Source organism: Ixodes scapularis, unplaced genomic scaffold (assembly GCF_016920785.2).
Source record: "Ixodes scapularis isolate PalLabHiFi unplaced genomic scaffold, ASM1692078v2 PGA_scaffold8__174_contigs__length_109621045, whole genome shotgun sequence".
NCBI lineage: Eukaryota > Metazoa > Arthropoda > Arachnida > Ixodida > Ixodidae > Ixodes > Ixodes scapularis.
The window spans coordinates 49,873,031-49,945,119 of record NW_024609883.1 but is presented as its reverse complement, the minus strand read 5'-3'; the positions used below and the strand labels follow the sequence as shown (position 1 = coordinate 49,945,119).

Below are 72,089 nucleotides of genomic sequence, written 5' to 3'. Positions count from 1 at the left end.
CGATGGCCCCAAACTTTCACTGCACGTTTTACACTTACCACTGAACTCGCCGTTCGCAAAGATACATCTAGTCATGACGTCATGAGTTCGAATCACAACATCCCTATTCAGTATCCCTAAATCCTCACCAGAGAGTCTCGTCGCCCAGGGCGTTACAAACTTGCCTGCTAAGTTCTAACAAAATCCGGAGGTATTTTCTAAGCAACTGACACAAACCACCACCATGGAGTTATTTTTGTTGTTATCCTGTTTTCAGGCGGATGTCTTACAGTTTATGCAAGAGCGACAGTCGCACCTTTCGCCAAGCACCTTGATGATCTCGTTTGGACTGTTCGTCCAAGCGTACGGCGCTTTAGGGAACAGGGACGGCCCCAATGACGTTCGATTCGGAAGCCCGTGCAACGCCGAGAGATCCTGGCTGTATCCCTACATCACCGTAAGTGCGAGGTTGTCCGAAAAGTTTACGCGGGACGTATTAAAGTGTTGCGTCAGGGTCCGACCGTACCTCGTTTCATACAAAGTCAGAGCGCAGCCGGTGCTGCGCACTGGTCAATAAAGGAGCGTCGAAAGTGTAACGACGGGCATTGTCACCTTGCTAGGCGCGTGAGTTATTGGCTAAAACTGTCAAGCTCTGTTAATCTATCGTGAGCGAGTGGTTTTATTTTGTGTGTTTGTGTGCCTTCTAGTCCTTAACGGCGATCTTATTTCTGGTAAGTGGAGTGCATAGCTTCTAATTTCTTTGGTAATATGAACCCACCCTAGACTCAACATAATCTTTTAGTCAAAATCGCAGCGCAGTCATGCCAATTACGAAGGATGTTTTTTGACACTCGAGAAAGCATTACTCAGCATCGTGATACTATCATTCCAGCGTTTGAACTTGAGTTTCTTCCGCAAGGAGCTATAAACCTTTGCGTAATATTCTCACAATATTTTCAGTTCTTTGTGAAGGTAATTTATTAACGAAACAATCTCAAAATATTAAATGAGCACTAAAGTCGTATAATTTAAACTAGAATGTGCATGTCAAATACGTATCTAGTAAAACGCTCGTTAAAATATTTTTTTAAAGAACGTTAAAACAATAGTCGTGAAACCAAGTTATTCGCATACACAACACACGTTCACCTGGTATTAAAATATCCACACCTTAACTGGTTCCCTCATATACCAACTAATATCAACATACTCGAAAGTGTTCAAAGGAAAACGAAAAGATTTGTTCACCACAAGTATGGTCGCTTTGATTTTCGTACAGCATTGCTGAAAATGTCCAGCCTACTGACCATTGCTGATCGCGTAAAATTAGGAAGACTCACGTTTTTGTATCTCCTTTTAAATGACGCCTTTGAAATAGACAAGGGTACGTACGTGAATTTTTCCCAATCAAGAACAACAAGAAATAAACACTGCAATACATTGACCGAATACCCTTTCAATAATAATACTTTTAGGTTTTAACTACACGTGTGGATGCGTTCATTCAAGCTCTTGATAAATACCTTAGTAAATTCATGAGTTAGTTATTTCTGTTATGTCCGGTTTTGTCGTTTCAATAGTAAAGAAATTGTTGATTTCTAAAAAATGACTGTTTTTCGCGCGCCTTAAAGCTTTCGGGTGTTGTTTTTATTTGTACCATTCCTGCTAAAAAAAAACCTAATGGGGATCGGCAGAATTTTGAAAATAAATAAATAAATAAATAAAGCAGTTTCAGGAGTAGTCCATTTACGGTCATACCTCACCCATGGGCTCTAAGCATCTTTAAAAAAAATTACAATGCAATTTTTAGGATGATTAGAGCCAGTAGATTGAGTTATTACCATAAAAAGACTATCGCGGAAAGGGGTAAAGTACTGTCCCTTCAAGAAGTAGGGACTTCGGGGAAGGATCACAAAAATTACATAATTTGCTCAATGCTTCCCGAGTAGTCAAAAAATAATGTCATGATCTAAAAGTGTTCTTCATGTTGCCCTTGCCATACAACATGCGAAGTTAGGGAAGCGACGCAGCTGGAACGCAGCCAAATTACGAAGAGTGATGGACTGTGAACGTGACGGTTAAGAAAGAACGTGGTCGTGTCATTCGCAGATATGCAACGACGACGCCATCCAAGCCAGTGCCAGCCTCGACTTCAAGAGGCAGGCCTGGCGCGCCTACCATACAAGCTGGAAGGAGGTTGTCGCGTACGACAGCGAGGACACGATTCTGCAAAAGGTCTCTCAGATGGTCATTGTCACCGCCACGTTTTGTCTCTCGTTTGCGCGCTGCAAGCGGCACTCCGAGTGTATATGTGCTGAACCGTATTAAAAAAAATTGTGAAGTCAGTTCACAGGCCGATATCGGCACAGGGAAGCAGTGTTGTACACGTTCCTCAAAAAAAGGAACGAAAGCTCGTTCCTCGTTCCTTCTGATTTTTGGAACGCGTTCCCGTTACAAGTTACATCTGTGAAAAAGGAACTCGTTCCCGTTACAGTTTAAAAAATGGAACGTATCGTTACATATACGTTACATTTGTATTTCGCTAATTACTATATTTAGTTTAATCAAGCAGAGATTTTTCTTTTGAGCTATCGCATTAGAAGTCAACATACGAGTTTGTATGTCCTTATGGAAGGGCAACAGGAGAAAAAAAACAAGCGGAAGCAGGGTTTCATTTGTTGATATATTCAAGTTAAAAATCTCAAATTTTAAGCATATTCATGTTTGTAGTGGACGATTCAGACGAGCCGAATGTACTTTTACCCAACATTGTACGAGCGTTTCACAGCAACCTCCCACGTTTCAATTGAGCGAAGTCCCCTGTTCGAACTTAACAACAGTTGCTTCTCGATGTTGCTGGCCGCAAGACGAGCAATTCGAGGAGAGGGTAGGGCTTTTGGAAGGTCCGTCTTAAAAACTACAATTACTTCTTTGTAAGGTTGGCTTTGTTGTTAATTTTGAAGGTGTGTGTGTGTGGGGGGGGGGGGGGGGGGGGGGGGGGACGGAAGGGGACGGAAGGGGACAAGAGAAAAAATATTTTTTTTTTGTGTATCTTTTAAGTGACCAATGTTCGGGACACGAGGGTGCGTTCGATGTCTGGTAGTCTGAGTCTGTGATCTTGTTGTAACTCTAGGCCTCGTTATGGAAGTTCACAAGTGGCTGTAGTCGGCCTTAGATTTCTGGGTGTATGAGGATTCGCGGAACCAAAGAAAGTAGCTGAGCTTGAAACAACCCTCTTTCTTTGTCTTTTCCTACGACTAAAAGCCTTGCTTTTTGTACCGCAGTTTCGGGCACTCAAAAATGAATCAATGTCCACCAGCTCTCCTGCACCCGAAACTGTTAGCAAGCGAGGACCACACAAAATAATCCAAAAGATTAGTAGCCAAAACGATAACGAGATTCTGCACTTCGTAAAGATAGTGTTTTTGTACTTTCAAAATTTCTCTGTTCGAAACGAAATAAAAATTACCCCACTGGACGAAAAAAAGGAACGCCAATACTCTTTCCGTTCCAGTAAAAATGTAACGCGTTCCCGTTCTAGTTCCAGCGATGCAAAATGGAACGGCGGCGTTCCTTCGTTCCTCCTAAAAGGAACGCGTTCCAGGAACGCCGTTCTTTGGAACGCCGTTCCGTACAACACTGCAGGGAAGACAACGTGCCGCGAGGCTTCGGTAAACACGCCGGAGTGATTCGCGCGCCAGCTTTTAGCCGGCTCGCAGATTTGCTTACCCGATAAGCGTAACAAAATATGAGAGTCATCTAAAGGCCAGCACGCAAATCGCTGAGCCGTGATTACCTAACTGCTTAACCTATTTTCTTTTTACAGAAAGAGAGCTACGTTTTCTTATTTTACGAGATAAAACCTACCTATGAAATACACCTTTGACGAAAAGTTTAGATTGCTGCGTGCAGGCATACATTTTTACGGTCCATTTTAGTCGAGCCTCGTGACTTCGGACACCCATATATATGATGATGATTGGGGTTTAATGGCGCAAGAGCGACTGTGGCCATATTGCGCCAAGAAAGTTAATTTAAAAAGCCTATCATGCAGTTATGTCTAAACTTACTTGTCTACTTATATCAGATGCAAAAAGCCAATTGCATGTAGGAAACTTAAAACGCGAGCAAATGGTACCAAAGGTCTATCTCCAAGCAAAAAATAAGGATGAAATGGAAGCTGGTTTCTGAAAAGTTCAGGAAAATAACTTCGACGTTGATGATCAAGAAATCTACAATTCCAAAGGATGTGAAGGACGGTTAACACTTTCCCACACTTTTCACAGAGGTTTACATCTTCACCGCAGAGCAAGTGCAGGTGCGTCAATCGAGAATGACCGATTCTCAAGCGGCACAAAAGGACTTCCGAACGGCGGTCCTTATGGGAGGAACTCTCCCATACTTCTAAGTTGGGCTTAATAATGTAAAGTTTGTTATCGATCTGTGTGTCCCAGTCCAGCTGCCATAACTTAATAATTGACTTGTTTAAGGCTGGCTTGAGGTCTTGGTGTGGCAGGCCAAAAGACGTTTCCGTGTAGTTTTTTGCACTAAGTGCAACGTGGTCTGCATTCTCGTTACCAGGAATGCCCACATGATTGGGCACCCAGCAAAATTTTACAAGTTGTCCTAGATGGAAAGCTTTGTTTATCTGAAAACGAACCTGTTGCACAAGGGCGTTCTTGCTGTCTGCTAAAGATGAAATAGCTAAGAGAACGCTTTGGGAATCAACAAACAGAACTGCTTTGTTAATGTTATTTTTTAGAATATATTCAACAGCTATCAGGATACCATACAATTCAGCAGTAAAAATAGTTGCTAGAGGGTTGAGTTGCCTGACTTCACTGAAAGCGAGAGAACAAACAGCACAACCTACGCAAGTCAATGTTTTCGAGCCATCAGTGTAAAAGTGGAGATAGTCACTATATTTCTGCTCTAGCTCTGCGAACTCCCGCAAAAGAACGAAAGGAGGAACAACCTTTTTGCTGTACCTTGAAAGGGACCAATCACAAGAGATTGGCACCAAGTCCCAAGGAGCAACCCTATAGGCCTGTCTCAACAAAGGAGGCTCATCAAAAGAAAGGTGCAGCGACTTTGCCATGCTCTCAGCCCGAAAGCTCAAGGGCCGAACAATACTGGGCTTATTCTCAAAAAGACGCAGTGATGCAGAGGTCTGCAGAGCGGAGAACGAAGGGTGGTGCGGATCACTATAAACTTTGTAGACATAACCGAGACTAAGATATTGTCTGCGTCGCTCAAGCGACATCTGATGCGTTTCAGCATACAGACTCAGCACGCGCGACGTGCGAAAAGCACCTGTGGCTAGACGCAGCCCCAAGTGATGGATTGGGTCTAACATCTTCAAAGCAGATGGTCGTGCCGACGCATACTGGTGCACCGTAATCCAACCGGGACCGCACTAGAGAGTTATAAATTCGCAGCAGACATCGTCTGTCAGACCCCCAAGTTGTGTGTGACAGCACTTTAAGAATATTGGGAGATTGTAGGCATTTTTGTTTTAGTTCTTTCAAGTGGGGTATGAATGTGAGCTTTTTGTCAAATACCACACCTAGGAACTTATGCGCCTCCTTTACAGTAATGGCATGATTATTCAGATGCAAGGTAGGATCTGGTGATAACCCTCGACGCAGTGAAAAAAGAACACATACGGTTTTGTCAGGGGAAAAACGAAACCCATTTTCGGCTGCCCACTTGCTCATCCTGATGATTGTCACTTGCAGTTGACGTTCGCAACTACGCAGATTGCAAGAAGAAACTGAAATTTACACATCATCCACATACAGAGAATAAGATACTGTCGGTGGTATCACCTTAGCCAGGCTATTGATTTTAACAGCAAAAAGTGTGACACTCAGCACCCCTCCCTGAGGGACACCACATTCTTGAGAATACACGTCCGATAAGGTGGAGCCCAGACGCACTTGGAAGGTACGTCCCATTAAGAAGTTTTGTATACATCGCAACATGCGACCCTGAACACCGTAAGCATAGAGATCCCGTAGGATCCCATAGCGCCAGGTCGTGTCGTACGCCTTTTGCAGATCAAAGAACACAGAGAGACAGAACTGGCGGTGTACAAATGCCTCCCGAATAGAGGTTTCAAGGCGGACTAAGTGGTCAAGGGTGGAACGTCCAGCCCGAAAACCACATTGATTATTGTCAAGCACATTCTCGGTCTCCAGGAAATGAACGAGACGTCGATTAATCATTCTTTCGTAGGTTTTTCCCAAGCAGCTTGTGAGTGCAATGGGGCGGTAGCTAGTTGGTTGAGAAGAATCCTTACCAGGCTTCAGAAGAGCGATTACATGTGCTCTTTTCCAAATCTCGGGGAATGCAGAGCAGTGCCATAATGAGTTATAAAAGGTCAGCAAACTGCCTAGAGAATCAGGTGATAGGTGCCTTAGCATCTCATAATGAATATTGTCTGGTCCAGGAGCAGACTGTTTCTTTACACTGAGAGCCACTTCGAGCTCGGAGAGTGTAAAAGGCCTGTTGTACGGAGCGTCACGAGCACCAGACAGAATGATCGGCTGTTTCTCGGCTGTCGAACTCAACTTTTTAAATGCTTCACTGCAGTTGCGTAAACTAGAAACGTCTTGGAAATGTTCCCCAAGAACATTCGCTTGATCTTGCAACGACGTTGAAGATGATGCAGGGAAAAGGGAAATTCTAAAGGGTAAGTAGTCACCCCTAACCTTTCTAAGCCGATCCCACGCTTCTTTTGCAGGTACAAAACTACTCAAGGACGTCAAATACTTCCTCCAGGAGCTTCCCTTCGCCTGGCGTCTTGTCCAGCGAGCTTTAGCTCTTCTTTTCTTAAACTCAAGTAGGTTCCTAGAAGTTGGATATCTACGAAAGATGCACCAAGCTTTGTTCTGGGACTTTCGTGTTGTTTTACAGTCATCATTCCACCAAGGCTTTCATCTTTTAGGAAGACGACCAGCCGTTTGAGGAATACTCCGTGTGGCAGCGCTTATTATAACCTCTGTGACATACAGTGTTGCTTCCTCTGGGTTCATGTTCGAGATTATAGAAGAATCGATTAGTGCCTCCAATTGAAAGATGGACCAATCTGCCTTGTCTACCTTCCAACTGGGCATTCGCGTTAAAAGAGCCGGAAGAGAGACAGTACTCTCTAAAACGATAGGGAAGTGATCGCTCCCAAAAGGATTATTAAAAACCTTCCATGAAAAGCATGGAAGTAATGAAGGTGAAGTAATAGGAAGGTCAATAGATGTAAATGAATTGTGAGCAGAACTGAAAAAAGTAGGTTCTCTCCCGTTAAAAATACACAAGTTAGATGATAGTAAAAACCGCTCGATTACTCGGCCTCGAGAATCGAAGCCAGTACTGCCCCACATAGGGTGATGGGCATTAAAATCTCCTAAAATTAAGAAGGGTTGAGGGAGTTGCCCTACAAGCCCTTGGAGTTTGTGAAGTTGCAATGGAACGTTTGGTGGCAAATAAATGAACACAATTGTTATGAGGCGGTCTAAAAGAAGGCGTACCGCTACAGCTTCGAGCGGTGTGCAAAGAGGAACCTCCGAGCAGGCAACCACACTCTGCACGACCACTGCTACACCGCCAGAACTGGAGTTCGAACGGTCTTTGCGGAACACTTGATGATGTCGCAAAATTTGTGTGTGATGTGTTTGAAGATGAGTTTCTTGTAAAGAGAGGGCAATAGGCCGAAGCTCATCCATAAAATAATTAACATCATCGATGTCGGGTAAGATACCTCGACAGTTCCATTGCATAAAATGCAAGTTTCTCATTTAGGTAAAAAAGTATACGAATAAATTAATAAAAAGGGAGAGAGAAAAAGAAAATTAATACTCGCGATTAAAGAGGTAAATTGGTATAATCTATTTGGGAGCAGTCACAGGTTTCTCCCCTTTCGATTTACGGTTTGAGGTTTGCCACTCCATGTCTTCATGGTCGGACGCAGGAGTAGCCGGATCAGTAGCCTCGTCCATCGCCTCTACCTCCTCGGACGAGACTTTTCCTAGAGTTTTGGGTAGGTCCGCAGCACGGGGTGGAAAACCCCGTCTACGACCACCTCCCACTGAAGAGGCAGGGGAGATACTGGGCGTGATATTCCCCGAGTCTCTCTGTTCCTGCCCCTGAGATCCTGAAGGGGCAGCCCGATGCTGCCCTTTGGATGAGGAGGACCTCTCCAGTGAGTTTTGGCGAGAGTGCCGCTCCTCACCAGAGGAAGTCCTCAAACCACGGACAGGCATTGCCTGCCCATTCTGACTCCGGGAGTCAGCTGGTGTGCTTCCCCCGAAGCTGGAGTTTTCTTGGGTGAGGAAGTCCACTTCTGAGAGGAGGAGCGAGGGGATCGCTCGATCTCTTTCGAGGACGACCTGCGAGGTGTAGGCAATGGAGTCACCTCCATTGCCTCAATGGCACCCGAGTCTTTGGAATGACCGGGTGCCTCGGCTGCCTCGGCAGCCGAGAGGGAATGCCCAGGAAGAGAAAGCTTCAACCTGGGCGTAGAGGACTGGAGTGGTTTCCCAGGGTTCCCAAGGGACACCTGGGTTGCCACCGATATCTCGGACGGTGCAGGTCCCCTGCTGGACACCGCCTCGGCAAAAGAGCCCCTCTGGAATGCGGAAAGGCGACGCTTTGCATCCTGGTAGGTTATGTTCTCGTTAACCTTAAGTGAAAGGATTTATTTTTCTTTTTGGAGTGCTCACATGATCTGGAGTAGGCAGGATGGTTGCAACTGCAATTGGCACATTTGTTTTCAGCTTTGCAGCCATCAGCGGTATGGTCCCTGCCGCCACACCTGGCGCATGTCTCACAACCGCGGCAAGTGCGCGATCCGTGACCGTACCGCTGGCACCGAAAGCAGCGGAGTGGATTCGGGACGTAAGGTCGCACCTTGCAATTGATGTAGCCTGCCTTAATAGACGGAGGCAAAGTGTGCCTCTCGAAGGTCAAAACGACATGTTTAGTGGGTCGTTCCTCACCATTTCGACGGATTGTGATGCGCTTTGCAGCAACAACTCCTTGGGATTGCAGGCCTTCTACAATTTCTTCCTAGGTACTGTCTATCAAATCGTCTTCCGAGATCACACCGCGGATGGTGTTCAGTGTTCGATGGACTGACACTGTCACTTTGAGATCGTGGATTGCTTGGAGATTCACTAAAGCCGTAGCTTGGTATTTCTCGTAAACCTCCACAAGAAGGTCACCTGAGAAGAGCTTTTTGGCGTTATACTTCGCTCCTAGCGTGCTTTGAAGTACTTTGGCAACAAAGAACAGAGATATTTTTGAAAGTGGTTTAGATGCATCGTCAGAGTGGAGAACAAAAAATCTTATAAAATGGTCATTTACATTGTCAGTGGAGAGAAATATTGGCAGTGCCTCGGTGCGGGTCCTCTTCAGGGCCCGATCAGGTAGTTCGGTTTTGGTACCCATAAAGATGGGAAAGAAAGTTCAGTGCCCGGGTGCACCACCCACCACGGAGCCCAACAAGGGGGTAGGTAATGTGCCATAACAAGAAAGGCTTGGCTGACACAATTACTCTACCAGCGCTGCCCGGGCACTATAACCGAGTGTGGATGCAGGGACAGAACCTGTTTCCACTCAAGGTTAGCCCTTGCCGCCTAAGAAGGTGAAAAAGGAAGGAAGAGAGTGCAGAAGAAAAGAGAAAGAGGTGGGAGGAAAAGTGAAAGAAGGAAGAAGAGGGTAGAAGAGGCGACTGACTGAATCATCCTGGTCGGGCCAAGCCAGGACACCCGTCTACGAGAAGCAGGGGTCGAAGCAGTGTATTGCCTCGCCCGGGGGGCCCCGAAGGGTCCAAACATACCCCGGCCTCAGCTCAACCACCAGGGTCCCCTTTTCCCCGGACACGGGTACGCCACGCACAACCAGATGTGGGTGGGCGAAACCCACATGGCTCGGGGTTCGTAGTGACGCCACTCACCAAGCACCTACAAAAGTAGGTGCCTCCTGCGTGGGGGTATGGTGGCCTACGTGGCTGGGGTCCGTAGTGACGCTACTCACCAAACACCTAGCACCTAAGGTGCAGGTGCCCCCTGCGGGGCTCGGGGTCCGTGGAGACGCCACTCTCACCCATATATACGAAAACGTTCGTTGTCCAAATAAACTAGAAGCTGTGTTTAAAACTCGTCGTTGTATTGCCATTCTTTTTTTCTCTTCTTTTTTTATCGTTGCATGTTTCCGGTTATTAAGGAAGTTCTTCACCAGCTCGCCTGTGTTGTTACCCTTTCTTCGTTAAGTGACGGGGCCGAGTCTTAGACACCTTAATCTCGCTCCGCGACCAACGGGATTGCGGCGTTAGCTGATATCTTTAGTAAAGAAGTACGAGGCAAGAGGAGTGTACCCTGAGCGTAAGAAGCGGTGTCCTCCGTTTTTTAGGCTGTCGGGGAATCTAAGATTTGTGTTAAAGCGACGTCGCCTGGGTGCCATCCTGTTTTTGCAGATCTGCTGGAGCCTTCAGATGCAGACGGTGCTCGGCGGCATAGCCTTGTTCATGCTAGAGGACGAGGTGTCCACCGTCGGCCATTGCCAGGCGTCGTGGACCAAGCAAGGGAACTTCAGCAGAGTGCGCGCGGTGCGCAGACTCATCGACGACGTCAAAGGAAGGAGCCCGGACTTTCCCTTCGTCAACTGCTGGTTCTGAACGGCGACTCGGACGACACGGGTTCCTTGTGGTCGGTGCAGTTCGCGAATGCTGGACAGATCCAGAGTCTTCGAGATTGACACAAAAATAACTCATCCTCCGCTGCAACGTGTATGATATAATGGACGCCACTCTCAGGAATTTGTTTAGTAATATCATATTGAATTAGTTTAGTTTTTCCTATATTATATCATTACATAATTAATATTTGTCAAAGTTTATATATATATATATATACACACACTCTGGTATGCGGCCCGTAGCAGACGATTGCAGTGACGGACGCTATGATTCAGGAGGGACGTGGCGCTTGTTGTTTCGGGCATACCACTACACCAGGTTTACCTGCGGTGCACCTCCGCGGTCGTAGGACATCTCTTCTGTTTCACTTTTTTTCTTTTACATTTTACGTTAGAAATTATGCCGCAAGTATTTGTTTGGCAAGGTATGTTGCGTTGTTTGGCAGACTTTCGCGTTCAAAAGATGGCGCGTGTATCCCAGTTGGTGGCGTGTTTCAGGTGAGGACCTGCGTTTTGTTGGCACAATTTTTGACCGGACTCTAAGAAATCGGGCAGTTTTTCAGCCAAACTAGTTTAAGAAAGTTGCCATATCCGGATTGTCGAAAAACAAAAAGAGCAAAACTTGCCGGGCAGTTCGATATTCTAGCCCCATATTCCAGGTAACACTACGAACTCCGGCTAGCCAGAAAGAAAAGGCCGCCTTCTTCGCCCACGATGTGCGAAGGAGCGCACCTCGGGATCCTCGCGTTGCCGTCTGCACGCGACAGCAATCGACGCTGCCTTTAAGCGTTAACATTTCGAGAAAGGTTCAGGAGTTCAACGGGCGTGAAGATGCATACATCTGCCTTTGGAGCAGCGTTTTGCCTTACTTCGACAACTGTTTCTAACTTGTGTTCGAAAACCTACCTGTGTTACCATGTGACATTCAAACATATTTCGAGTATAGCCATTGCTGGTAATGCATAAAAGCAGCCGCTGATTTATTTATTTTTTTTATTGCTAGTAATCATTGATTTTTGATAGCAGCTTCCCAGAACAGCTGGACGATCCAGAACTTCGCGACCGATATGCATGCAGCAAAGACATTTACGTGCGAGACAGCTTCAATATTTTTCCGAAGGGTTAACACATCCACACAGAATCGATTCTTGGTCCGTATACAATCATGCAAACGCACAAAAACCCAGCACTTCGGCGTGCCAAAGCATGCCTTTTGGTCTCGCCGCCTGACCGCTAGACTTTTGTTCGACGAAGTTGTGCCTTGTTCCTGCGGTGATGGGCTTTCATAAAAATTTCTATGAATTCTCTAATGCACACAATGTGTTTTTTTTTTCTTTTTTCCAAAACTTATTTACCGAGTGACGACGAATGCGCAGAAAGCGTGTCTTTCAGGGCGTAGCCGCCTAGCCTCTGCAACGCTTCACCCGGCTGACTTTTACAAAGGCTCAAAATGGCCAGTTTGGGACTTCCGGTGGCCGCACTGGCGCTGCAACGATCAAGCGGACACGCCCGGTTCAACGAATTATCAGAGAAATCAGTGGATCTAACAAAAATTAATGAATTCTTGGAAAGTAGCGTAAAGGCCGGTTCTCACATGCAGTGAAGCGCTGATGTAGCGCTCCTCACGTGCCGTTTGCTACTTATCGTCTGCCATGAGCAACAGTTTTGGCGGTGCAATACAAAGCTGGTGAACGCTGCCGTCAGCACGCGCTTAGCGCGAGGTGAGCGCTATGCTTGTAGCGCTCCGCTGCATGTGTGAACAGGCCTTTAAGCTCCCACTAGGGTCGCCATTTCGATTCATGGAATGAGCTGTTTCTCTTTGGAACCTCTTCATTTTTGGTGAGCCTATTCAAATTCCCCGTGACAGGTTGCTTTATAAAGGCATTTCTTGTATACCGAAATTTCTCTATCTATCCACCCACGAAACAAGCGAACACCTTCGTATCACAACAACATGCAGCGTCGGTGCTTGGATGCGTTAGAGAAAAACTTTCCCTCTTGGAATACGCAAGAACAATATTATTATATGATATTTGTGGCTATAAGCATAATTGATAAGTTGATTGGATACACAGTGCTGAAGTCGCCTTTATTGGCGAGGAATGCTTTCAGTACGATGAAGCTCCGTAGCTATCTTGTCGCGACTTGTTCAGAACGACCCTTTCGAAGTTCCGAAGATGAGAAAGGACCGAAATGGCGATTGTTAATGCAACAGAAACCGATCAGCCAATCCCCTCGTGAGGTTCCGGTTGTCTGTATGTTAGTGTATGCTTGTGTCCACCTAGCAGGCAAGAAAGCAAATGGCGCTACTTTCCCATGATCCTTCGACAATACCCTCTCTGGGTGAGTGTAAAAAAACGTTTCGAAAGAAGAACAAGAACAATCACAACTAAATATTTATAGACGAAACTGACACGAAAATGCAAGCAAAGTTACTTGTAGAAGCAATTAAATTATAAACACAAACAGACTTGCCAACCAAGCACCACGCCATCACCGAGGTGAAAGCCCGACGCAAAGGAGTTCGCAACCCTCACGGCGTATAGGGGGCGCACCAGTGCCTATCAAAATGGCTGTCATCCGGATGAACTTCGGAGAACAGCAGTAGGAGTTTGGGTCTCCGACGCGTGAGTAATTATGATGTTGTGAAATAGGATCACTATATCAGCTTATTCTTCCACGTCACGAAGGTGTAAGCAAGCACTTCCGGCACATTGATACTTTAAGTTTAGATCAATGTTGTAGCGAAAAAAATATATCTTCAAACTCCGGTCTAAAAACATGCTTTTCGTGGAAGGCTCGTCTAATTATGAGGCGCTGGAGAAAAACAGCCTTTTGCGTTAAGCCCTTATTTTTAACTCTCTTTGTTTCGCGTTCCGCCCATTGAAAAACATGCGGGAAGGGCCTGAGAACGCACCTGGTATCGCTGCGCCGCAGCGTTCTTCCGCAACATAAAGTCCGTCTGCTTCCACCGCCGTCAACATGGCAACGAACGCCGAATGAATGGAAGCACGCGCAGTACCGCAGTGTGAAGCCAGCAACAGCTGACGCCATTTTACGAACGCCGTCTGCTATACTCCGTTTCACCTTATGTTGTACCGCAGCGAAAGCTAGAACCGCGAGCTCACAGCGTTGGCAGCTGCCCTTAGTGCACGAGAGCTTGTGCCACCAAGACGTGCCCAAGAGCAAGGAGCTCGCGCTTGTAGCCTTTCCTGCGGTACAACACAAGGTGAAACAGAGTATATACTTCGTTTCAGCTTCGGTCCAGACGCAGCCAAAGCTACAAGCGCGAGCTCCGGGCTTCCAGCATCCCTGCCAAACACGCGCGCTCGTGCAGTGCAAGGACTGTTCTAGGCCACATGCTCGCGCTTGTAGCATCGGCTGCGTCTGGAACGAAGCTGAAACGAAGTATAGTCAAAGCCGAAAGCGGTGTGTCAGATCGGCCACGTTCGCCGGTGCGCCGCTGGCGAAGACGACAAAGCTGAGAGCCTGAGACACGCCGACGCCGATTGTTCAGGCGAGAGCACAGCGGGACGACTGCAGCGGGGGCATTTATTGGGATCAAAGGCGCGAAATAAGCAAGAGAAAGTTTTATTTGAATTATAGCGTGCGATATCCTCATTCGGGACCACATACCTTTGCTGGGTCTTTTCTGTGAACTTTTTACGGAGACACGGGGGGCCGCATTCAGAAAGTAGCTCCGTTTGCAAAATATGGGGGCACTAAAAAGGGTCTTTTAGACCACTACCAGAACCTAATACCCGTGCCACACGGACATGGCAAATGCCATTCAGGGCGAATCTCATTCGGGCGCCGAATGACATTACATTTCAAGCCCATGCTACACGTGCATTTCGAATGTCATTTTGCGCCATGATGATGATAGCGCCTGCTCTCTGAAGAAAACTAAATGTAAAGTGTTTTTGTAAGCTAAATACGTTTGTTCGAAGTTCTTATCTCTAAAAAGTGTCTATAGGTAGTTTTGAATAAGTTTTGCATTCAATTACTTTATGTATTTTTCGATTCCGCTGTAATTCATTTGTTGGTGACGCTCTAGTTGCTCTAGCCGCAATAAGCCAAAGCCAAAGACAGAAGCTGACCAAAGCGAAAGGAAATGGCGCCTGTACAGTCGCGAATGTCGGTCCTTGCACCGGAGGACGGTAAACTGGTGCGACGGTTAATGAGCGCCCTCATTTATTTTCGCGCCAAGCACCGTACCGAGCAGCACAGGCTCGAAGCCGAAGCTGTGGACGCTCACTCCCGCGTTCGTGAAATCGAAGAGCAGCTGCTCTCGAACTCCGTGGCTCTGGCTGCTGCTTTCGCTGCGCACCGCCCAGTGCACCGATCGCGTTGGCGGTACCCAAGAAACCAGAGGTGGTTTCTGGCGGCGCTTGCGGCGCTTGCGGCTCCATTGGAAGAAACTTCGAAGTCCGAACAAAACGTAACAAAACCGAGAAGAAACGTCGAAAAAGATGGAGACGAAGGCGTAGTGGCTGTGTCTACTGCTTTAAAGAGTGGCCGCTTGATGATGTGACAAGCTGCGCTTCAAATCTAGTGCAAAAGAATGCAGACATAAAAAACAAACACAAATGAATAACTTTTAGTTCGGGTGTACTTTGATTAACGTAACCACATTGGTGTTTTTTTACTTGGGGCCTGGGGTAGAGGCTACACATTTGGCCCGTGACCCAATGCGAATGAGTTCCGCCGAACTCCTTCGGTGGCAAATGACATTTGCAGCGAATGCCATTCGTGCAGGCCGTGTAGCACCAGTCGAATGACATTTGGGGCTAATATCATTCGTTGTAAACGGCATTCGAGTTGCCCGTGTGGCACGGGTATTACTGACGTAACGAGCACTTGACAAGCGGTTGGCGGATAAGTCGTCTTTATGCACGCAGGCGGACGACTGGCTCAGCGCAGCGGATCGCTCGAAGTCACCGGGGCCATCAGAATCCTCGTCCTTTGCACTATAGGAAATGTCTCTGTCTGCATCGGGGCTGTAGATTTTGGCGGCCGCGGTGACAATCGACTAGAATCTCTCAGTGTTTCCGCGCGCCTTCTCTCTCTTCCAAAACTTGAACTCTGCAAGGTGACCAGTGAAGTGGTGACTCTCGCGCCGTCCAGTCTGAAGAGAGTTTTTGACGTGGGCCCAGGTGCCCTCCACCGTATTGGTGTGCGGACCAGCGTTCGGGTCGACAGAGCGCAGCTTGTGGTTGACAGTGAGGTGCGTGAAGCGAGGAGCGTCATCTGCAAGCTTGCGATAGCCAGCCCAACATTCAGTGATTATTCTTCTTTCAGGACGAACCCACTCGGCTATTAGCCCTTGCAGTGGTTTAGCGTCACGGGTCTTTACGGGTGCAAGAAAGCAGCCCCCGCTGCCAAGCTGAATGTGGCAGTTTAGGTACTTTTTGGCAGGTTATTACTCATCTCCTTTTGAATAATGTTTTGTGGGATTGATGCCATTCGAAAGGCAATGCAATCCTCTTTCATTTGATATTATGTGTGTGTTGGTTTTTACTGTTCATGCGCATTTGCAGCCTTGCGAATATCACGGCGCGGACCCTCACTTGCTTCGCTAGTTCATGTTTTATGAACGATCGATTGAAGATAACACGGTTCCAATATAGCAGTTTTGTTAAGTTGATGTCGGAGCAGAATGTAACGATATACTTTTTTTGGCATTTGCACTCCTTTTTTTTTCCATCCCTCCAAATATTGCCCTAAAATTGACATTTTTCAGCACAAATATGTTTTTAATGACAAGCGCTAGGACAATGAAATAAATTAGCTACAGATGTAGTCCTTATAATTGGTAATATGCAGAAAAAAATTTAATGTTGTGTAAATTTTTTTGTTTAGATATTTTTTGTATCAAACGTAGCACTTTTTCGTGCTTCGAGTCATGGTACTTCAAATGCCGCTGAGGAAATAATTAAACTGTGATAACATATTTTATAACATTTAGAACTACAATGGTTGCCCAAGAGGTGGACGATGGCTTTTTTTCATTTTCAAAGTCGTAACGCTCCAGGAGCCCTTCAAACATGCGTTTTTTTTTTTTTTACGCATAACTTTTTTGGACATTAACAGATTTATTTGCATTTAATAACATTTATTGTTTGGAATAGATATACATTGCTATGTATTAAATTATAACAATGATCTTGCTTTGGTTTTATAATAGGTGTAGAGCTTAGCTAATTTTAAAAACAATTGAAAACTGTTTGGGTGTTTTGTTGCGCTACCTGGCGGATGGCAGACAAACTGCTGATTTCCAATGTTCAAAAAGTTCCGAGGGCGGCGTTGGCGTCTGTATCATCATCAATCTCCGTGTCTTTTGACCTCCACATTTAAAAAAAATATATTGGAAGATTTACCATCGATAAATGAATGGTTTACCGTATTTACTCGCACAATGAACGCACTCGCTTGATGAACGCACCCCCCAAGTTTGCTCTCAAAATTTCGACTTTTTTTTTCACTGACGTAATAAACGCACCCCCAACTCGGACGTCAAAATTATGACCCCGTCCCCCCACGCGCGCGAAATGCACACACTTTTCTATCCTGGTGCAGCGAGGTCGCGAATGCATGGGCAGCGTGTGCGAACAAAACGCCTTGCAAAAGGCGTTAAAAAAATTCGTTAAGATCCAACGGAAGCAAGAAAAAAAAACATGGAGAAAAGCTTCTCTTTTTTTTTTGCACAGCGCAGTCTGGACTTTGGGTTCGCGCGCCGCCGCCCGCAAGGAGGTAAGAAAGAGAAGCGCTCTAATACAGTGTACTAGAATACTTGGGTAGTGTTGGGACCGAAGGGGCTCGCCTGAAGCGCGTGGTATTGATCGCGACAGGTGTCGCGTCCGGCGCCTTATCCGGAAGGTGTGCGCGTGCGCGGCTGTACGCGCGAAAATATGAATCTTTGGTGCCGCTTTGGTGGAGTGCACGTAGGATTTCTGATACAGCTACGACCTGCCAGCGGTCGTACCGCGGCATCAATTACGCTGCGGCACGATCGTTAGCAACATGATGCTTCAATGTATTGGACGGTACAAGCTACATTACCTTTCTTTTACATAAAAACAATTGCGATTTTAAAGAAGCGGTTTCGGTTTGTCGAATGGTGAGCATTTTAAATGAAATGCCCATTTCCTTGGTCGCAAATGACGAATATTAGATATTTGAAAGGGATATCTAAAACTCGGAAGCGGTTTTTTTTTTCCTATCTTATTTTATAACGGAACGAAACGGCACATACTAAAGTTCGAGATTGTTTTAGTATGTTTTTAATACCCCAGGTTAACTTCTCTGCCTTCCTTTCTGCCCGTCTTCTTTTTCTTGACCTTAATCAGCTCGCTTCTCTTGTCACTCATTCTTGTGTCCATTTATGCGACGAACCACCCAAGCGACGGTCGCAAAGGGGTGAGAATCTTCTATTTCTTCGTGGCTGCCACGACCATCCGAGAATCACCCGACGTTTACTTGTAAGAAATGGCTTATAAGCCGTGACAATTTTTATCACGCGTTTTAACATTGAACTTAAGTCCAAAAACTGAGACAATGTGGGCTGAACAAGTAATGCTTTATAAGATTCAAAGAAAACAAGAAACTATTTCACATCATTTTGAGCAGAAAACATGAGCACACGTAGGTCAGGCAAGGAAAAAGTTGTAATAGTTTACAGCACGGCATTGAAATAATGGCTACAATGTGCAGCGCATACATGGTTACAATATGCAGCGAATTATCCTCTTGAGGGTAAACCATCTGAAACCTACACGCTCACAACAATACATTTAACCGACAGCTGCTTTCTGACAACCAGGTAAGTCTCGCCTGAGCTGGGTATTCGAAGGGAAACACCCAAGGTTCTACAGGGGGCCTATCTGGTTCACGCCGACATTCAGGGTGTTTTTGTTTTATTCTTTACAGAACTTTACATATTTTACAAAAAAAGGACGTGGCAGATATGTGGATGCTGTCTTTCGTTATATCTGTAGGGTTCGGTGGACAATGAATGGGTGAATAACCGTTGCAATGTTTAATAATGAACCAAGATCTGTTAGTTAACTTGTTTATTAACGGCTTAATTGGCCATGGCGCAATTGCAGTTTTAAAAGGAGTCATTATTAAAGGCAAATACAATTTCGACAATTCGTGAAAAGGCAACGAGGTTCGCAAAATTAATCGTAAAAGTTTGCCTTTCTTCGCTTGATTCAGAAACCGCGTTATGAAAATAATACGTAGAATAGTAACTTAGTCGTCTTGATGTGTGGCGCCGGAGAGTCCACCGAAGAAACGCTGTCGAGTTAGTGACGAGGGGACAGAAACAACCTGCGTCATTCTTCTACGCATCAATATCAGCACAACCTCATTCGCGCTCTCAGCGCGCAGTTTTTTTAATTAAGTGAAGAAAGGCAAAATTTTAGCGGTGAATATCTCAGGGCAGAACGAGCGTGTTGGTAGAGATAAATAATTGTTTGAGGAAGAAACGAAAATGGACGGACAAACACAACAAAAACGAACGCCTTGTTACTTTCGCTCAAAGCTCGTTGTTTGTTCGCGAACTTTTTAAATTAAGTTGGCCTTTAATGATGGCTCCCTTTAAAGCTGCAATTGCAACATGGCCCATCAAACATTTCATTAACCCTTTGCCTACCGCAAAAATTAAAAAAAAAAAAGATTTCAAAATACCGATTTTTTTTTACGTGCCCTATACTCTGTTTCACCTTGTGTTGTACCGCAGGAAAGGCTACAAGCGCGAGCTCCTTGCTCTAGGGCACATCTCGGCGGCACGAGCTCCCGTGCACCAAGGGCAGCTGCCAACGCTATGAGCTCGCGCTCCTAGCTTTCGCTACATGCACCGCTCAAAGAAAAAAAAAAAAAAAAAAAAAAAAAAAAAGGCGGGATGCGCGAGCCGGATAATTCGACTATAGCGCCACCACGAACTGTCAATACCAGAGTGTCGAACCGATATTTTTATTGGTTCGGTTCGGGTTCGGGTTCACGGCTTTCGGTTCAGTTCCGGTTCAGTTCCGGGGCGCAAAAAATAACGGTTCAAACCGGTTCGAACCGGTTCGAACCGGTTTGAACCTCTAAATTGAGAATATATTTTCCGCGTTGTTCTGTCAATATGCGCTATTTAGGCCGTGAAACTAACTGCTGTAAACGATCTGATTTTTGCGAGGACCTATTTTTGAGAATTTCGCGAATCGCCTACAATTCGCGAAAAATGGGTCCCGCGAACAATTTCGGTAAAATGTAAACAGATTGAAATTTATATTGAGATTCCACCGCGTCGAGAAAATTACAACCCGCGAATTATTCCAAAATTTCAGCTTTGACCTAAATCGCGAAATATTGAGCCCACGAAAAATAGTCGTTTACAGTATATAGTTTTTTTTTTTTGTTCAATTCAGTTTTATTCTCAGGTACCAAAATTATAAAATTCTGTTATTTATTCCTACACAACAAGAAAGGAAAATCTACATTAACATACAAAACGTCGTGTTTATACGACTCAACATCCCTTCGTTTACCAGAGTCACATATATTGTACCTGAACCGAAATGTTTTCGGAAGTGAAGTAGGTTGCCTAAAATACCCGTGATTGGTACAACTTTGTATCGCAGTATTAGATGTTGAATCGTGGTTTTGCCCTTGAACTAAGGAATTAATTACAGTGAATACAATCATGAAATGGGCACCTCGTCGCCATATATATCATGAAATGTGTTTTACGGAATACGGTTCACAATATATATATGATGACGAGACGACTGAGCTTAAGGGAATATAATTTTCAAAATGTCACGAAAGTCACGGGACAAGTCCTTCCAGTCTATATTTTATAGGAACAAGCGACAATCGCAATGCTTGTTTTTCTAACTAGCATATTGTTTGCTCTCAGCACCATGATGCGGGCACGAATCATGCGAATAGGAGTGGCTGAAATTGTTCACTCTAACTTATGAGCACCTTAGTACTGAGATCGAATCTTACCTAAAACAGTTCTTACCCATGTGAACATTTTCTTATATTGGATAAACTGGCATAGCCTGGATGTTGAGGTTTGCTCTTGACAAAATGCAGGTCAATTTAATTTGCAAATAAGCATCACCCTCGCTAATTGATGATTTTTGTTAAATAGAACAAAGTGGTATTTCATGCTCTACTCAATTCGGAAGCTACCTAATCGGACACTTTCTGAGAGTTTAAGTGTGCAATCGTCATAGTTCCACCATTCGTTCCAGTAAAAAAAGGCGATAGTAAAAACACATAAAAAACGCGATAATAAACTTCTATATATTTGAGAAGTTATATATGCGTGAGGAACACATATAATTATTTAAATTAGCTTCATAATAATAAAAAAAAACATTATTTAAATCTTTTCAGAATCACCTATAATTAACGTGTCTATAGAAGATAAAAGCGCCGAAAAATATTTGACGAACATCTTTCAGATTACTTTAAAGGCGCATTTACTTATATATCTTGGAGGTGAGAATCTTCTATTTATGCTGCCAAATCTTCAGACAGGAATTAAGTATATTTTTATTATCATCGACAAGTTTGACTTTTTGAAGTTCACATAACCGCCTGAGACCGACACGGAAGGACGATACTCGAAAATACGCCAGCTGTTGTGTCTTCGGCAACGTGCTTTTGTTAGCTGTTTTGCAGTGTAAAATAGTGGGTTGCAGGGCATGCCAAAAAACACTGTGGTCACATGGTATATCGGAAGGCAAATACACGAAATGTGCAGAAATAAGGAGATGACACGCAATTTTTTCTAAATAATCCCTTACACAACGCTTTACTGCAAAAAGAAATGCATAGAAATGCATAAAATGATATTCCTAATTAAACATAGATTCCGCGCAGGGCAAACAAAGATTTTTTAGAATCCTAATATAAATCACTTTTGGGCATCAGCTTGCCTCAGCTCGAAACGTCGCGGGATACTACCTCGGGAGGCTAATGTTATCTTAGGTTTTACGTGCACTTGTTTTGAGACCTTATTTCATGACTCTGTTCTTTATCAGTCATGTGCTCCAACATTTCATTAGGCTGCCGTATATCATCGCGAGACTACTATAAATACTACACGACTTTACACATTGGACGTCTACTGCTGGTGTTTCGAACGTCGCACTTCACCAGAAAGCTGAAGTATTTAACATGGTTTGCACGTGACGTAATCGCACTAGATAATGGTTGTCATTGCGAGTTGTTCTTGCTGAGAAAATCGAATCCGGTTTGGCAAAATGCACGCTGCAAAAGTTTCGCGCTCAGTGCAAGCTATGTATTCGAGAGGCACACAATTTTCTTGTTGGTACATCGTCGTTAGGCACGGCGCGAGTATCTGGCACGACGAAAACGTGCTTTCTGGCAAGAGTGTTTTTACAAATAGAAGTTGTACCAACTACACATCTGTCACTATCGTTTCCAGGCCACGCTTTCTAGTCTGCGCCGAAAATGTGGGGCAGAGGAATCTTTACGACAGAGTATGCTTTAAAGGGATACTTCAACGAAATTTGAAATATTCCCGTCGTGTTCAAAAATAGGTTGAATATGATCCACAATATCCGTAAATGACAATCGCACGTTTGTATTTTGATCCTGGTGGCTGTATTTTTCGTTATAAACGGCCCACTCTGGCAATCGCTCGGAGAAGGCCCAGCTTAGAGCACGTGACATCCAACGCAATCGTCACGTAGGTCGTCTCAATACGAGCAAAGCTACGGCGAGGCTGACGTCGAGAGGATAGCCTAGTCGTTCCAGTCACCGAAGCGGCTGCTTTTGTACGAATTTTGAGTGACGGGTTAATCTTCTATAATTTTCTAGGGGGACAATAGCGACTTCTTCGACACACAAAAGGGATTCTCGGGAAGAGGGGAGTTCCTCCTTCCCCCCTTCTCTCGTCGTGCCCGGAGACGAGACAACCTCCGTCACTAGCTGTCAAGGTTCCTAGACGGGCATTACAAGCGAGGCGTTAGCGACATCCACCACGTGCTCTTTGCTAATCGTTTAATTCGTTTTAAAATTCCTTTCCGAGACTTTTTTAACAAGATATTGGTATGTTCCATGTGATACTGCTCTTTTGAACACATATAGACCAAAAAATGAGCGCCGAAATTTTGTTGTAGTATCCCTTTAAAACTATACCCCTCCCCACTCCCTTTGTTTTTAGTTGCTCCTCAAGGTACTTTTTATTCCTCAGGGATTGCCTGCTCCGTATTGAGTGCCCTATTGGAAAAACCAGCATGAAAATCAAACTGGTCAAGCTGGTAATTAAGGTGGTCAAGCTGGTAATCAAGGTGGTCAAACTGGTCAATGTGGTAATTAAACTGGTTTAGCTGGCAATCAAGCTGGTTTAAGCTGGGCAAGCTGGAATTTAAGCTGGTCAGTCTGGTCTAAGTAAAAACCAGCATGGTCTCACTCGAATCTGGTTTTAGATTCAATCTGGTGTAGCTGGGAGCCAGTCTGGTCTTAACTGGTCAAACTGGTTTTCCATGGAGCCAATGTGGTCAAGCTGGGAGACGAGCTGGTCATGCTGGGAGACAAGCTGGTGAATCTGGTCGAAATAATAATCGTGGTGGTCAAGCTGGTCATGCTGGGAGCGCGCACGCCAAGGTCGGTTAGAGATAGCCGAACTGGCATTGCTGGGAGCGCGCGCGACAAGGTCGGCTGCTGGAACGAGGCCACGTCCTGTTCTTTGTCCTCTCGTTTTTGGTAGACCACCGGGCGCGTCAGGCGCGCTGCAAGCTACCTTTGTGTGCGAGAAAAGAGAGAGAGAGAGAGAGAGTGGTAGAAACGGAGAATCGAAGACGCGTTTGGATAGCTTGGGCAGAGGGCAGATCGAAGGGACGGCTGTGTGCGCGTTGTTTGGAGACTAGTTGAACGACGGTGCAAGCGAAGCGGGTTTTGAGAAGACAGCGAGCGGCAGTCCGTTCAGTGCGGGAAGATGTCAGACGTCCCGACTGCGGCGTCGCTTCGTGTCTTCGAACGTGTGTGTGCCCAAGAATGACGACGGTGCCGAGGAGTATCGCCAATGCCATCCAAGCCACACGGATTTCCTCGCCTCTGCCGACCACGCAAGTTGCCGCTTCGCCCCCATCGCTGGCGGGACCCAGGTTCGCTTCTCTCGTCCGTGTAGTATTTTCGTCTGCTATTGCCTGTTTTTGGCCTGTGTCTAGTATTTTTTTCGTGTTGAGAGATAAGCAATCTGGTTTTATTAACATTGTAGACAATTTGCACCGAGAATCTGTGCGTCGGTTAGTACTGTGTCAGCGCCGAGGATGTGTAGCATTTGAGTTCATGTGAGGCTGCCGTAAGTACGAAAATAATAAATTGGATGCCGAGTTGGCTTTTCTGACGAGCTTGGCTTTTTTATTCTGTGTATTAATTTAAACAGGTTAAACTGGTTGGGAAGTTCACCAGCATGACCAGTTTAACAGCATGACCAGCATGCCAAACTGGGCATGCTGGGGCAATAACCCAGCTTGAAGCTGGGACCAGATCAACCATCATGACCAGTATGACCAGATCAACCAGCATGACCAGCATGCCAAGCTGGGCATGCTGGGGCAATAACCCAGCTTGAAGCTGGGACCAGCTTAAGCTGGTTTTTTCAATAGGGTGGTGTTCACTCGACAATTATATTTGTGTCACTTGTTAACAGTAATTCTTCCTTGCTTTAACTTTGCACCAAACTGTGAAGGTTAAACAAAATACAGGGCGGTCGAAACTTGGAGAACTTGAGAGCGACACTCCTGTGAGACTTAGAGCGGCTGCCAACGTTCGGCTATCCCCGTGAGGCCACTAGGATCTTTCTTTTCCGGTATCCCTCCCGTACACACTAATAGTTCCAAGTAACGTCCGACTAATACGTCACATTTAGACCCTTTAACACTTCTATTCTCGGGACAACTTTCTGAGGCAGTTCAGCAATAACGAAAACATGTTTGGGAGCCTCAATGGTGTGCATACATGTAAAGTGGGTCGTGCAGAATCTTTTTTTTTTTTTACCTTGAGTTCAATAAATACCGCTAAGTTGTACTCCTTGACGTTGATAACTTGCAAAAGCATCCATTAGTTTGCCCCCCCCCCCCCCCCCGCGAAATGGCAGACAGTCGAAAGAAAGAATTGAAACAGCTTTCCCCTCCTCAACTCACAACTAGGACTATCAGCCACGTGATCTGATCCTAATATATACACCGTCAGTGTTTATCATAGTCATACGCAGGGATGGCAAAGCAGAGAGCATGGGCTGATCTTCAGATATAATTTTAGTTGGGCTATAATGCCCGAGCCCCACTAAAGCGACAAACAGAAACAAACGACAGCGGCTAGCCTTAAACCAGAGTATTTCGCGATTTGACAGGCTTTGTAGAATAAAGAAGGCTATGCTCAAACACGAATATCATGCACACGATGGTACCATTTGCAGGCTTGTAAACACTCGTGCTAACTTCGCGAGCACCGAACAACTCAAAGCCGTATAAAGGTACCATCGCGAACATGCTGCATGTGTCTGAGGCTTGTCGCTTTCGTTTGTTTCTGTTTCTAGCTCTAGTGGGACTCGGGCCCATCATAATCTTTGAGTTGAACACGAGCGTTACCCGAATGTTTGGCGATACTGGTTGTCATGAACCAGAGCATTTGACTCGGGATCATGACAATCGGGTACATCATGGTGTCACGTGACTCTCAGTGCGAAGTTGTGATGTCATGTGACGTCACGGTATCAACAACGTTAATAGATCTAGCGGCGTCCTCAATTCGAATCGACTTAACGCGGTGAGTCACGTGACGTCACGGGGTCACGTGATGTGACATTACTTGACAGCATGTCTTGACATCATGACGTCACGTGACATTGTGACACATGGCTAATCATAGTGCCAATAAGAAAGCGCCGCAAAAAACCAGGATTTATTATACATTGCAATTCTGTATATGACGATTCGATCAATGCGTAGAGGAATACACGTGCCAATAATAATAAATTTGTAATACTAACAAAAAAAATACCGTGAACCGTTTTGAACCGGTTACCGTTATATTTTTTTCCGGTTCAGTTCCGGTTCAGTTCTAAGATGGCGGCGAAGATTTCGGTTCGGTTCAGTTCCGGTTCGGCTAAAAATAACGGTTCTGTTCCGGTTTTCGGTTCGGTTCGGTTCCGGCTCGACACCCTGGTCATTACACGCGTCCTCACGAGCTCCCGTTGCCGAGCCGCTCCGGTCCCAACACCACCCAAGTATTCTAGTACACTGTAGCTCTTAACGAACGAAACAGCTCGCGAAAGGCGACAAAAAAAAAAAAAAAAAAAAAAAAAAAAAAAAGACCACGTAACTAAGAAAAAACAAAAACAAAGAAGTTTTTTTTTTTTCTTTTTGCACAGTGCAGTTCGGTCGGTTTGGTTACGGGGGATCACGCGGCCGCGCGCAAGGATTTAAGAAAGAGGAGCGGAGAAGCCCTCTAAGCAAACGAAACAGCTTACGAAAGGCGGCAAAAAGAAAAAAAAAACCAAGGAACTAAAAAAAACAACAAAGGAGCTTTTTTTTTTTGCACAGTTTAGTTTGGTTACGAGGTCGGGCGCCGGGCGCCGCGCGCATAGAGATAAGTTAGTTCAATTTTTCAGGATAAAAGGTCCGTTCATTATGCGAGTAGATACGGACACAAAAATTTTACTTCGCGTAATGAACGCCCCCCCCCCCCCCCCCAAATTTGCATCGATTTTTCGGAAAAAAAAGTGCGTTCATTCTGGGAGCAAATACGGTAAGTACTGGGTCAGGTTAATAAATTTAAGACAAATAATTACACAAGTGTAGCGTGATATAACGCGTTCAATATTCGATATGATTGAAATCAATAAACAATAAAGACGAAGAGGAAAAGAATACACCCGAGTTCACTTCATGCCTAGAGTCACCAAATGAGCTTTAAAATATCGGCACTCCGTTCCCCAAAATTGTTTTGGGCGTCGCCATTTTGGGTCTTGTTCAGAGCAAACGCAACTCCCGGTCGTCATGATCCAAAAGTACAACTTCCTCAGCATTAGATGCGGTGCTCGGAAGCTGATGCAATATTGCAATGCTCTGTCGCGGGTTGTTTAAACATTTGTGGGGGACGGGAAAGCGTTTCCTGTGATTTTAGATAAAGCTTCATATAACTGGCAACCATGATTTTAAGCCACAATATGGCCAAGTGTCGTTACTCTGAACCGTAGCTAATTTACTGACACAAGAGGGAACAATGAGGAAGCTTAGGCAGGTGTCAAAAGGTAGTGGCTTGTGGAATCCACGGGGCTTACGTCATGCCCATCCGGGAATTACAAGCCTCTTGAACAAGAGCATAAATAGTGTCATTAAATAAGCTACGCTTCAGAGTAGCGACACTTGACCATATTGGGGCTTAAAATCATGGTTGCCAGTTATTTGAAGCTTTATCTGAAATCACAAGAAACGCTTTTCCGTCCTCCACTTTAAACCGTTTGCGACAAAGCAAAGCAACATTACATGAGCTTCCTAATACCGAATCTAATGCTGAGGATGTCGCACCTTTAAATCATGACGATCGGCAGTCGCGCCTGCTCTGCACAAGCGCCAAAATGGCGGCGTTCACAACACTGCCGGGGAAGAGAGTGCCGATACTCTAAGCGCAGCTCATTTATAGGCTGTAGTTCCCGCGAAACTCGTTTTCTCTGACTAAAACTGAAAGTAAATATGAATAATACACCATTATTATAGCTTATTTAGTTATAACCAACTACAAATAATGAGAGGAGGAAGCGGCCGGGTAGGAGAAACGCGAGTTTTATGTGCGACCGTTCTAACCGTCTCAAAAGAGAGAACGCGCGAGCTTTCGCTGGTTTAAAAAAAAGTGAAAGCCGTTTACAACTCCCTGTAACGCCGAATTTGAGTGCAGCTCTTGAGGAGGAGAAGGGAAGGGTACTGGGGGGGTGGGTCACGTGACCTTGGGGGTCACGTGACGATGCCGATGACGTCATCAGTGATGATGACGATGCGGATGCCGGTGACGTCACTGATGACGTCATCAGCGATGATGACGATGCGGATGCCGGTGACGTCATCAGTGACGATGACGTCATCGCATCGTCATCAGTGATGATGACGATGACGATGCGGATGCCGGTGACGTCATCAGTGACGATGACGATGACGATGCGGATGCCGGTGACGTCATCAGTGACGATGACGATGACGATGCGGATGCCGGTGACGTCATCAGTGACGATGACGATGACGATGTGGATGCCGGTGACGACATCAGGGACGTCACTGATGACGTCATCAGTTATGATGACGATGACGATGCGGATGCCGGTGACGTGATCAGTGATGATGACGATGACGATGTGGATGCCGGTGACGTCATCAGTGATGATGACGATGACGATGTGGATGCCGGTGACGTCATCAGTGATGATGACGTCATCAGTGATGATGACGATGACGATGTGGATGCCGGTGACGTCATCAGTGATGATGACGTCATCAGTGATGATGACGATGACGATGTGGATGCCGGTGACGTCATCAGTGACGATGACGTCATTGGGGGTCACGCGACATCGGCGGGGGTCACGTGACCCCCCGAAGTCACGTGACCTCGGGGGGTCACGTGCCCCCCACGAGGTCACGTGACCCCGGTGGGGGGCTCGCGCGGTGCATTATGAGACATTTCCCATGATGCACCGGGGTCACGTGCCCCCCACGAGGTCACGTGACCCCGGTGGGGGGCTCGCGCGGTGCATTATGGGACATTTCCCATGATGCACCGCGCGGTTACGCCGACGGCGACGGCGACGCCGACGCCGCTCAAGCTGGAAACGGGCCCCTAAGAGCTGCGCTCTAAAAGGCATCCAAAGAAAAGAGGCGGCACCCTGTGTTCTTTGTTATTATGCGTCTAATTGCAAATTGTTGTGTGCATGTTTATACAGCCGGAGGTTAGTCTGCCTTAGTGGGTGTCTGGTGTCTCAGGTGTAGATGAGCAATTTAGCCGAGGTACAACCGCAAACCTGGGGTCTTTAACGTGGACCACGCAGTAGTGATACACGACCACACTCCTGTACGATGCTCTTCCAGATCGAAACGGGCGGGGGTGGGGTTGGTTCTGCAGCGCGAGCTTTTGCTCCAAGCGCTCCGAGCTGGTGTGCGCTAGACCATGCCCTCGGCCCCCGAACCCCCCCCCCCCCCTTTTTTTGCGTCTAATTTGTATACAGGTATAAGTATATGAAGATCGACGATGGACGTCGATCGTCTCGAGGTAATGTAACGTAATAATATTATATAAATAATAAATTTGTTGAAGGACTGAACGACTCAGTTTTTCAATACTTGGATTGTAATATGGCGGTAGCCTATTGTACTTACTGTTGATGAAGAGTAATATGAGGTGACGAGGTAATGATTAAATGATGAGGCTCTATAAGGACGACGACATTAGTGGGTGTCGAACCACAACGTACAGTGCCAGACTTTTTTCAAGTATCGTGTACCCAAATTGCACGCTGTCTCAACAGCATGCGCTGATTTGAAGGGGGCTTGGTGGCAGTGTGTTAGTACACTGCAGCTCCCAATGTGTGGAGCAAAAACTTGCAGTTCTCCCTTGCCCATTCACGTTTTGGCCTAAATGAGCGCTGTACCAAAGCATGGCCGTGTATCACTACCACATGATCGATATAAAAAACCTCAGGCTGTCGGTTGTACCGCGCTGGTTACATTTCTAACATAGAGAGCGACAAAGTGTCGCCATGCTCTGCAAGACAAACCTTGTATTATCTTAAGAATTAATGCATAATATTTTGTTGAAGGTGTTTAGGCAATTCAGTAAAAAAAAAAAAGTAATTTCGTGTGTGACGAAAACCATACAAACTTCTCCATATGCCAAATTTACTGACAGCCGCTTGAAAACATTACAGCTCTTCAAGCGTGCCAGAGGGCTGCCCTGCGTGCAATCCACTACACTTTGCTTTCCGTAAACTTGTAAAAGTATAAATGTTGTGATCCAATGAAAGAGCAGGCCCAAGGAGCCTGCTCTCATCCGCTCGTCAGGAGCTGTCTACTGTGAAATCAGCGCACTTGATAAGGATGTCTGCCTAGGGCAGTAAAGCAGGTCTTGTTTGCCTAAGGGTATCAGGATGTTTTAAAAAGTCATTCATACTCTCAATCGACTTGAAAATCGGCATCAGAAACTGTGTTGTAAGAAATATGGTTTTTATCCTACAGGTTTCGATCACCCCTGCTCCAACTACTCGGAAATTATTTCGAACTCGCAATATGTCTGAATGATCCTGAAATACATGGGGGAACGGTGGTCCACTGGGCTAGCACGTCTCAGCTCGAAGCATGTGGAGCGAAAGCTGATGCTGCAGACCCCAGAGATCCTGGGCTCAACCCCCCTTGCCTGTTTCAATCTGCACGAGAATTATACCGGCACGCGTTCAAGTAATCACTACTGCGTGACGCACGTTAAAAAGCCCAGGCTTGTGGTCGTACTGCACTGGCTAATTGCCTCATCTACTTTTGAAAACTTGGCGCACTTTGAGGCGGGTCGTCCTTTCGCTGTCTAAACATCCTCAGCTAAATTTTGCTTTTTTAGCTAACACACGTATAAACAAAAACGTGCCTATGTCCTTGTAGAGTAATGCATTAAGCTGTGTTTGGGAAAGCTTGTGATACACAAACAGGCAGAAAGCAAGGAGAAGAGCGTGCATGTTCACAATGAAGCAGTGAATGAACCACAACAGACTCCTTAGCCTGAGTTTTCTTGGCTCATGGAAGAGCAGGGCGGCGAATGTCCATCTAACATCCTCTTTTTAATTTGAAGTAAATGTATCGTCAAAATAGGTAACAGCTATTTATATGCATTTGGTGATAGAAGTAAATTGAGATTAATAGCATTTTAAAGTAAAGTCGCGTTAGGAGGGCTTTTTGGCGCAGATGGAACAGTCTGCCGTGATTGTGAGGAAATTCTATAGCCTCGGTCCTTTGTCAAGTTATGGCGAAGCACAGTATATATCAATCCACTTGGAGAGGAAACGCTTCCTTGTACTAGATAGCTCAGTTGGGACTTTTCCTCTGAGCGTTGTCTGCTTTGGGGAACGAGCTGTACCAAACATCCATTAGCATGCAAAACAATTTTGAATCTCACATTTTGGCTATTTCAAGCGCCAATGTGCGAATTTACAAGTGCTAATTGCGTGCAGTGTCATACTCAATAACGATATTAACAGGGCACAAGTGCGCAACCATCTCCTGTGAAAAGAAACAGAAGACTGGAAACAGGTACATAAACAATGTGCATGGTCGAGCTGGTCTGCGAAATAAATATATATATATATTTTACGGCAATATAGATTGGCGCCCATGTAAACCCCGAGCAACTAAACATTTTTTAATGAAATAAAAAATAAAGGAAGTATTTGCAAACAAGCAACGATCATGCGTATTTGAGGCATTTCAACGACAAAAAACGATTCCGCAGGAACATGGTGCTTGCTACGCCTTCGAGATGAGAGCCGAGGGTGCTTAAATTATTGTTGATATTTGAGGCAGTGTTACGTATAACAACAATGTCACTTTCTTCACCCTTACGTGTGGAACATGGAACAAAACGCTTGATCAGCAACTTTAAATGGCTACTGAAACGGGCAGAAATAAGTTAGATACAATCAATAATCTTCGTAGATAACAATCTCACGTTTATAATTCAAGTGGATTGCCATATTTTTAGTTCCAAACGACCCACCCTCACAGGGGTTTGTCGTGCCTTCGACGGAGGGGAGCTCACTCGTAACACGTCACTTGCCCACAGAGCACACGCAAAGGCTACTCGGAGGCTGGCACGACTATCGGCTTTGCCACTCGGCGGCACCAGCACGTCACAATTTGGCTGTTTCAGACGCTCGATTACATAGCGTGTGTTACGTAATTTAGATAAGGAAGGCAGACTCGAGCTCTTCGACAAACTCTACACAGAGTGGATGTCGCGCGACCTCACTGCGAAATGGAAGCACTCGGTGGTCCATTCGATCTCAAAACGTTCTAAAAAGCCCGAACCCATACAGAACCTCAGACCCATTCCTATCACTTCGACAGCCTGCGCACAACTTGAAAGAATGGCCGTCATCCGACTGACTTGCCTCCTTGACAAGATGGGAAACAAGCCATATTACGATGATGTTCAAACCGGGTTCCCGCCCGGGTTGTGCCCGCGCGATAGCTGATACCTCCAGCGAGATCTGGTCAGCCGTAGGAGTCAAGATTCCCAGCGTACTAACAGCAGCCGTCCTTAAAAAGGCCATAGACACAGTCACGCACGCAGCGCTGATGGGGGCAATTGAAGAGTGCGGAGCTGGCACCCGCATCGGCAATGGAATCAAGTGCTTCTTAAAAGACAGAACCTAAGAGATAAGATCAAAAATCTGCAATCCGTGCTTATTCACCAACGCAGTAAGTGTCCCGCAAGAAGTGATCCTTTCGCTGGCGCTTTTAAGTCTTGTCATGAGGAAGCTTTCGCGCCCTCCCGCACCACCACTTCACGTAGAAGGACGTGTTTGTGCATGTGCCGAAGTCCCTGTCTGTGCGAAGCAGCAGAGAACCACATGAAAACCAGCGGTCGGACCTCACTCACACTCTTTCCACTCGGGCGACAAAGACATCTAAATTAAAATTTAAAAAATTAGAATCATACAATAATTTAATATGGGACGAATAAACAATTTCGCGCGAAATAGAAGTTATTTTATCGTGCTGAATTGGTCAGCTCCACACCGCTGACCAATCGCAGCAGCCGGTGATGTCCCGGTCCCTTGGTCCTACTTGGTCCCGACGTTTAGATTTTTCCCCCTGGGGTCTACAGCGTGCATCACGCATTAGGGATACACAAACTCACGCCAGTACGACGATAGTGAAGACGAGAGTGATCCATGAAATCCGCATAGGCCTTCTCACTAAACTGTAGCTTTCCAAAATATAGGGGGAATAAGATTGACACGAGTATATTTCCTTGTTCGTTACAAACCTATATGAAACTCAAACACAAATATTAGCCACCACCTCTGACTTAGTTTAAATTTACTTTTTGACAGGATTTAGCGTCCTGCAACCTCACTACTAAGAAATATTGAGATGAGAAACATCTTTTTTGAGACTTCTTATTGTAACTTTTGCCTTGCGGCATCAGTAGCGGGGTTTCTTCTAGTAGAACAGCAGTCATTTGGCATCTGTCTTCTTTTGATTGATTTCTTCATCACTTCTCGCTTTTGGTGGACTGAAAAACTGTACGTTGCAGGGACCGTGGCAGGATCCCTCTTTGCATTTCTATTCAAGAAAAGAAGAAAAAAAAGACTGATGACACATTTTGCAAGCACGACAATATATATTTCAATATTCAAGTTTGAGAGATTCAAAGTGTGAACCTGCAATGCACCTCTGCTTGTGCAATTGTTTAGTAAAGATATTACCCTAGTTCAGTTAGGTACTTGTAGGTGTGCTAACGTGTGGCACACTCCACATAGGATCATATTTCTACATTCAACTAGAATAACGGCCAGTGTTCGGAGCGGCACTATTCGGCAATCGGAACTCGCGAGGCCGCGCGTGTAGACCACGGCCGGCGCTGTGGTCGATATAACTGTTGAAAGACGTTGCAGCCGGCCAGGTTCAGCTAAGAGTGCGCCAGGCGCCACCGATCAGAACGCTGTGGTTTTTGCGGTGTTTGTTTTGAGCCTCAGTTGCGTCTGAGAGCAGACCAAAATTTCCTAGATTCGTATTTTATAGCGCACCTCTTGGGCGCCCTTTCGTGCATATTGCGGCGTCAGCGTCGCGTTGCCGTCAGCGTCAGCGTCGCCTTCGGCATAACCGCTTAATGCGGGAACGGGAACTTAAGAGTCCCATAATGCAGCACAGCGCGCGCTGTATTATGGGACGTCACAGCCGACGGTTTCACGCCTCTTGTCTGCCCACTCGGCGTAACCAACGCCGAGAGGGTAGGTGGGCGCCCCCAAACATACACTAATCCTCCTGTCTCGCCTAACTCCAATGGAAATAAAATAAAATTAAGATATCAATAGATATTTTTTTCATTTGCTCTCAATTAATTTTTTACCACGGTATTTCGGAAAAAAAAAAAAAACACATCAAGAGCTGCACTCTAAGTTCGCATTACAGTGCTTCGTGAAAGTTTTTCGTCTTTTTGATCGAAGAGGAATAATAAAAACATCATACTTTATTTAAATACCAAATTACAAAGACAATAGTGCTGGCCTACAAAAGCAGCGCCCTTTTTGTGCGTACAGCCAGGCGACCAGCAAAAATACATGTATCTACAAATCAGCTCGATGTAAAAGACTAAATACAACTAATGCATGCTCGATGCAAGCAAACGAATACAACGAATGTATGCTCGATATACTAAAAGAAATTACAACGAATTAAAAAAAAAAAGAAATTATACAACCTGAGAAAATAAAAATAATTCAAGAAAAAACGGATCAAGCAGGCACTCGGGCACATAGCCCACTACGCCAAAAATAATTAGTCAAGAACAAAGATACACAAAACTTAAAATTTGCAATAAATTCCTGTAACTATCTTAAGGAACATAGAAGTAGCACAATGCTTTGTGTTTTTTCAGCATATATAAGAAGCATAGGTACATTAAAGACTCTGGTAGTTTATTGAACAGTGAAGGAATATTATCATTTCTACGTTCTACATCTTTTTCCGTATTCCGCGTACACTCTAGCGATCTCAAACCTCTCCGTGCGCCGTGTTTTTCCTTGTGAACCTCAAGTTTAAAAGGGGAATGCTAGTCCTAAAGCTTAAGGCGCAGTAGCCTACCTCAGAAGTAGGAGTAGAAGCGATGGGTCGACATTTTTTATCATGTCTAAGTCCAGCGTAGACCCACTGAAGGCTCTCATTCTGCCAAGATTACAACGAGTTTTTGTAGTCAGCTTATAAATAATCATAAGCGCAGTTTTTCTTTGGACAGAATCAAACGCCGCATTGTATTAGATGAAAGGCTCAACGACAAGATGGGAACCCTTCGTGGCCAACCGAGTAAGATAAATTCAGCAAATAGCCGACCCTTCAGAATGGAGACACTACCCTGGCTGTGAAAAACCCGTGAGTTATTAGAGTAGATATCGTACTTTTTCTTCACTTGTGTCAGCCGCGAGATGGTCGACAGGTCCTGAGAGGTTAATGAAGCCACAAAATGAATTCCCACACTCGATAGACCACGAAAAAACGGACGAGGCTCTATGTTCAGCAGAAAAAAAACAGCGTACAACTTGCGTTGATCTTCCACTCGTTGAACCACCAATCGCTCTGGGACTCCACAACAAGTTTAATCGTCTACTTCAAGAAACAACCTGGGTTCTGTGCTTTTTACATAACTGCAAACAATTACAAAGAAGAAGTTTGCCGGTTGCAGAACTTAACAGTGCCGAAACTACTTTAATATGACAAACGCAAGGTGAAGTGTACGGCCAAGAACGTATCACTCTCAAAAACTTTAATGGCACCATCTAAGTTGGAAAAAGGCTACAAAAGAAGACTAGAGGACAAAAAATGTCGGTGCACAGTATTTGAGCCGGATGTAAGAGGGAAATCGTAGTGATCATAATAATGACGCAGTAAAACGGCAGTCTTTAGCTTTTGTATGTTTGGTGTGTTTCGTCAGAAAATGATTTCTGAGCGTAAACACCCGTGTTATCAGTCTTTAGGTCATGTTTTGTTTGTGTTCTTGTATTTGTTTTTCTTTTTGTCGGGAGACAAATAATGTAAAGGGGCAATGATTCGAGTGATTGAGGCGAAGTATAGCTGAGATACGCACGCGAGTGTTGTGATGATGAATAGGGTGACATAAGTGCAGTGTAAATAGTTTGTTCGGAATGCACGCGCATCGGAAGCCGAACTGTACAAATGAAGATTATGATCGTACCATTCTCATGCTCGTACTATGTAGACGTCGTCAGAGGAACTATATGTTTCCCATGCAAAACGCAAGAATGCACGAAGTTAGAAGTTTAACAATAAATTTCTCAAAGTTGGAGGGCTGTACTGGTGGCGAAAACTCGGGTAGAACAAGAAAGAAAAAAGTAGACTTTGGCTGCAAAAAGAAAGCGAAGGAGGGACCGAAAGAACGAAAAGAATTGGCGCATCTTCGGCTGAGCTCCGAAGCAACATCTCCTGCTTCCGGTGACGCTCCCTCCCGGGAAGATTACGGACCTCCAGGCATCTTCGGCCAAGCATCCAGGAGGAAGACAAACGTCTCACCAAAGCTTGTGGCCCAAGCCAAGGTCATGAGTGGCAGCTCAGCGGGGACTGGTTTGGGAGGACTTGGCCGTATATAACATCTCGCCTACGTTTACCTTTTACTCTGGAAAGCGTGCCGGGTTCTGTGGGCACTGTATTGCACTGTTTTGCGCTTGTGTGTGTGTGTGTTTTTGTTTGTAGTGTTAATGATTTCTGTGCTTTATTTTTTTACTATTGTGGTTGATGTAAGTGGAGGGGCTCGTGCCCCTCCTTCTGCCACTCTAACTTGTTTTATTTTTGTCTCTTTCGTTTGGCTGATACTGTGCTAGTGTATATTCACCTGTGAGCTTATGTTTTTGCATATTTGTAGATTGTGTACGCAAGTAGCATGTCATCTTGTACGAAATTGTACTACCCCCTCCCCTGCTATAATGTGTCGGGGCTGCAGGGTAAACTAAAATAAATAAATAGAAGCTCGTCTAGGAGGACTTGGCAGACCTGTCCGATTAACACCTCTAGCCTTTATTCGAGTGGTCTTAAACAATCGATCTCTTCTCGCTTTTTTTTAAAATAAATATGTATACATCTCCGCTTTCACGCTCTCTTGTATTTCCTCCACTAAATGCGCGCTTCGTTCCAGAAGAATGTGACAATCTGCACACCATTTTTGTGCAAAAAAAGAAAAAAAAAACGTGGTCGAAGTAATTTGTAACCCACATATTTGATTTAGCTGTCTGATGGTTTTGCACCTGCAGAAGTTCTTCATTTTTTCTAGCACAAAGTTGTAGAAGTCTGCTGAATTCAACACTATGTCTCCCTAGCCGTTTTTATCTAACTTACCTCGCCATATTGTCCGCAAGGCAGGCCATCATTTAGAAACACGTACTGTGATTTTACTTGGCTGTTCTTCTTTTCCTGACATTCAATGTTGCAAACATTGAACTCTGTGAACTGAAAGAGAGACATTTGGTAAAATATCTGTCAAACGTATTGCGCAGACTGAATAGCATAATACCTTATATTAATGTCGCTGTATGACGGCGCTTGGCCGGATATAATTTACCCCGACAGACTTGTTTCTCTTAAAATTTGTAATGGCGTCTCTAACGCGCGTCTTTTATTTTTGGTTGTTTGCGCAAAACCAAAGGAAATTTTTGATTTTTGTTAAAGGTATTTCGGGCAGGGGTAACTTGTTGAAAACGTAAGATATAAAAACGTGATATAAAAACCAGAAACAAAGTTAAAATCGTAAAATTCAGTGACAGTCACCATAGGAATCAGCAGCGCAAATCAACTAGGACACAAAGGGAGTCACATAAAAAGGGGGTGCTGACTAACCACTCTGGTGCAGACGACACCAGTGGAATCGTCACATCAATAATCACCGACTCGCTAAGCCTTTGTGTGAACGGCATTGATCCACATCTTCAACCTCAAGTATATTGTAAATCGCACGATATCCAGAGATATATGAAAAACAATTCTGCCGGATGTTAACAACCAATTATAGTGGATAACGAAAGAGGAGAAAACGCAAAAACGTGTACAGCACACAAAAATAGCTGTACACAAGTGACGTCATACTGCAACGCGTTTCTTAGAGTTGCATCTGCAACCGCTAACCGTCGCCGGCTGAGAAGCTGGTGACTCTATTTTCTACAACGGTTTCAGTAGGGATTTCGATTCCTCTTTTACTTAATAGTTTGGTTATCGTAATATTGTTCTCTACCAAAGCAATATCAGGCATTCGGTTAAGTTCGACTTTTGAGCTGAGTTAACTTAAGCACAGACATATCGCTGTGGCACACGCACAAAAACAACCTGCAGTGTTTGTTACCATATGTAAGGTATAACCTGCATATTATTCCGTGAAGGATAGCCTGTCGTATAGTAAGTTAGAGTCTGTTTGAGAAATGGCATAGTTACCAGTTTCTGTGAAACATAACAATACGTTTCTACGAATCATTTTGAAACCCCGATGGTTCTTCAAAGTTCCATTAACTTTTTGATACCTGTCTGCAGGTATCAAAAGTTTTTACATCGATTCCTATACCAATATCGATTAAGGTTGGAAACAAGAATAATTCAAAATTCAACGTTAGAAGATCGTAGCGCGACCGGTTTCGCCGATCCGCACGTCGCTGATTATGGAGTCGTCGTAGACCAAGTTTCCCCCTGCGCTAAGCCCTCTGCAACGAAGAAGCTGCTACTGCGCCTGCGCGCTGATTGCCTTGGCTCTAGAGTTTCGGGTATCGTAGCTGGTTGTGGAGAGCATTGCGGGACGGCGAAAGCGATCTACGAAAACTTCCTACTATGTGCCTACCGGAACTCCCTGAGTTTTAACACAAAAATATCAAAACGGAAACTCACGCTTGCAATGTCCATAATATTTCCGGAGAAAAAAAAATCGGGTTCTTTTAAAAAGAATCGCTGAAAAGCCTCCATACAATAACACCGATTGCAGACACGTATGTTAGCTAAATTTAGGCACTCAGCCAAGTCAGAATAATCCATAGCTACAACGTATTTATTAAAGAAGGTAAAAAAACGCAGGCCCGAGCTGGTGAATCATATATATAATAACCCTGAGACATAGGAGAAAAAAAACAAAAGAGGACAGAGCAACGAAGTCTCTAACACAGCTTGAAATTTATTTAACAACCATCGTCTTATATACATGTCACAGACCTCCATCACAATTCAAAAGACCTCCTCGCCCACTTCACACTGTACCCTCGCCTTCAACCTATACCAACAACCGCACACAAAAGTTCGTAAGTGTTGTTGGGTTCAGTCTGATCTTGGGCCAAGCGTGGAAGTTCTTGGATTCCCTTTTCGAGTTAGTGTCCATTTATGTTTCGGGCGTGTTTGCTTTTGTGTGCGTTTGTATGGGACGCGGCAACCGTGCTTGCAATCTTGTAATCCTCACTAATTCTAGGCAGGTCCTTACTGTCCCTGGAGGTCCGTGCTTCAACGGAGGCTATCACTATCATGTATGGGTGAAATGAAAGCGAGTGCTCATTTTATTTTCATCCGGAGCCGATACGCACTACTTCGTCAATGGGGCAATCAAAGTTAAAACCACGCCACTCCTCTCCCTAACAGAAGAGTTCCCATAGTGCAACGCGCGCAGTGTTGCCTGCAGGGATTGTTTTTGTATATAAAGTAGTCTATTAGCTCATCAGTACATGCTTGACTCGGAAGACCAGTGTGCTCGACACAGTCGCTCGCATCAACATGTTGCTTTCTCTCCCGGTGATATTGTTCCGCACCGGACACCACCACGCCATGTGGGCTTGGCGACAAGCTTCTGCATCATACCGAATTTATCATAAGTCCAGTGACGTAACATATGTTCTAAAATTTTGGAACACGAGCATGCTGATAGACGGCGGAAACTACGAGACACAGGGAAGGTGTTTCGTCTGAAACGATGACTTCCCTGTCGACCTGATAACATAACGACGAGACGTTGTTTTCTTCACGACGCCGAAGTAATATTACGTAGACGGTGACGGACTAAGAAAGATATGGAACGGAAAAACGGGAAGACAACCCTATCTCTGAAGTTCAGGTGATCAACTTTTTTATCTTAAAATATTCACTATTCATCCCCGAATAAGCCATCTTTACATAGTAACCATATAGTTAAAACAAGTAAAGAATGCAACAGAAGCTCATCCAATGCCCTCACTAACGCGCAACAGCGTTCCTATAAATTGTGCAAAAAGTACGGTACCGAGACACAGGTCACGCTGACGTCAGTGAGGCTTATGGCCAGTTCGAATGCTCGTTTTGGAGCGCGCCAGCAGCGACTTTTCTGGGGCGCGCCTATTTTATAGGGCGGTCGGGATCGAGACTGCCGTGTTCCACTCGTCGTTTTGGATGAGCTCCCCTCTCCAGATCTCGATCCGGATCTGTGAAAAGTCGCTCCGCCGATTTCAGCGGATTTGACCGGAAGAAAGCCTGGCCAGCCCTCGGCGCGCACACGTGACTTCTTTTCTCGCCGGGTATCTCTCCTCGCAAGAATTCGTAATGGCCGCTCTCGAAGTACCGCCCGCTTTACCGCTCGTCGTCACGTTGCTCGAGCACCTCCTCCAGCAGCAGCGGCTCGAGCAGCAGCGGCAACGAGGATTGCTTGCTTGGCCAGGAGAAATTTGACTGCCTTTTCGACCGTTCGCAGAAGAGGCCGAAAATCGCGACGTTCTTGGACACCGCACACGAGTATATGGATGGAACGGCAAGTCGGCTACGCTGATGCAGAGCCGTGTATACAAAGAGTTTGGTCAATGCGAGGTGCGGGCAGAACCGGGGCGTGCACCAGAAGCAGAAAGAGGGTTCAACATGCTCTTTCGGCCAACCAGAAGCCTAAAAGAATCCCCTAGCGGTGGTAGTGAGAAACAGTTTTAATCATAAACATTTAGTTTTAATAAGCGTGTAAGAGTTAATTGTAGTAATCCTTCAAGGTTGAAAATAGGGTACACGTGATGTTTCGGTCATGATCATGCAGAACCATGTAAGAAATTAATGTGCCGCTCAAAATCTGTTTTGCTGGGACAGGGTACGACCGCTCGGACGACAGATTCCAGGTCCTCGGCGCCTGGCGTACGGATTACGTCGATTGTTCCGCTAGTCGAGCTCTTCCACAGTGATTTTGCATAACCGTGATTGAAACATCACGTGCACCATGTTTTCAGTCACCGAGAGTTACTCCGACGCAAGTTTGTTTCTCGCGAACACCGCCAGGGTAGTATTACCGCCACATTCGAATTTTCGAAGACACCCTGGAACACGCCAAACACACTTTCGGCCAAGGGCGTCTCCTCATTTGCGTCCTATACTTCCCAATGAATGGCCAAACTCTCTGCATATACGGCTGCGTGCTGATTTAGTACATCGATTGTCGACACGTATTTTCACGTCATTATTGCGTTGAGCACGTGTTCTTAGCGCCGCGATTGCGAAAACATGTGCTTCGAGATCCAGGATCGCGGGAAGGGGATTTCCGGGAACGTGAATGACGGGAAAGCATCCGCCGGTCCCGGAGGAGTGGTCATGTTCCATGGGGTGTTCCGGAGGTAGAGAGAATCCGTTCGGATCGCGCGCTCCATCGCGGATCTGGTTTATTGATCCTTGTGCGCTTCGAAACTGCCAGTGGAATTCGCCATTAGTCAATGACTTTAGGAAGACGTCACCAACCTAAGACCCGGCATGACTTCATGCTCAGTGACGCCGGAATCAGATCTCAATCCCAAATTGCCTGCGCACCAGTGATGTAGTACTGTCACCGTCTGCTCGCGCCTCGGTCGGCTCGGTCGGCTACGTTAGACCTACGATATGTCTGCTCCGTGCTCTTTCTCTTTGTCACAGCTGGTTTTCTAGACTATCAGCACACCCAAAACGTTTCAATGCCCACGGGCAGTCATAACACGACGGAAGCCAACAAGTGCATGGTCGAAGCGGGCGTCCACGGCATTGTCAACCCGGCATCATTCTCAGTGTCCGTGCATGCGGCGCCTCATATATTGTTTTCACACCGCACATTGATGACTCGCTCTAGACGACACTCTCAGCATGCTGTCAAAAGAGTCCGCAACACGCCGACTTTCTGCTGACCAGGCAAGTGTTGGGATTCAAATCTCACCTGTTCGACAGCGATCAGTAGGACGCCACCATGTAAATATTGGGCAAACAACCACGTTGCCACGACGAAGTCATGGCAACGCGGTTGTTTGCCCTATATTTACTTGGCGGTGGCCATTAACTAGGTTTTCTATTAGTCGAGAAACTTAGGGGACATTTCAGAGCCCCGGCTTTCTCCGTTGCATTTCGCCTCATACATAAGGATACGGATGATACCTCCTGCCCACTATAACCTCCTTCATATTACTGCATATACGGTTCACCCGCAAAAAGGACAAAATTGGCTGGAAAAAAAACACAATTTCATCCCAGCTAGCCAAGCACTCTAGTCGTATGTCGTAATCCTGACGGTGGATGGTAGAAGTTGTGGCAAAAAATATGAGTGGACGGGAATGTCGCTGTTGTCACGGTGTCCCGACTCCTGGCTGCCGGAGCTTCCGTTTACTGTCAGGCAGATTGAGCCCGACGCGCATCTTAACAGGCGTATACCGTGTTTACCTGGGCTGCTGTGCCACCTCCACGATCGCGACAGTCAACAGCATGGAACTTCTATGACGTCATTAGATGGAAATCGACATGCAACATTTAAGGGCGCGGTAGGCACGTGTTTTCGGCACCATACTGGTAAGCGCGAGACACCTGGACGACAAAATCGTCCGATCCGACGTCCGATCCGACAGTCCGAGCGCCGCTCCGAATTGCCGCACGCGACAGTTTGAGACACACGCTTCCGACCTTGCATGCGACACGACGATCCGTTCGGCTCCGCCCAGGAGATCCAGGCACTCCAGCGAAGGTCCGCGTTCATAGATCTCTGGTCTTAGATTGACGGTTTAGCTTGCACAAGCGAAGTTATTAGCTTGTTCTCGCTAGAGCGTGCGTTCTTTGCCGGGGTCATCTTTCTCGAATAGGTCGGCGGGATCCACGCGTCCGGCTTCCCCTCGCCCGTCCCGTTATCGCGTTCGCTTCGTCCCGCCAGACCCAGTGCGTCATCATGACGTTCGCGCTAGCTGTGCTGTCATTGGCTGGACGCATCCGACAATCCGTCCGCCGTGCGAAAGTATCTGGCGCGTCGGACGCACGTCGGATCGCCGATCCGACGCCTGAAGCGACCAAATTTTTCGGATCAGGCAGTCGTATTGCCGGATCGGACGTCGGATCGGATGGATTTTTCGCGCATGTGTCTCGCGCTGTAGCCTCCATATCGCAAAATGATTCTCTTGCGTGGGAAGTATCGTAGCAAGAATCAACTGATAGTACATCGCCTCCGCAATGAGGAATTCGCAATGTCGGAATTTTTTTTATCATAGTGCAGATACGATCTACTGAGCAACTCCATATTATTTCTGTATATTAAAATATTCTGATAAAATTTATTAAAAAATTATGGCCGCCTTTTTTTTTGTTTTATACGCAGCGCGTTATTGGATTCGTGTCCTGGACGGACGCTGACACAGCACTCGATCGTGTCCGATACATAATCCGAGTACGTGAGAAAACAATGGCGGACAGGCGATAACGCGGATTTTTGTAAAGGCTCCATTCGCTGCGGCAAGTGCACCTAAAGAGTCGCTCCCATCTCCAAACTACCATTTGAGCGCAGAATGAAAAGAGCCTGGGGTTAGACTTTCTGTCAAATGAAATACGAAATACAAGTGCACCTGATGGGATTTTTTCAGAGCGCTGCTCTTGGGCGCCCGTTTCCGGCTGCAGCGGCGTCGCCGTCGGCGTCGGCGTAACCGCGCAGTGCATTATGGGAAACGTCCCATAATGCAACGCGCGGATCTCACTCGTGACCCGCGCGTTGCATTATGGGGCGGGAGGAGGGAGGAGAAGGAGGGCAGAAGAAGGAGATGGAGGAGGAGGAGGAGGGATTGGGAGGAGGAGAAAGGAGGAGGCAAGAGGAGGTGAGGAGATAGGACGAGGAGGGAGGAGGAGGAGAGAGGAAGAGGATGGGAGGAGAAGGAAGGCGGGGGAGGAGGGGAGGGAATCAGGAGGAGGGAGGGGAGGAGAAAGAGGGGTAGGAGACAGTAGCAGGAGGGAGGAGAAGAAAGGGGGAGGAGGGGAGACGCCAGCTACCCATTCTGCAGGCAAGTGATATCAGCATTAAAAAATCACAGAGAGGTACGTATGACAAAGTGGTGTACTCGTTATCCAAGTGGCCATCTACATGGGTACGGGTCTGTGCTGTACCCATCCATCTAAGTGGCACATCAGACGAAGCTGGTAAATTGTGTGCCGTCTAGGTCGACAACGGTTTGCTCGTGGTAGCTCTGTATCTCTCGCCTACGACACTCATTAAAAATTTCGTGCAAGACAAAGAAGAACTTCATATCAGTCATGCAGGAAAGCATTCCATTGACCCCCAGGGACGTGCATTCGCTGTCCTGCTGTGCAATCTCGGGGGAGCACGCTCAAGACTTGTGCTGAGGAAATAAGAAAAGCCGAGCAGTCTTTCATAGAACCAACAGCAAGTAGAATGCCATCGAGAGTATCGCGTGCTTGGTCAAAGTATTGCCCTTAACGCTGTCTCGTTCTCCCGCCTTGATCCTGCTGTCCTGTTTTCTGGCACCGGCAGAACTTAGCCAGAGTGGAGCTTCCGTATGTGAAAACTACATTTCCTTTCTCCGGACAAGCGGTGAGCGAGATTATCAGAATATATATATATATAGGACCAGAAGGATGTCTCACACATAAACATATGTACAAGTATTTACAAGCGGAAGGAGACTGTAGTTCGCATCGCCCGATGCCGCCGCCGAGCCGTTCCGTTGGTGTCTCGTGAAATCTCCGCACTTGCCGACCTCTTCGTCGTCTCTGCGGCACAACTGCCACAGATGCCCCCCCTTGGACAAGTGGCCGGTGGCACTTGCGCTGGAGGCACGGAGTGAGCGACAGCGTATTCTTGGAACGTTGTGGGAGATGTGTCTAAAGGAGAAACGAAGACAGGCTTTAGGCGATCTAGGGAAACTGTTTCCCGAAGACCTTCTAGGAGCACCGTGAAGAACTTCGGTGTTCTATCCACAACAAGGTATGGTCCGTCGTAGAGAGGTTTGAGGGGTTTCTGGGGAGCATCCCGTCGAAAGAATATATGCGTAGACTGGCCGAGGACTGGGTGGGTATAAAGACTTGGCGCGCAGTGGGTTATCGCGCTTGCGTCAGGCGTAACGATGACATTACCTCCTCAAGTTGCTGAACGTATAATGTTGGGTCTATGGTGGTTGTTGTCATCGAAGGCTCTACTTTGTCGGCTGAGAGACGAAGCGGTGCCCCATACACAAGCTCAGACACGGTGCAACCTAGGTCTGGCTTCATGGTTGAGCGGAGACCCAGGAGCACGACAGGAAGCTTGTCAGCCCACGCGTCAGGGAGAGGTTGTGCTCGCAGAGCGGATTTGAGCTGTAGATAGAGGCGTTCAACTAGACCATTCGCAACAGGGTGCTATGCTGTGGTACGCGTCCGCACACAGCCAAGGAGTGACATGAGTTGCTGGAACAAGGCCGACTCGAACTGGCGTCCTCGGTCTGTGGTGACTGTTGAAGGGACACCAAAAACGGCTGACCCAGTTGAAAACGAATGCTCGAGCTACCGTTTCCGCGGTGATGTTTTCCAGCGGTATTACTTCCGGCCATCGAGTAAATCGGTCCACACAGGTCAGTAGGTAGGTAAAGCCACGTGAAAATGGAAGTGGGCCTACAATGTCCACGTGGACATTCTGAAAGCGAGCCGAAGGCAAAGGGAACTTTCCTAGTGGTGTCTGTGTGTGGCGCTGTATCTCTGATGTTTGGCAGGCAACAGCGCACCCAATCTCAAGTGTTGGCATTGACCTTAGGCCATACGAAACAGGATGTAACTAATTCCTGTGTTGCTCGTATGCCAGGGTGACAAAGAGAGTGATGAGATGTATATACCGCGTGACGTAGTTAACGTGGCATGTACGGCCGGGGTTTGCCGTTTGAAGTGTCCATTAACCAATGTAACATTATTGTCGGAAAAATTGGCCTCCTTGAGCACGAGTGATATCTCAGTCAGCTTCATGGAATGAAGTTTGTCGTCTTCTGCTTGAGCCGCGGCGAGTTCGGCGTAGGTGAAGTGCTCCTTCTCCGTGTTGACCGCATTGAGGTCCAAGCGAGGCAAGGTGTCTGCGACACTGTTGCCTTTTCCCTTTACGTGACGGACCTCGGAAGTAAATTCCGCGATGAAGGAAAGATGTCGCAGCTCTCGTGGTGAATGGCTCTGGCACGACGACTTCATTGCGTAGACCAGTGGCTTGTGGTCAGTAACAAAGAAGAACGCACGGCCTTCCAGAAAGTGCCTGAAGTTTTTAACAGCTAAGTATGCCGCGAGTAGCTCTCTTACAAAGGTACTCTACCTCTGCTTGGTGTCTTGCAGTTTTCGCGAGAAGAATGGTATGGGTGTTCAAATATTGTTGATCTTCTGTTGCAAGACACCATCAACTGTGACGTTCGAGCCGTCGACCATGAGGCACGTTGATGCATCCGAGGAAGGGTGCGCCAGAAGTGTAGCACTGGCTAGTTCTTTCTTTACTTCTTCAAGGGAGAGCGTCGCTTCCGGAGTCCACGTGAGGGGCGGCTTGTCTCCATTGGTTGCACTCAGCAGTGCCTCTAACGGATGTAGAAGGGTGGCACAATGTGGGAGGAAACGCCTGTAGAAATTAATTAGTCGAAGGAAGCGTCGGAGAGCGCGCCTCGCTGTAAAACAAGGTGAATCAAGGATGACCTTGACTTTGGCCTGTAATGATCGGATACCGCGCGAGTCGACGTGATGACCAAGGAAGGCTAGCTTTGGCACTCCGAACTGACACTTGTCAATGTTGATCGCGATGCCATTTTCTTGCAGTCGTTTGAAGAGCTCGATTAGGTGGTTCTTGTGGTCTTCTGGGTTATTACTCGCGACGAGGAGGTCGTCGAGGTATGCGAAGCGGAATGGTAAGCCGCGAATGACCTGATCAATGAATCGTTGAAACGTTTGGGCTGCATTACGAAGCCCAAACGGCATCGTGACAAATTCAACTTGGCCAAACGGAGTGGTGATTGCCGTTTTGGGTACGTCGACAGGCTCCACAGGGATCTGGTGGTATGCCCTTACGAGATCAATCTTCGAGTAGATGATCGTGCTGCTCAGGAATGCTGTGCAGTCCTGAACATCCGGGATGGGGTAACAATCTGGCATCGTTGCCGCGTTAAGAGCGCGGTAGTTTCCACACGGGCGGCAGTCGCCTCTCTTCTTGGGCACCATATGAAAGGCGGAAGACCAGGGACTTGAAGATGGACGCACAATTCAATTTACGTATATATACATACATAACATTGAAACGTCACTTCTCTAGGTAAAACTTACGCAGAGGATGTGCGCCCCCCCCCCCTCCCCCTCAAGCGCTCCTCACCAGAATAAAGGGGCCGTGGAACGATGTTGGGCTACATTGAATTTTACTCTACAATATTTCACTGGAACTACTGTTACACAATTATACTGGCAAGCAATGTCACTGACCGATAATCTTTGTTGTGGTGATAGAGATTCCGAAAAAAAAAATCTGACCCTTTTTTTCAGTCTTTCCTTTACAATCTTGTCTTATGGATTGAACTGTTGACGTTGTCGCGGGAATTAAGCCAATTGTGGCGATAGTCGAAAGCGACGTGTACAGTGGACAAGAGCACGACGTGGGCACCCAATTTCGTCTTGTGACAACGCCTTCACAAGCATTCGGGTGGCAGATTTGAACTGCAATTCCTTCATTCATTCATTCTTTCACGTTATGTCCCCATGAACAACTGAGGCCTTAGTAATAATACACATCAGGTAGATTAAGTAGTGATAAATAACGACTTAAAAGCGACAAAACATGGGTTAAAATATCAAACTTTGCTACAGTAAGCTTCTTCCAAAAACGCTGATGAAAGCCATGGGGCTAGCTTGGATAACTTAATGCACATCAAACTTCGGAGAAGTTCGCGAAGCTCGTTTCGGAACGTAAATGTAGATAGATAACGACAGATCAGAAGAGTCAATTATATCATAAAGGTATGTATACAAAAAAAATCTTCTTCATAGCATCTAGAGGTCAAAGCAGTGTGGCTTGTGACATGAGGGGCAATCAACAGTGCAGTCAACATCAGGGAGTTGGAGCAGCCAACATTGAGCCACAACGTCAGAGTCATGTCTACATCATTCTCATTTTTTGTTTTGTTTTTGTTTTTACTTCCCAGAGCGAAACTGAACGGTTACGTCATGAGTTTCTCCTCCCGGTGTTGGCTCAATGGTGTTCACGTGATCACCGTGACACGGATGCGCAAGTTTGCGCTGCCCCTCGCGCTTCTTGGAGCTGAGAGCTGGGAGCTGGGAGCAATCTGTTTCGTCTCGTCGCTGTCGTAGTTTCAGAGCGACGTTTTGTTTACGATACGAACTCGGGCCGCATCTCCGATGCCTAGCTGCGATGCATGGCGAAAGTTCCATAGCCTCACGATGCTGTGTTGGTGCCTGCTCGGACTACCAGTTGACCAGGCCGGGAGTACTCTTTCACAAGTTTCCTCACGACAGTGCGCATCTGAAAGTTTCTACGGATATCCCGTGCCGGTGGAACTCCGGGAAGCCGTTGTCGCCAAATCGCAAAACAATGATCTGTTTCAATTGCTTGCGCTCATGACACTAATTTGCTGTTACCAGCTAAATATAAAAACGTGCGTTAAAATATCACTTGCGCTGTGAAACAAAATGAATATGCACTGGAACATACTTACTACGGCATTCATAATTTCCGCTGACACTATATTTTTTATTGACTACATACGTGTAGTCTGCCGTACAGCTTCGTAAAGGTACACAATTCAGTCTACTAAAGCATTTTCTAAGGCGAGGCTTTGCTAAAAAGATTGAAAAATAAAAATGCCTCAATCGGTACAGCCTCGAGGGCACACCCGATTTAAACCCAATTCAAATAAAAATGAATTGGATCGTATGATCAAGTGGGAATTTTCAGGAAAAGCAAATTGGAGTTAAGTGGGGATAAATGAAACCAACTATTGTAACAGCCAGTGGAACGGCCTGGGAAAACCAACCGGTACTGAAAGTACCCACGTGGTCGACTCACTGTTCAGCTCCGCTACTAAGACACGAGTGCGTCTTACAGCGGGTCCGACGGTCACTGAATGGCAACCATGAACCACACAGCCCCGTCGCAGTGATCACTTTTATATCCCTCGGCTCCCCTGGAGACCACCCCCGCAATCCTGCGGGGAGACCAAGCCCGCCATCCTGCGGGGGCGCCTCCCTACTTGGGAAGATACGAGGGGCACCACCTTTATGAGAGTCTTCCCCTTGTATGGATGCCTCGTCTCGGATCACCACGCAGCGTCACACGTACCGCGTCACACGTCCCGACTCACGTCACCCACTCCGCGTCCTACTCCCCAGATGTCAACATGCTTCACGTCACACTTCCATCCCTTTTCAGTAGGGTACTAAAGCAGGAAACATATGCTCGGTCAAAAGACCACCGCGTCGGTCGTACTATGCGCCGGGCGCTTCCCATTGTAGGAGTATATAGGTCTCGCGCCTGTAAAAACAAAGCGCGAAAACTCAGTTATTTACGGTAAAATAAATGACAACTTGGAGCTTTATGTGCCAGAACTACGAAGGGCATCTGGCACGCCTAAGCGGAGGCCTGATGATTATTATAGACCGCCTGAGGATCTTGTGACGTGTGACCGAGATCTCGGTTACACGGCGCTTTCGCAGAAATAAGCCCGCGCCAAATTGCGGGCACCTTCGTCGAGATTCCAACCCGAAGCGCGAGCCGGGGCCACAATGGTGCAGACGTCGTTGGATGTTGTAGCAAACTACATTGGCGAACTCTGCGGAGCAGACTATACTTGCGCTTTGCTCTATGTTCGCCCGCCGTCGCGTAGGGAATCACGTGGCCTTTCGGACCACGTGGTTTTACGTGACGTAGACATGACTCCGACGACACCAGATCAATGTTGCCTGTCGCAACCAAAGTTTCGGTTTCGGTATCTGCTGATGTTTAAACTAAGATTACAGAAACAATTATTAACATTTAGCAAATCTGAAGATGCTAAATTAGTACTTTGGAAAGTTAAACCCTAAATAAGACTTTTTTCTTTGGGGGGGGGGGGGGGGGGGGGGATTGAGTGGAGGTTCTCTTTAAGTTGCGAAGGCCAAGAAAATTGCACGTCGCATTCACCTAAAATACTACACTCGTTGCACCGCCCCGTTAAAATGTCTACCTATTCTTAAAAGAAACAGCTTTGTGTTTTTATTTTGGTCTTTTATATTTCTACTGCTTTCTGGTCATATATATTTTCATTTCCGTTTGTTAAGACCTAGACTTTTCGGCCAGCTGTGAAAGTGCGGTTGAGGAAACACACTGCGGTCTTCAAAAGTTCCACTTCAATCAGTTGGTGATTAATGTCCAAGGAAAAGGGGAGGGGGCGAGTAAAGTCGTATTAAAAGTTTGACAACTGAGTGTGTCTAGCAACGCCACATGTAGCTGTCATACGTTCCAGCCATGTGAGCTTTTTACCTCGGCGCCAATCCTCTTGCACTCTGAGACAAATTCACTTTGAAGCTTTGTTTTACATTCCTCTCGCATGTGGCTCAAATCTTTATCCAGATACCAGTTCCCACATGTTGATTCCACACCTGAAAACACGTCAATTTTATGATTTATTAGAAGGAACATTCAAACATAAAACCTCGAGAAGTTGTATATATATATACAGGGCGTCTTTTTCTTTTTTTTTTCAAGCTGAACAGATTTGTTTAAAAAACCGTGAAAGTTAAACTTATGCCGCTTATGGAGGTGAGTTATACGGTCAGGGGGCATATTATAAGGGGCTAATCGCAACAATCACTCGACTAATTAACTGAAATTCGGTAATTAACTTTTGAATTAATGAAAATAGAAATATGGTTCCAATTGGAAACTTCCTCAGCGTCATCGAAAACCACTATATCAGTAATTTTCACAAAGACTTTGAGCGCGTGAGAAGCGTAGTAGTGGACTAAAGTTACCACTCGTGGAGCAGGTACAAAGCTAGCGGTTGCGAAAAGGCGGCCGCGCGATTTCTCCGTCTCTTATCTAGCCCCACCCTTGTACCTGCTCCCTAGCGGTAACTTTAGTACAGTACTGCGCTTCTCACGCGCCGAAAGTCTTTCTGAAAATGACTGATTTAGTGGTTTTCGATGACGCTGAGCAAGTTTCTGACTAGAACCATATGTCTATTTTTATTATCTATTTTTATTTTTCTAACAAATTTTCATTGATTAGACGAGTGATCGTTACGATTAGCCCCCTATAATATGTCCCCCTGGCCGTATAACTCACCTCCACAAGCGGCATAAGTGTAACTTTCACGGCTTTTAAAAAAAAAAATCTGTCAAGCTTAAAAAAAAAAAAACTACATATATATATATATATTTTGGAGTGCGAGCTACCGACGGATCAAGGCAGCAGTAGGAATAGATTACAAATAACACAATCATAACACACCGACAGTCATTAGACAGCGAATTCCCGCATGTTTTTTCCACAAATAAATATGCTGTCGGGCAATTGATAATACTATCAGGCAAGCTATTACAATTATCTATATATCTTACAAAAATTGTAAAACGTTCGAAGAGCACCTGTAAAAGTCCATATTCTGGTAGTGCTTATTTCTAACTTTAACGGAGTTCGAGCGTTAAATATTTTTTTCTAACTTTCCAGCATCTGCAATAAGTGAAATTGCCATGTTGACACGAATTATTTCCAATTGCGTTTATGTATTGTAAAAACCGGCTCCATGACACAATTCAGTCACTGATGCAGTTTATCTATAATCATTCTCCAGACTGTCGCCCCAAAGTGACTATTTTTTCATTTCTTTTTGTTTTCAGCGCACAAAAAAAAAAATACGCATCGCCGAACGCTTATTTTTTTTGTCCATGATGTAGCGCCAGCTATTCGGATCATATTCCTAAAGTTTCAAAACGAACGGCTACCTTATTCAAAGGTTTTAAAGCTATTTTCTGAAATTTCTAATGAAAAAATTGCTCTCGATTACATGGAATTGAATTGCACCAGTCGCCGAATATGGACGAAAATGGTGTCACTTTCCCATTTGTATTTTGAAACAATTACTTATATTTATATATTGTGAGCATGATAATGGTTACTTCTGAAACACCGGTATCTATTTCGAACCCCTTGACCTACATTTGGGCGGAGAATGAGCGTACGGCGATGTGGGGTTTATTTTTGCAATAAAAGATAAGCACTAAATTATGTTGGGGACAGGCTATAGATACGCGCAATACATTGCGTGTAATTCTTTGCACTTTTTGAGATATTTTGTTGCGTGTAGGTTTCCCATACTATGCTGGCATGCTCCGCAACTGGTCGAGTTAAACTTTTAAACACTGTTTCGTTTTTCACTTGGAGTGATGCGTATCTCAAGGTTATCCGCAAACTTGAAAAGCGTTCCATGATTGTTGTTTTCTTTTTGTGATTGACGTGAAGATTCTACGATGGATTCTGGCAAACGATTCTCGTCAGTAGTTATATGTTGTCACTTCTCTAGTCGGATCCTCCCTATTTAATCAAAACACAGAGGGGTAAACTTTTTCGTCTTGGTCATGAAACTTATTAGTAACTATAATTTGCCATTAATATCAATAATATTTTTCAATTATTTTTTTGCAAATGCGTGTTTAATTTGTTTTGATCAGATCTACTTGAGTTCTCGGTAAACAATACTCGGTCGTCAGGAAAGTGGTTATTGCGGAGAGTTTCTTCATAATCTTTACATATTTCACGATTAATTTTGGAGAAGTCGGTTTCAGTCCTTTCGGGATACGATATGCCGGATGTCATACATGATGTGCCACAATTTGGGCCACACACCGCAGTCAAAGCGCATGGCCAGATTATTAGAAAAGTGAACACACGGAACAAGTATGCCTGCCGGGACACCAACGATGCGGCCACGTACGAATACCTTCATGCGTCCACTGCAGCTTTACAAAACTCTCTTATTGATCTAGATACTTCTGTGATCTTCGTTGCATTCTGGAGCTGTCGGACCCAGACGTCTGCTGTCAATTTTTAGCTGGATGTTAGAAAAAGTTTTGTTCTTTTTATGGCGACAGCCGTTATTTTCAATGTTTCGTGGTGGATCCCGTGTATGTTTCCTACAGTCGTGTATACCTTCCTCTAAAAGTGTTCTCGATTAAAAATACAATGACTCTTGCTTAAAAATATCCAATTAGATTACCTGATCGCTTGAGAGTTAAGGTATTTGTCTGTTACTTGAGAAGTTAACCGTCAATTCTCTGACTACTTCATATTTTTCAAAGCGACAGTTTTCGCCCATTTGAAAACGTGTCTTTTGTGTCATGAATAAAATAGCGCAAACCAAGAAGCAAGGAAGGACGAGTTAGACAGGAAGGCCTTAGCATATTCCAGTCTACTTCGTCCTTCCTTCCTTGTTGTTTTGCGCTATTTTATTCATGATGGACAACACACTAGCCCGCCAGCTCATTTTATTGCCGTGTCTTTCGTACCCTCCATTATTGGATTTGAATCACCGTATCATGAACTACTCATATTGTCAATAAATAAAAAATGATGAGGCGACGAAAAATGAAAGAAACTAAAAGTTTAATGAAGCGAACTTGTGCCCAAACTAAAAAAGAAACCGATTAGATATAGAGCGTCGCGGGCTTCCATAGCGGCGTAAGAGCAGGATCGAACGCTGGGGCGAGACTGACTCCGCTCATCATGCGGAGTCGCTTACGTACCCTCATAGGTTACTGGAACGTTCGGTGTAGAGCTTTCGGTCCGTAAAACATTCGGAGCTCGATCAGACGAAAGTGTTCTCGAACTTACGAGAGCGCCAAGCTAAAAGAATAAATGAAAGGACAGTCTGCTGACTGGAATGGAACCTACACATCCCGGGCGACTGTCAAGCGCGGTGACCACTCGACCACGCATAAGCTCGCTTTTTTTTTTCCTAGCACGGGAATACAGGATGAGAGGACACATCACAGGTTAGCTCAGGCGAACATTATTATCTAGAACCTTTTGATATTCACTAAGCTAGAGAGCAGAGGCAACCAGTCGAGCAGAATTTCACGACACTCGTCTATAATTTTGATTTGGGCTACACACTGACTAAAATAAATAAAAGGACACTCTGCTGACTGGAATCGAACCTCCACATTTCGGGCGTGTGGGCAAGGTGACAGCAGCGCTGGAACGATGCTCAATCCCTGTCTGTTTTTCACGCAGTTCCTCGCATGCCTTGCCGGTTTTGTGTTCGACAACGCTTCGGGCCGTCGCTTCCATGTCACGTCGGTCATCCCTGCCTTGTCGGCTTTCAGTCAGTACGTGATCGACCCGGCTTGCATGCGCACGGACTGCACTATCTTCAAACTGGATGATGGCCATAATGGCTTGTCCGACTTCATGCTTCCCGGCATTCCACAAATTATTCTTTTTAGTGACATCACCCAGGATCGACCAATCTTCGACAGAGCAAGCACCGTGACGTCAGTCAACAACGATATAAAATGTCCTCCGGCTGGGTTTGCATTCAGTGGGCAAGGTGACAGCAGCGCTGGAACGATGCTCAATTCCTGTCTGTTTTTCTCGCAGGTATGTTATCTTGAAAACGCTTATTGTGTCCTTTCTGATAACCGTCTCTTGCAGCTGTTTTCTGGCCCACATGATTACGGTCACATTTTTTATTTTGTTGACGTTTGCTCTGATTTAGTACATTGCTTGAGTAGCCTTATCTTGAGCGGGGATGTAGAGTCCAGCCCAGGACCAAAAACGAACAAGACTAGCCAAGCTGACTCGGGCCCAACACCCCATTTAGACGCAATTCGACCACCGAGCACTCGACGGCTCCAGATGGTAGTGATGGCGGCTATGCAGATGTTGGCGACCAGCTGACTGTTGCAAACATGTCTGCCCAATTGCTCGAAGGTCACAGAAAACTGGCTCACGATATTGCCGAGATGAAGTTATTTCACCCATCCGTGAACTCCCGATTTGATGGTCTCGCGTCACGTGTGGCTGCTCTTGAGTCTTTGCCTAGTACGTTTGGTGACTCTGGTGCAGCAGGTGCTAATTTGCTCACTGAGTTGGCATGACTCACTGATGTGAAAGATTGGCTCGTTTCAAGAAATGACGACTTAGAAAACCGCTCCCGCAGACACAATCTTATCTTGCACGGACTCCCAGAGCAAGTTAGCGAAAGTATTCCAAGTGGTGATGTCAAATGTCTGAAAGTTTTCGTCGGATAAACAAGCAATGGATTTCCCGCAAATTGAAAGATGTCATAGACTTGGCAGAAGTCAAGTCGGTCGCGCCCCGTCATTATGAAATTGTTAAAACCGTGAAAGGCTTCGTGCCCTAAACAACTGTGTTATGCATAAAGGCTGGGAGCTTCGTGCATCGGAAAATTTCTGCCCTCACGTGGCGTTCAATTCCGAAACAAATACGCGACGGATCCGCTTATTTTCGGAAGAATGGCTCTAGTGTCCGCTTTCGTTTTGACCACATATTTATTTATAACGTCGGATATAATTGGGATGACGCCACCAACGCATTGGTGAAGTGTACTAAACGCACTCCTGAGGCTACCGTTGCAGCTTCTTCTACCAGTCCTTGATTCCGGCGTGGTTGCCAAGACCTTCATGTTGTGAATGTTAACGATAGAAGCTTCATTAACAAATTTTCCAACTTTCTTACATTAAATTCCTCCCACTTCGTTCACGTTACTGGCGTCACGGAAACATGGCTACATGACGGCATATACGATACCGAAGTAACACCACAGGGTTAGAAGTCGCGGTAGAGGCGGTGGTGCTGCCATTTTCTTACGGTCGGACATAAAGTTCTCTGCGATTCAAGGCCCTTCCGAAAGTGAATCAGTATGTCGGAAGCTTTAACAATAGAGCGTCGCGGGCGTCGATAGCGGCATAACAGCAGGATCAAACGCTGGGGCGAACTGACACCCCTCGCCATGCGGAGTCCTTTATGTGCTTTCGTGGGTTTCCGGAACATTCGGCGTAGAACTTACGGTGCGTAGAACATTTCGAACTGGATCAGCCGAGAATGTTCTCGAACTTGCGAGAAGACAAAGTTGAAGAATAAATAAAAAGACAGTCCGCTGACTGGAATCAAACCTACACCTTCCGCGCGACAGTCGAGCGCGGTAACCTCTCGGCCACGCACGCGCTCGCTCGCCGACTCGCGTGGCAATATTTTTAATTCACGAAACCTTGTAAACCATCGTCCTGTAGAAGACTTGGTTCGAAGATTGCTTGGTAGGAAACTTGTACGAACAAAGTGCGACATTGAAGATGGCAGGGGGAAGAACGTTACGATTACAAGTACGTTTAGTACTTCCAAAAGTAATCAGAATACTTTTTTGATTATTATCTAACAAATATATTCAAATGAATACAAATTTACCTTAGATATAGTAATCGATTACAAGTAAATTGCTTGCCTCTGTTGAGTATTATACATGTCTAGTTTTCTGTAGGTACTTCATGGCCCACTAAATATAGCCGAAAAGATTTTAAGCTATATTTAGCGTGAAATTACAATGTCGTTAAATTGTGAAGTCACAGTGTCACGTGACTTCATTTCATACGACGCGACACTTTTTCCTTAAATTTAGCGGCACAATTCTGTTTTTTTTTTTTTCTAATTTAGAGGGAAATTTTTTGGTTATATTTAGAAGAAAAATCTCGTTTTCCCGTAATTTTGCTACATTAAGCTTGGAGGTTCTTCCACTGAATTTACCTTAAATTTAATTTAACTTGACGTCTTGGCGTCATGTAACATCACAATTTCGCATGAGCACTATCCGCTAAATTTGGCGAGATGTAAGTAAATTTATTTTTAAAACGACGGCATGGCTGTGAGCAACCATGTCCAGCGCCTCGGCTGTGTCGCTGCCCTCCATTTGCAGGGCAATGCAAGGAACCGGGAGTTTTTTACTTTGTTTAGAGGGTGTTTGAGTTAAAGCCTGACCCTACAGCTACCTTTTGTCTTTTACGATGATCCAAACAATCATTAACAACAAGCCTAAAATTTTTAATTTTGTTTCATGTTTTCGTGACAAGTGCTGAATCTATGATAATTTTTTATACCACTCCTGTAACAATCTGGAAATAATTGGCAGTATTTAAGAAAAATTGAAGACAAAACATAAACGAAAGAAACAAAGAAAGAAATATAAATAAAAGGAAAGAAAGGATAAACCAGCCGATGCTAGTACGGATGAGAGAGTTGATCCAATCAAGCAAATAATTAGGATATATTCTTTCCCTTCTCGGAAAATTTAATATTCGAAGTCAATATTGTAAGTTTAAAAAGTCGGGTCATCATGTTAGTATTAAAGGCTGAAAAGTTAGAAAATCTTATTCGATATAACAAGAAAATTAGCTCTGTAATTCACGAAAAAGCCAATGAGACAGTTTCTTCAACGCAAAATCTGCAATTACAGTACTTTCAAATTACGAATGGCCGTACTAAACATGCCCGGTGTTCATTGAATGCAAAAGATTAGATAAATTTAAATCCTCACAAATCACGTCCAGAGCTTGTTATTTTCGGTTTTAAAACAAAAAAAAATTAACTTATAAAATACTGCCGAGCTCAAAGCTAGAATGTCTGTAAATTGCTCACTTCTAGTCCAGACGCTAAGAATATCAGCTATGGCATACATTTAAGAATATTCGAATACATGAGGGCATAATTTTTTTTCATGTGGTACATTAAGCTGATAATAAACGGAGAGATAAGTCTGAGTAAAAACAAAAAAAAGGCAATATTAAGCTTTCTACGACCGGACAAGATTAGCCGCACTGGCATTTGAATTACGCTTCGCGCCAGGTTAACGGAAAGCTGAGGTGTTTACATTTACAGCTTCCAAACGAAACACATTTTCGAAATACAGAGACTTTAAGCTTCCCGGCAGCTATTTATTAGACCTCAATTCAGAATATAGAGCGACAGTGCCTCAATCTAGAGGCAACTGACGTTGCCTCTAGATTGAGGCACTGGCGCTGTATATATATATATATATATATATATATATATATATATATAGATAGATAGATAGATAGATAGATAGGCTGCCACAGGCAGCAGAGAAACCGGACGGTAGAGAACTCTAAATTTTTGTTTACCATGAAAGGATGTTGCAAGAGCCATCATAATCATGAAAATAGACATCTGAATCATTGTTACGTAATACGTGAAGATCTTCACTGGATTCGTCTTTCTGAAAACAAAACGAACAGAATGTAACGACAGAAGAAACAGGGTACTTCCAGTCTTGTAGGATGTGTCCACATAGAATACAAAACCTCCTATTTCAAAATTGTAACATAATGCCCATTACGTACCTTTCAATATCTAAATAGCAATTGATATTAGTCTACTTCAAAATTTTTACATATCTTTCTCGTCTGTTTCCAATAGAACTAGGTGTTCTAGGTGTTCTAAAATAATTATGAAGTCGCAAGGCGTTTTTGCGGTTCTAAAAGCTAACACTGGTACTTTCTTCTCGATTTTAGTTATACGCCGGTTTTCAGTGAAGGGGGTCCATCAATTACTAAGTGTCCGATTGTTTTTTAATTCGATGCATTGTCTGGTTATGTCCATATCATACACTTCCAAGAAAAAAGGGTGTAAAAAGATGTATCGTTACACCCTTCGTCCTATATAATACACCCCAAAAAAAAGGTCCACGGCGCAACCGAAACTACCGGCTCGAGCATGATGGCATGTGATCAGCTGCATGGCCATCGTGGGACGCGAAGTTCTTTTTGCTGCCCCGCGAAAAGTACGACATGCCTAGTCGCAAGAGCAGTTCCCATCAGTCAGTAAATATTCGACGGCTGTTTTGCTTGCTTCGCAGATATCAACCATCTGTAGTAAATATTAATTTACATTCATAAAGTTTTTGGCCGAAACGCGAGTTTGCCATGATAAACGCGAGCTCTGAACGAGCCTCCACTTGTATTGCGAGAACTACAATATTGATGGTGTGCAATGCAGGTTGCAGCAGCGTTGTGGACAGAGGTCAGCATTTTAGGTGCCCCTCACTCACTCTCACCGTCACAGTCACACTCACCTAAGGCCCTCGCTCACACTCACCCTCACAGCTACACTCACCCTCAGCCCCTCACTAACCGTCATCCTCGTAGTCACACTCACCTTAAGCCCCTCACTCACCCTCACGCCCCTCACGCACTCATGGCCCTCACGCCCCTCACGCACTCATTTCCCTCCACCCCTCACGCACTCGCCACCCTCACGACCCTCACGCACTCGTGGCCCCCACGCCCCTCACGCCCCTCACACACTCACCGCCCTCACGCACTCACCACCTTCACGCCCCTCAGACACTCACCGCCCTAATGTTCGTCGCGCACTCATGGCCCTCACGCCCCTTACGCACTCATGGCCCTCCGACCCTCGCACACTCACCGCCCTCACGGTCTCACGCACTCATGCCCCTCACGCCCCTTACGCACTCACCACCCTCACGCCCCTCATACACTAACCGCCCTAACGTTCCTCACGCACTCATGGCCCTCACGTCCCTCACACACTCAGGGCCCTCCTCCCCTCACGCACTCACCGCCCTCACGCCCATCACCCCCTCACGTTCTCACCGCCCTCACGGGACTCACGCACTCATACCCCTCACGCACTCACGGTCCTCACAGCCACCACAGATCTAACGGCCCTAACGCCCCTCACGACCTCACGGTCCGAACTCACCATCACACTCATGAATTTTCTTTGTTCAGAAACTCACTCACCTTCACCTCACATGTGAAGAGGAGGTGAGTGAGGGTGGGTGAGGGCTCTCATGAGTGAGGTTTGCCGAGGTATAATTGTGGAAGCTAGAGTCACTAAATGAGCTACGCTTAGCGTACCGGGACTCTGTTTCTTAATATATAAAGTTTTACAATAGGGCGCCGCAAAGCTTGGGGGCTCCAAAGAAATAGGAGCTCACAACTGCTCGTGCGGAAAACCCAAACTCCGTTTGGCGTTTTGGGTTGGCACTCGCCCCCAAAGGAGAATTCGAGAGATAGCGTAGGGCCCTCAATGGACCTTTTCCACATACCAACGGCACCAGGCGGTGGCTGCATGAACTAAAAATCGAGGAAGGACCTACCTGCGCTACCACTCGTTAATGGGAGCTACGCTACCGGTTTCTTCGCCCTCTGAGCTGCGGCGCGTGCCCAACGCGACTTTAAAGAGGAGCATCCGTCGCGTTCACTTAAACGTCGTGTTTTTTCTTTCCGTCAGTTTTCTTTTTTTGTGTAACACAATTATATATATGCTGCAAATACGTGTTCTAATCGCTGATCCCCAGCCTTCTTCCGAATTTCCTCGCTTTTTCGGGTCAACTTCCGCCGCTTGGCATAGGGCGCGTGCGCGTGCGCAGAACGCTTCTCGGAAAAGGTCCATCGCTTTGGGCCGGGTTGCGTCGACAAACATGGCGGCGCCCTTTCCGCTCGTTTTGGAGCAAATTCGTCATGGTCGCGGCAGTATTAGTCAATTTCATTGCCAATAAATGGTGGAACCGGCTTTCACTTTGCTTTTTCTCGCTCAAGTCACAGAGATTGAGCGGTGGGCTCGCCCCATTTTAAACATCGTCCCCGATTCTGGCCGTTCGTAAACCTAAAGAGACGCGGTAACCGTTGACTTGGCAACTTATCGCACTCCGTGGCTCTGAGTGGATTTCATTCGTAGCACGATACATGCAGCTTGAAAACAAGTACTTCAAGGCTTCCAAGTCGCTCCGGTTAAGATCTAAATAGAGCAGCTGCTCGCAGACTATGCTCGCTCGCGTTCTTCTCAGTTTCGGCATAGTTGAAGGCCTAAATTTTTGGCGACAGATGGTCAAAGCGCTAACGAGCGCCCAAAAAATCCGAGAACGAGTGCCAAATTAGAGCACTACGGATTGGATTGTTTCGGCTGAATACAGCAAACAACGTTTATACTGATTTTAGATTGCCTGTTGTCTTAACCGGCTTGATTGGGATTTACCTTAAATATTATTTGTAAACAAAAAGTACTCGCTAAGCCCATATGTTTTACATTTATTAATATTTTTTTTTTCTTTTTTGACTATTACGCTCGTTAGCCGCATTGGCGCTGCAAGCGGAAAACGTAACCGCGATTTATCAAAGCTGTATGATGGGCTGGTTGGTATTGGTCTTGTGTTGCCAAAGGCATGATAGCGCTTTTTTGGACGAGGACAAGAGAAAGAAAGACCTTTCTTTCTTTCTTTGGTCTTTCTTTCTTTCTTTTGTCCTCGTCCAAAAAAGCGCTACCATGCCTTTGGCAACCCAAGACGTAACCGCGATGCGCTGCGTTGCGAAATCTTTATTACAGTGGCCTAAAGAGTTGTAGTGGGCTCACGGGACGGCTCGCCCTGACGCGTTTGATGTCGACGCGGCGGTGGCGCTGTAAGCACATTGGCCAGGCCAGGTTGGCTAGGCGGCTCTTACCAATCGCAGGCAGCGGCCGGAATAAGTTTTAAGAGGGATCTACCGCTGCGCCTCCGCCGTTTTCGACATCGGCCGCTTCAGCGCAATACACGGGGGAGATAGGGCGGTGAGCCCACTACCCAACTTTTAGGGCACTGTACCCCTATTCGATAAGCTGTCGACAACAATCTTGATGCGTTTGGGTCCCCCAATTCCTTAGGGGAACCCAAACGTTGGGGCCCAGTATTCTGAAACTCTCTATTGTTGTGGAGCCGCCATGTTGGTGCTTCTGCAGAGCCGACGGAAGTGCCACGTTTTCGGCATTAAATTTGTCATTAGGAAGCTCATGCATTATTGCTTCGCTCTTTTGCGAACCGTTTATATATTTTTACAGCGAAGCTGTTATGCGCTAGGGTCTGGTAGGGAAAAAATCCGCTTGCGGATGTTGAAAGAAAACTCCCGAATTGTCGTGGCAAGAATGAATAAATTAAATTAAATTAGGGGGCAACCGGCCTGAGTCAGCCTTCCTTGGCATTATTAGACAGCGTGGTCCTGATCCATTGTTATTATCTCTAGGTGTCGTCCTCGAGGTCGTCATAGAAGTCGTTCTTAAGGTCGTCCTAGACGTCGTCCTTAGGGTCGTCCTAGAAGTCATTCTTGAAGTCGTCCGAGGGGTCGTCCTTGGCGTTGTCCTCCAGGTCGTCCTTGAAGTCGTCCTTGAACCCGTCCTAGACGCCGTTCTCGAGGTTGTCCTAGAAGTCGTCATTGAGGTTGTCATCTAGGCGTCGTCCTCGAGGTCGTTCTAGAAGTCGTCTCTGAGGTGGTCCAAGACGTCGTCCACTAGGCGTCGTCCTCAAGGTCGTCCTCGAGGTCGTCCTAGGCGTAGTCCGCTAGGCATCGTCCTAGATGCCTAGCGGACTACGCCTAGGACGTGTGAGGTGGAAGGGCTCTACAATTTTTTTGAGAACTGAAAAGCGTTTCCTGTGATTTTAACTGGCAACCATGATTTAAAGCAACAAAATGGGTAAGTTTCGTTATTCGAACGCGTAGCTTACTTAGTGGCACTAGTGGAAGCTAATTGTAAGCTCGCGCTGAGCAGGAACGGACTAAACTATGGCCGCCAGTGACTGCCGCCTTCGGCACCATGACGCCCTTCAGCATAGGCTTAAGTGAGCAGGGAGACAATATTCTTCGGGCGTGATCGCCGAATGGCACTTCAAAACTACGGCCGCTAAAACAAAACATACCAAGCAGCAATCGTTTGCTAGGTCGGCTGAAAACGCCGCAGAAAAACACAGCGAAAGAACAGACAGTACGAACCAACGTTACTGGAGCAAGCTCATACCTATACTCTTTTTCATACTTAGCGTACAACGCTGTCAAAGCCACTGGCGCAAGCGTGGGGCTTCATCTCGTTGATCACTTGTACGCGTTCTCGCGCAAACAAAACCATAGAAGAAGCCACGCGCTCGCGCCAGTAGCTTTGACAGCGTTGCACGCTAAGTATAAAACGGACTATATGACAGACGGGCTAATTTCGCCTTCTTGGCTTCGAGTGAGTTTGACGAACTCACTTCACTCGATCGAGTGCATGGCCTCGAAAGCAGTGCTTCAACGATAAAACATAACAACACAGAAACAAAAAGCGTGGCGTAAGTTTTATTCTATAAAGAATAAGAAATTCGTGAAAGAAAGGACAGGGAAGAGTGGCATTGACAAGTAAATATAGGGTGGGCTTGGAGTTTAGGCTGATCTGTACCAAAATTAGCACCGCGGTGAATTGATAAACGACGACGCAAGGTATCTCATTTCAAGGCAATCTAGGTTAACAGCAACGTTACTGGGACCACTCCGTTGGGAAAAAGTGGCACCGATCCGTACTCGCGAACCGAGCTAATGGCGATCACAACGCCGCCATTTCTCCCGCAGCGGCCACTCAAAGGAATGCACGTGACTTTTATTTCGGCTTTAATCGCCCATTTTGAACCGAAAGAGATACGGTGGAAGAGGTTTCAGGGTTGCCACCCCCGTCTCCCAAGCGGACGCGCCGCGAATAATCACTGAAGTTAGGATGCGCCTAGTCGGGACGCGCTACCTGAAATCATCGCTGAGGCATGGTTCTATAAAAACAATATTATTTGTGCCGCAAAACCTTGCAGACTAAAAATTTTAGAAAACATCGCTCATTTTTAATTTTCTAATAAACTTCAATAAACGTTCCCACATGAAGAGTTTTTTTTCGTTGGTTTTTAAGTTTTTTCCGTTTGCTTTTACGTAAAACATTCTTTCTAAAAGCTCAATGTGACCACAGTAAAGGCAAATTACAAAGAGCGGCACTGTTGTCGTATTTAGCTCGCCCTCGGTGGACGCCAGCGGCCCAGTTTTCAACGATGAGTTTCCTAACTGAGTACTTAAGAAACGTTGGTTAACAGAGGAGGATAGAGCCGACTTTTGTTTCAGCATGTAGCTCTTCGAGACAATGCGATAATTATGATTTAATTAGGCAGTGTCAAGGCCTCCACGTAGACTTCCGTGAGACGAAGCGGAACGCCAAAGTTGGATATGCTTCCTTCTTTATCTTGGCTAGCGATGATAAATCAGAATCATCCAATTGGCGTAAAAATTGTTCATTAATATTGCCGCGCGCGCAGCTGGCTAAGTAGGCAGCGCGCGCGTGGCCTAACGGTTATCGCACCTGCCTCCTACGCGAAAAGCCAGGGTTCGATTTCTGGGAGCGACGTGTCTTTTGTTTATTCCTGCAGTTTAGTGTTCTGCGAAAATTCAAGAATCCTCTTGCTTGTTCCAAGTCCGAATGTTCTACGCATCGAACCTTCTACGCCGATCATTCCAGAAGCCCACGCGTGTACTTAAGGGGCTTCGCGTGGCGAGCCAAAGTCAGTCTCGCCCCAGCGTTCGATCCTGCTGTTACGCCGACTTCGACGCCCGCGACGCTCTGCTTTATTCTGTTCCCTTTTTAATTTTGGGCACAAGTTCGCCCCCCATTAAACGTTTCAGTTTCCCCAGTTATTCTTTGTTTCCTCGTTTGTTCCTTTGTGACAATATATGTAGCGTTGTTTTAGAGCGCAGCTCTTAGACGTCCCCTTTCGGGTTAAGCGGCGTCGGCGTAACCGCGCGTTGCAATATGGGATGTTTCTCAAAATGGCGTCACACGGGACGTCATAAGGGTAAAATGTTCCCGTTAAATTGGTCGGAAAAAATTTTCAATGAGTTTGTCTGGAATTTTTTCGCTAAATTTAGCGGGAAAGTTTTACCCTCGTGACGTCACCTGACGTCACATGTAAAATTTTACGTAATGCTTCATGTGACGTCACACGACGTCACACGTCCAATTAGCGGCACAATTTCCCCGCTAAATTTAGCTGGAAATTTAGCGAAAATTTTTCGCTAAATGGGAGGGGAGTAGCAGAGGAGAATGGGAGGGTACGAAGGGGGAGCAACTGCAAACCCTCCCTTCCGTACCTTCCCCTCCCCCTCCTCAAGAGCTACGTTCCCATTCGGTATTACAGAGAATTGTAAACGTCTTTAATTTTTAGCGCGTCTTCATTAGGGGTATGGTTGGCCGAGTGGGCTAGCGCACACCAGATCGGACTGCGTGGAGAGAAAGCTCGCGCTGTAGAACCCAGTGATCATGAGCTCAAGCCCCAGCCCTGCCCGAAGAACACACTTCCGATGAAGTGAGATCGGGGAGCACACTACGCTCGCTCCGGTAGAGCGAGTGTGCAATCTTGATAGCAGTGTTTAAAGAGTAAAAATAATAGAAGAAACTAACGCTGCACAAAATTACTTTTATTTTGATAAGAGTAATATTAGATGTGCACTCGTTTTCTGTTGGCAAGAATGCAGTGCATTGTAGAAAAACAATCGGCTACTCTGGTTTCCAGCCTTGGCCCCTTCGCGACGGCCAGCGACGACCAGGAGGCAAATGGAAGACTCCACCGGGAATCTAACCGCCGAATTCAGGAACATCACTCAAACTACACTCAAACTGAAGGGCCCCTCCACTTCCTCGAGGAAGGCGTGAGGGCCGGCGCTGGCCAATCGCGAGGACGGATCCGTCGTCGCGATTGGCCAGCGCCGGCCCTCGCGCTTTTCTCGAGGAAGTGGAGGGGCCCTTCAGTTTGAGTGTAGTTTGAGTGAGGTTTCTGAATTCGGCGGTGAAGGTGGCAGGAGCGACGCGAAAGGCTTGCTTGAAATGGAACTTGCCCAAATAAAAGAAGGCGTCTTCGAACCACCGTTCGTTCTTTTGGAAAGTCCACCGTTCTCCACTGATCGCGGGTAGGTTGTCGATCACGAGAGCGGCTAAGGTGAAAGCATAGACGTGCAGCTGCTAATCGATATCACTCGAAATTCTTGCTTGTGTGTTGGCGTCCAGCTGCAGCTGCCTCTCGTCTGAAAGGCGTTGGGCTCTCAAGGAGAAAAGTGCCCCACCACGCGCTTCCACTGTCCAACATCGCAGATATCGCTCTCTCGTCCTCCACACACTGTTTGTTTGTTTTGTTGCAGCGAGTGGCGAGTGGCGAGTGGCCGAGTGGGCTCGCGCACACCAGCTCGGAGAACGCGAAGCGAATGCACGCGCTGCAGGACCCAGCGATCCTGGGTTCAATCCCCTGCCCGTTTTGATATGAATGAGCATCGTCTGGCGTGCGGTCGTGGATTAATACTGCGTGGTGCACGTAAAAAAAGAAAACCATGCTAGTGTTTGTACTGCACTGGCTAAATTTGTCATCTTCAGCTGGGATACAAGTCGTCCGTTGAGGCAGACTAATAAGTTGTAGGCTGTATAAATAAACACACCCCAATTATTTTGTTCGTTGTGGCGAATTAAAGTGACGTGTAGATTTTGGATTTGCCTGGCTGTTTTTGCTGAATATAGTCATACAATTGGATTTCGATTTGGATTAAAGCTCATGACTTAGCCCAGCGATATGTGGCAACGTGTTTTTAATAAGACAACGATGTTATTTATGAAAATATGCGTATGCACTTCAATATTTTGCGTGCCAATTACCTTATCCATCGTCATTGCGATCATTTTGGAGTGACACTAAGTTTTCCTGTGTAGCACAAACACACTTGGAGTGTGTTTCGACAAGTTGAAGTGCACTCGCTTGAAGTGCACTAAACTAGCCCGTCTGACAGGGGTATCAGTTTCGCGGCTCCCTATACTAGCCTGCGGAGGAGAGTGGCCCAGGTGGCGGTCACGAGAACTAGCGGCGCTGTAGTCGGATCTTGCTTCCCTGTCTCGCGCGTCGTCTGCTACCACCGCGTTAAGAGCTCGCTTTTTTTTTTCTTTCCTTTTTTGGTTTTGTTTTACTTCTATGTGTATAATAGCAACAAAAAAGCTGATGAAGATGAAGTGTAATACACCACAGAATTCAGAGTCGGCGCAGTGTGAAAGTTCTTTCTTTGAGTGTTTGAAAATTATATTGAGTGCGTCTGTTTCCTTGCGCCGTGACGTGTTAGTAGGAATCACCAACTCGCCCAAGCTCAAATATTGCTATTCAAACTTGGCGGGCTTGACAATGCAGAGGAAAGACTAAAGACGCGACGGCAGCGCCGCTAGTTCTCGTGACCGCCACTGAGCCCACGTCGGATGGGGAGCTTCGAAAGTGAGCTTGCTCCAGTAACGTTGGGACTAACAATCAACCTCCTTGAAAACGATAATTATAATGCAATTGAATGCAAATCTACAAGCGGGCTGGACAAGAATGACGAAAATAATCCCTGGAGAAGGGGAACAACAGGGACAAAGGACAAACACAAATCTCCAACCACAGCTAGGTAACGACGATGACATCAGGGTACGAGGTTGCTTGACAAATAGCCAAGCCGCTGAATGATTTTTTGAAGCTGGAGGTAGCATTTTTAATATATTTGTTAAATGGATCGCTGTTTCCCATTAGTGTAATATGTAGGCAGTGCTCGTATTTAGTCCCCATAAATCGTTATCAGTCATTTGCTTTGGTTCGCCTTTTTACCAAAGTTGCCCTTCAAATATTTCCGTTTTCAACTCTTACTTGCGAATACTATCTAAAACATAAAAGTGATATCTTCGCAGATAAAGCGCGTTCCAGAATTTGAGGAATTTTTGAAACAAATGTTTGCTGGCCGTCGCGCATTCGTTCTCCTGGACACTTCTATTTTGCGTAGCCACATAAATATTCTATAAACATTTTAGGCAGTCAAGCTAGATTAAAAATCTCGCTAGAGGATAAAATATAAAATATCTGTGTTTCTTTTTGTTTGCAAGAAAGCTTTCCATTGCTCTATCGCACAAGTTGTCTCCAGTGCTCAAGGGCGCAAGAGGGTGGCACCAACGTTACGCGGCACTGCAAAATCATTTCGTAAGTGCGACCACTCAAGCGCGCTATTCAAAGCCCCATGATCGCTCATCGTACCTTTGCCACTGCTGACGATAATTATCCTCTTCAGATTGGTCACCATAGAGTGAAATATCCACAAATTTCGCCCGGTGGTGTTCACTCTGCACCTGACGTCAAGACAGTCGCTGGACTGCCACTGTCTTGGCGTCGTTTTCTTTTTTTTTTTTTTTCTTTGTCGAATATTACCTCCATAAATTTTAGGCTTTGGAAAGAGTATTAGGTACTTTCGTCATGTGCCTTTGCACCCACTTTCGCGACTTCGTCCTTTGGCCGCCAGGCGCTGTGAATTTCTGCTTTGCTCGAGAATGCCGGACGGCGAACCGGCCGCCACCACTTTCTGCTGTAGCCGATAGCTGCCGTCGATTTCGAAGGAGTCACTTAGAAAACCTGTATTACAGACAGTTTCCATCTGCTCCATTGGGGCCACGTGGTTTATGGGCTGAAAGAACGCGTTGATCGTCTGCAAACGCCTCCGCCTTTCCTCCTGCTTTCCTCCTCGCCATGCCAAAACGCAGCGCGTGCGCAGTTGCGACCGATTGCCACAGGAATCGTCTGCCATTAAATTGAAAACGCTCCCCATGGTTTCAGATCGACCCTCTCTTCAATCTAAGCTATATAGAGTGGCCAATTAACAGCCGAACAGCACAAAATTTCAAGCAGTTGGAGAATATGTCAAGACATCTTAGTTTCTACTTACTGCGCTTGCTTGTTTGTGTCTACATGAATCCAGTATTCTTGCTCGCTCTTTATAGCAGGGTAAGAATGTAGGCGGTTCAAATTGTGTATTGTGTTTTCTAGATTAGATGTTGTTATTACATTTATGAATCATTCCAAGGATCGGAAGAGTAAGGTCAGTGCTTTCGTTGCCGCACCTCTAAAGTAGCGCGTGTGCACGGCTCGCAATTTGTTTTTCTCGAGACCGACGAGAATTAAGCTTACCCTTTCGCAAGAACATCTGAGTACGGTTGCTATATAATTTCGCCTGTGAAATATTTGTTAGCCACATATCCTCTACAAATATATTTTCGAAAAATCAGAAGAAGAAAAAACATGGCAGTGTAATTTTTTAAAGATTTTCTTACGCAAGCCTACTTTTTGTTATCGATGTTGTAATCACCAAGTGTGTTATTACGGCACAACATTAATGTTTTCCACCTATAAAAGCTTTAGTTTTCAAAATATAAAATATCATTTCTGTATACTCACTGTATGATATTTGTTTTTGTTAAATCATGTGTGTTATGCTTTCAGACTGTTATAGGGACACCAAACGCCCCAAAAACATTGTTAGGTGCTTGAATGAAAAACAAAAGACAACAGTCCACACCCATTAAAAATTATTAGTCTAATACGTTGGCCACGAAGATTATCTGAGCGATTGTAAAACACAAACATGCGTCTATACCGTGGTCCAAGGCTCAAAACAGAAGCACACTCAGGAATCTATCATAACTAAAATCGGTTTTTCGACGTAACCATTGCACTTGCTATTTTTTATAGAATATCTACCATATATTTGAAATAAGTTTCCCGTCCAGGTGCTTACATTTTTAAGAGTTCAGTGTCCAAGCAGCATTTCCGAAACATATCTCTGTATGGGGGGTCGACGTCTTAAAATAGCCGTCTGCCACTGTATTTTTGCGAAACAATATGTCTCACCACCTAAATATTCTACTAACTTTTTTACAGGTAAAACTTTATTTTTTGTTTTAATATCGCGTGTCCCATTCAGGTACTGAAAATGTTTTTTGCGGACTTCAGTGTGATCTGATAGATTCCCAAACATATGCTCCTATGTACAGTTGGGTATATATTAATTCGTATCTTTTTACGCCCATTTTTTATTATCATGTGAGATCTCTGGAGCATCTCATGTACGCGGATCATACCAACGTAAGTTTTTCCTTAACTTCCAAAGTTTCTTCAGAATCTGTGACAAATAGGTACATCTCGCCCATCTTCTGATTGGACTTCAAATTAATAATTTACAACGAGACGTGACGAAAATCACGTCAATTCTTTTCACACCTGCAACATAACGCGACAACATTGTCATCATAATAGGTGGGCAGGGTCTTTCCACTGACAAAATTTTCAGGAAATAGGGCCTAGTAAAGGCTAATACAATCTAATATTTTATGTTACCCAAAATAAGAAAGAGCAGAAAGCGCTTTGGAATTGCTATAGATAATATAAATAATTATACTATTTAAATGCAGAGTCAGACGACCTTCCAGAATACACACAAATTATGCTAAGCAGACAAAACAAAAGTTTCGCCTCAAAATGCCCTAAGGAAATTCATGGGCAAATCTACTTGGACTGCACTTGAGTCGGATGTAATACTAACCCCAAGGTGCTTCTGGTGGGCATTGACGTTGCTTTCTGATCTCCTTTTTGGAATGAGTCATACGTATATTTGATAAGCAGGACGTTCCACGTGTTCTTCAGTGGTTTCCGATGGAGGGTGGTTGATTTTAATGCGAATAAATTAAAATAATAGGGTTAGAGTTACACGAGCGCCAATTTCATCATGATTTTGTCAGGCTTAATGGGCAATATATAGGAGATAATTGTCAGGATAAATGGGATAACTAACTAAAATTGTTAATATCGAATAACGTAACAGCGCACAACTAGAGAAACACTCGCATACTCAGACACACCAAAAAAATATACACTCTCTCGCCCAGTCAGTAGTCTTATCAGCCTAAAATTGTTAACTGACGCTTCTAATTGGTGGTTTGATGAGTCATGTCGCAATTGCAGATATTGATCGATATTCATTGATCAACTTTCACGTTTTATATATCCCAATTTGAAAAGTGCACTCAAAGAAAACACCGCAAGTCCTTCCCCCAATAACGATTGGAAGAGTGACGTAGTTCCAATCATGTCGTCACAATATCGGCAGAGTGTCTTGGTGGGTGCGCGATCGACACATATGACGACGTGAACAGCCGGTACATATTCGTTCAATATTCGACTAGATCCATCTGTTATTAAAAACAATTATTTTGTTTTTTTATTGAGAAACTGATGTACTAAGTACAAAACGAGCGCGTCGGTAACAATAATTAAACACGAGGATGATACAGAGAAAGGGAGGACGGACAATCAAGACTTCCATCTTCGTTGTCCGTCCCCCCTTTCTATGTATCTTCCTCCTGTATAATTACTGATGTACATCTTCACTATATTTGTCTATGGTGTGTTCTCTTTTCTTTTTTGCTAGAAATTATGTAATGCTTTTTTGTGCTGCCACTGCTAAGAGCGCAGAAACATCGTAAGTATCACGTTTTCAATCCATTCCACCTTTCGGTGAAAAGGAAACAGATAAATAAATAAAATTAATGAAACTTAAAAAATCGTGAGAAGGGCTGCCGAGTACATATAATAAGAGTTTAATTGCTGTTTGAAATGCACCTACCTATGATCCAACTCGTTAACATTCTGTTATAAATATTCAAAGTGAGCATGTTTTAAAACTGCCCCATTAAACTAAAACAAAATAAAATGGTGACTCGTATTCCTCGAAATATTCGGACCATATTTAGGACCTTAAAAATCTGTTCTCGAGGTGTAAGGAAAGTTTGGTGACGAGCTTTCCTCAGCTCGGAAAATGCGCTAAGTCTGGCGGCCGTGTAACGAGGTTCTGTAACGTTTCTTCGTGAGCCTGCATTGGTATGATATACAAGCCAGCCCTAGAGCACATGGTGGGGTCAATCTTCCCGTAGGACCACTTTCCTACAGCACTAACCCTTCTATGGACTCTTTTAAGATCACGCTCCATCTCTGCTGCGCCCAGTACTGCATTTCTCAATTCTTTTGTCACGCACTCTGAGCGTGTGTTGTACACGAAGGCTGCGTCAGCGTTCAGCGAGGACTTGTATTGAATCACAAGCCTCGAGCCAAACAAATGGCGACCGCCAAGGTTGCTTGAAGAGGCTTTGAAAACGGTCTATTGACGAGGATACAAAGCAGGTTTGGACGAAAAGTTAGATTTCAGCTGTCAAGCTACCAATGTCTTTGCACGTGAGAGGTTCAGTTCTGCGCCAGAGAAACTTCGCTATTTCTTCGCTAAAATAATTTAAATATAAGCACGAAGTACAGGAAATGTAAAAAAAAAAAAAAAAAAACTAAGCGATTTTTAGAACATTTATATTTCTTGTTGTGGCATCGCTTTTAACAGCTCCGTTTTAACACCTAAGTAGCAGCTGCGGCTTGCACGCGCGTTCGAGGTCGAAAGTTTTGAGATTATACGCAACAAAGCAAAATATTTCTGTGAGGCAATGCACTCGTTGCTCACTGAAGTAAGCTTTGACTTTGAGATTCAAAGTTAAACCATTTGCGTCAGACATGTGGGTTGAGTGCTCCCCTCTTCCCAAGGGCTCGGAGGTGATAGTAAACTCTCGTTATCTTATCCTCTAAATTTTCGCAACACGGCTGACAAAACTTTGGCGGGCTGATTGCCCTAAGCGGGGGCCGTACAGTCGTGCTGTTTTGCAACCCATGGTACATT

The 72,089-nt window shown here is 45.5% G+C and overlaps 1 protein-coding gene across 1 annotated transcript; it reads right to left on the bottom strand.

Moving 5' to 3' along the window:
• Nucleotides 1–32,915: 32,915 nt before the first annotated feature.
• Nucleotides 32,916–57,927, bottom strand: LOC120843038. The gene is made up of 4 exons (XM_040214246.1): nt 57,840–57,927; nt 50,170–50,288; nt 36,804–36,914; nt 32,916–33,023 (listed from the first exon to the last, which is right to left on the bottom strand). The coding sequence occupies exons 1-4, from the start codon at nt 57,892–57,894 to the stop codon at nt 32,916–32,918; spliced, it is 393 nt and encodes a 130-aa protein (XP_040070180.1). The 5' UTR covers nt 57,895–57,927.
• Nucleotides 57,928–72,089: the final 14,162 nt, after the last annotated feature.

What these genes read in the sequence shown, in the direction of transcription:
- LOC120843038 (XM_040214246.1), bottom strand. Translation starts at nt 57,894, where the DNA reads ATGATTCAGATGTCTATTTTCATGATTATGATGGCTCTTGCAACATCC. An exon ending in TCTTGCAACATCCTTTCATG is followed by an intron (nt 50,289 to 57,839) that starts GTAAACAAAAAT and finishes ACGTGTTTTCAG; the next exon opens with GTGTGGAATCAACATGTGGG. An exon ending in GCAAGAGGATTGGCGCCGAG is followed by an intron (nt 36,915 to 50,169) that starts GTAAAAAGCTCA and finishes TCTCTCTTTCAG; the next exon opens with TTCACAGAGTTCAATGTTTG.